This window comes from Centropristis striata, chromosome 9, assembly GCF_030273125.1.
Source record: "Centropristis striata isolate RG_2023a ecotype Rhode Island chromosome 9, C.striata_1.0, whole genome shotgun sequence".
Taxonomy (NCBI): domain Eukaryota; kingdom Metazoa; phylum Chordata; class Actinopteri; order Perciformes; family Serranidae; genus Centropristis; species Centropristis striata.
In genome coordinates, this window is record NC_081525.1 from 29,911,609 (window position 1) to 29,983,697 (window position 72,089).

Sequence of the window (72,089 nt, forward strand, 5' to 3'; positions counted from 1 at the left end):
AGCCTGTCACAGCCCTGGTTAAGCCTTATCATGTGCTTTGTCTCTCACTAGGGGGTACTAGGGCTATTAAATATCAAAACAAGGCCACTTTGGTAGTGCCATTAGTCATTTTGTCAGCTACTTGTGTATTACTAGTGTAGCATTGCTCCACAGAGGCTTTTCAGTGTTTTCAGTGCTGTTGCAAATCTCCCACCAAGCTGTAAATGACTAGTTACTGCAGTTAGGCACTGTCTACATTCATAATTCAAAATTTAAGCAAACCGTCTTCGCCCAAATTGAGTTAAAGCTCAACTTAGGGGTTGTTTTTAGCCTTACAGATATATTCAAACTAGCTGGCAACATTTGCAATGCAACAACATAGGCCAAAGGATATTTCAGACCACTACATGCAAAAAACAGTAACAGACCAAAGAAACAACTAAGATAACGTGCTAATTAAGCCCCTATCACACATGCACTGCAACCCTTTAAAAAAAAAATCTACAAATCGCCCAGAGGAGCTGTATGTGAAAATGCAAATGTTTGAACCAGTTGCAACATACTTTAAATAGATTTACTTTGCCAGAACCTCTATCATGAAGGGTCAACATCAAAATGGACAGACAAATTCAAGGAATGGCAAAAGCTTGATCGATTATGGGCAAATTATGGACCAGCTAGGTGTCATCCTCCTGCATGCTTAACCCATGCACAACCCCTTGCCTTAACATAACAGTGTTTCCAGTAAGTGAGAACAAATCTGACACTGACGGTGTTGTCTGCTACACATGGGTCAAGGCAACTCCAGTAAATGTCCAGATATGATTTTCCAATATTTGTCCAGATTCATATGGGAACATGGTTTTAGGCATTTGAAGAGATGCAGGCCGTCTCCTGGCTCTAGCTTTAAATTTAGTGTACAGATACAAGAGTAGTATTGATCTTCTTGTCTAACTCTCAACAAGAATGCAAATGAGAACATTTCTTACAATGTTGCACTATTTCTCAAAATAAAACCACAGAAAATCAAGCTCCATTCTGTTGAGACAGACAGTCCGCATACAATACACTGTAAAAAAAAAAAAATGGTTGTAGAAATTACAGTAAAACACTGTAAAATTGCATCAGAAATAAGGTGTAAAATTTTAAATTGTATATTACCGTAGTAGACACTTAATTACTGTAAATCAAGGAATAGTACACAACTTAAACTGTAAAAGTATTTTTTTAAATGTGTGTAAAATGAATGGAGAAATACAGGGCTGTCTTTCTAGAAACTTTTGCTGCCTCTTAAGATTTTCCACCACAGTAGTTTACAGTAAATTGAATAGATATTTTTTTTTACAGTGTACCAGTATTACATCAAGCACCACTGCAGTATGGCTGCCAGAGGATGTGTTACATTACCTGAAACTTCTTTCTTGCTAAAATAATTCCAGATGTGTATAGGAGAAGCTGAACCTCATGGAGGCGCACATTCATGAATGCACCCAGACAAATACATGCACTCATACATATGTTCAGACCCCAGAAACCCCATATAGACATCTCTCCTGGGACACACTCTAGCACTCACACAAACGTGCAGGATGTCATCAGGACTACCGCCATCATTCCACCAACACAGACTTTAACATGCCCACTGCATTTGTCAATCATCCAGTCAGTTATACCAGGTGTCAATCATCTTCCTCACTGACCAGCCATCACACCGTGCAGTCAGTGAACACCGGCCCCCCTGCTGCACTCCAGCATGAACTCCTCACCCCCAACCATAATGCACTTGGCCTCCCTCCAACCTTCCTTCAGCCTCCCAGCTTTCACCTTTCTCTCTCTATTCACAACACCAGCATTTATGGACTCAAACAGATCCATCACTCACAGTGCTCTATGTACCATCTCCCCCCTTTTCCACCCCGCCATCACTGTTTAGGCTCTTATCCAACTATTCCTGGTATTTAGCCTGAGTGACAGTGTTTAATAATGTGCTCAAGAATAAAAGGGCATTATTAAAAAGGTGGAGGGGGATGGAGGGTAGTAAAAGGCCAGCTATTAGGGCGGCCAGGTGAGGAAACACGTTTGCACGTCGGACACTCGTTCGCGGGCACAAATGGGTCACGCTGGTGGCAACGTATGCTGCCATGGATGTGTAATTAAAAAGAAAGCACATAGGAAGGTGTAATAGCTTGTTCAATCACCAACAATTATCCCAGCAAATGTGCCACAGTGTCTGACGAGTTTAACACTGATAATGCATACAGTAATGAGCACGCTATGATGGTAATTTGCTGTGTGATTCTATGTGAAGTTAGCATTAGCCGAACATCACAAAAGGCATTACCGGCATGTCTAGGAATGTGTGCTGTGCGGCCGATCCCGGCCAATGATAAGGCACCATCTGTTACCCATGAGTGGAACTGGTGGGCTGTCCACGCACACAGATGCATACACACACCAGTCTTGTCACTTGTTCCAAGGGCCTCCCTCCGTAGCCTAGATTATCGAAGGGTTTTGGTGTTCCACGCTGGCCGGTTTTGTTTCTGTTATTGTAACGTCTTTGGGCGACAGACGCTGCCCTTTCTTCCTCTCTTCGGTTTCTAGCCGGGATTACGAGAAGTAAAAGGGGGTGAAGGAGTGGCTATAAACTCCCGTCTCCGGTCTCTATATCTTCAATGAATTTAGGGACACATGGCTCCATAACGGCATTCCCTTCCAGTCCATCTAGTTTTAATTTGATTGGATGTGCCAGCAGGGGAGAGGGAGAGACTTGCAATGCGACAAGAAAAAAAGAAAGATCACATTATATCAGTTTTTCCTCGTGCTGTGTCGAGTCCGTGCTTGTTGTGCTTGGAAGAGGTTCAGAGTGTGAGAGGGCTGCCATGGGGCACAGAACGAGGATAAGGTGACTCCAACTTAGCAAAATGGTCACAGGATTGTATTTCCACAAAAAGCTTTTTAAAAAAGTGGCATAACAATCTTTCTGACCTCACTATGGTTTAATTAAAGAGCAAGTGAGATGAATGTCAATCAAAACAAATGGAAACGATACGTTCTGAAAGTCATTTTTTCCCTCCTCGCCTGCCTTGTAATGTCACACGAAAGTGCAGCAGGGAAATTGTCCCATCCAATCAAAGTTCCTTATTTGTATTGTTCTGTTATCTGATGGAGGATCAGAATGAAAGGCTGTCTGCAAATAGCTGGCCAATACCAGTCTGGGGCAAGTCGCTGTTGGAAGTAACCATATGCCTCATATCTGCACTCGCCGGTGCTATTTTAGGCTGTTTGCTTGCCAAATATGAGGATGGAAATTAAATATGAAAAAAAAATTAGGAGGGTTTTTTTTCAGCAGGAATGTTCTCTATGATGTCTCTGGTAGGTACATTTTTTCGTCTTCAACTTTTGTACTAAACAACATAAGACAAAAATTGGACAAAATATTGAAATACTGTCCTAATAGATCTCCACAGTATCTCTAAGGATCTCTAAGTATAATGCATTCACTTGAGAAAAAAATAACTGCCCTGATATTCATAATAGTGAGATTCTTTTTTCTTTTTTTTTAATATTTGCCTGCTTTTTCTATCTGATTATTTTAGAAACATAGCATATTTTCTCCATTAAAGATACGTATCTTATTCATTTAGAGAAAAAACAATATATATATATATATATATATATATATATAACCTTTGTTTTCTCCTTGCTCTCTGATATCTAGCCATTTTCCATAGTTTTCTTGATAATTATTTTGGTTATTATCAAGAAAACCATGGAAAATGGCTAGATGTCAGCTCTTAAATTAAACTTGTACCAGGCATTAAAATTAACAATACATTTAAACAATGGTCTAATATTTTTTTCCATGACTGTATATATATATATATATAGAGAGAGAGAGAGAGAGAGAGAGAGAGAGAGAGAGACAGAGAGAGAGAGAGAAAGAGAGAGAGAAGGAGAAATGTTTTCACTGAATAACAATGTGCTCCTTTCTTCTGAATAAATAAAATAATTATGCTATTATTCTGAAAAAAGGGCAGAATTATTTTTTTGGCTTGAAAATTATGCTGTTTAATGAGATTATAATGAGAACTAAAGAGAGAATTTTCTGAGTAACAACAGCAGATTTATTTTCACTAAAATTAAATCTGCCTTTCTCAGAATTCTGAGGTAATTATCTCATTAATTCAGAAAAACAGGGCTTTTTCTCCTCAAGGGAATACATTACACACATTTCAATAGATTAATAGCGTGACAACAAGTTTTTGGATGTTTGGGCTTTCAACTGTGGTTATAAAAAAGGTTTTCTGCTCACATTTTACATTGATTAATAAGCACACATCAGCACTTGAATGTCCCCAGCTCACCTGAAAGGCACTTCCAAGTCTTCTCCTATACATGAAACTTCATATTCTCCAACTTCTGCTTCTATAAGGTGGTTGCCTGTGACAGTGACGGAGGAACGGTAAGAAGGGGGTGAAGGAGCAACAGGAAGCTGGCTTAAAAAACATGTCAGGAGGTTGGTAGAGGAGCAGCAGGAGGGTGACACAGACAGCACTATTGGGAAAACGGCAGTGAAAAGGGTCTTCAGATTGGTGGGAAGCCACCGGGAGAGCAGCAGCGGGGGGTGTAAGGCGAGAAGTCTGAGACGAGTTACAGATAGTGGGTGCGTAACTGGAAAGTTGTCAGTTCTACTCATCTAACAAAATCAAAAGATATGCAGAATAAATAAGTAATGCCGTCTGCTCTCATGAAAGAATTTATTTATGACTGTTATCAGCCAGAATTAATTGTAACAGTGCTAATACTTTTCATGACCTCTCACATAACTATGACTGTTTTTCTGCCAGCAACACAATATACTTACAGTTAAACAATACAGAGGCATGCACAAGTTATACATACACATATATATATATATATATATATATATATATATATATATATAAATGAATCGAATGCTCAGATTTTCAGCTATTTTCTTCTTTCAGACTTCCAACATCAAAAACACAAAATTAATTGTGTATTATTATTATTTATATGTTCCTTTACCTATATTTGTCTATTTGCATCTGTGGATTTCTAGCTAAATTCCACCAAAGACTAGCATAAGATAAGGCCACATTTGTATATTAAAAAATAATAGTTGTCCGAATGTAAGTAATGATGATGAGTTTCTTCTTATATTGAGCCAAATGTACATATACATTTCCAGTTTCATGTCTCTCACAATGTTTGAAGGTTTTACAGATGGATTGTTTACATATCATTCGTAGTCTGATTTATAGAATATTTTATTACTAAAAATATGGGGGAAATTATTATTAATCGGCTCCTGACTATTTTCTGACTCGTGATAAATAGAGATACAAAAAACAAAAAATGTCAGCAAAAGAAACAAGAAATTTGAACCTGTCTTTATTCAATGTTCAGAATTATATTTTTTGGAAATGAATGCACATTTGCAAATATACTCGTTTGTATATTCAAACCAAACATTTCATATTGTTTTCAAACATTTGTCATACTACAAGTAATCAACTGGGGAAGTTTCATGGTGAAATCAATTAGTGGGGTTTTTGTTTTGTTTTTATCACATTCACTGTTTTTCTCCCCTAAATAATTTGATGTGATGAGCTTCAGATCACGGCTTTCGGCCTTCTTGAGTGAGAGAATCTTGAGCAAATGCGCTTGATCTCCTGCTGTCAGTTCCAAGATTTAGAGGTGCTATGAGCCTCGCAGGTATAAGACGGCAGTTCTGTATCACCCATCCCCCTCCAATTACTCCCCCAGGGCCCTTGTAAACAAGCGTCTTCTTGCCGAACTTGTCAGGTTAAATAAGGGGTTAACTAAACGAAGGGTGGTGCTGGAGCTGCCAAGTGTTTGACGTTGGAGAACTGTCGGACTATTGGCAGAAAACCCCTTGTGGCTGCTGTCTCCAATCCAATGGCAGTGTCCCAAGTGTTTGCTGCCTGTGGAGTCTGTGTACTGTGGTGGGCTTGCTATCACTCCACCAGCTTAATGGCCACAAACCCTCCTTTAGCCACTGACAACCTGCAAGGTACTTGTTTTCTGGGTCAGCGATGGCCCCTTGGGGGAAAATACGTGTTATTTGAGCGTGCAGGTGTCCTCACACTTTTCCTGTTCTGTTTTTTTCCCATTTTGTTTCCCTTGTTACCGCCATCATGTCTGCTCAACATTGCAGTCCACCCAACCCCCTGCCGCTGCCCCCTACAGTCTGCCAACTCATGTCACTGCGATAAAGTCGAAACTAACCGGGGTGCCTTGCCAAAACAAATTCAGTGGTGTAGCCAATCATAAAATTCCTCCTTTATTTAACAAAAAAAAAAACACAGAAAAACACGCTACTCACTGACAAAGTGTATTAGCAATGACAAGTGCAAGTGTGTTATATGTTTATATATTTTTCGTGTGAGTCTGTGCATGGGAGTTTCTGTGTCTGGGGGCCACAAAAGTTTAAAAAAAAAAATATGGCAGGCAGAGCCCATTCCCTAATCCCCATGTCTGCCCTGGCTCTCTTGACCTCAGCCTTCCCTCCACGCCGCTCGGTTGTTCCCGTCACACTGCAGACGTCTCAGCTGTCCCGCTTCTTCACTGTCAAGGTGCTAACAAACCATGAAAGGTGTCAATATGGAGGTCCTCTGATCAGAGTTTGGCTTGCACATGAAAGCTGTCATACATGCGTGTGCTCAGAGCTCGTCTGGCCCCGGAGCGCCGCGCGTGATGGCAGGTCTACGACTCTGTGAGGAGAAACTGATGGTGGGCCAAACGGCTCGACACACTCGGGTTCTCAGAGACCAACTCTCTATGCAGATGTGAGCAATACTTTGGCTCCAGCTAGCACGGTGCTGATCCAAAAACCTGTGAATCTGATACCAATTAGTGGCAGGCTAATCATGTGCCTCCCGGTCCTGGCTTTTGTTAGGAAACTAAATAAAGAGATGGAGAAAAGTAAAGGAGAGAGAGCCAAAAGGGAGGGTTGAAAAAAAAATACAGAAAGTGGAGCAAGAAAAGAGGGGCCAAGGGATTGTTTAGAGAAGTGATCTGGCAGCAAAAGGCTTAAATAGACTCAATTTAATCTGTGAGGAAAATGTTCTCTGAGCTTCATCTGAAGGAATGAGGAGGGATATGACACAGTGGACAAATCTAAAACGTGGGATGTACAAGGCCTTGTGTTTGCTGCACTGCTGGCCACATGCTAACATGATTAACCACACCCCAAAAACTCGCCAAATGCTCACTTACAGAGGAATCCAAATACAAACACATGGACAAAGAATCACAGCCGCTCACACGCATACAGATGCATCATTGTCACTGTTCTCCTCCCGCAGGTGGAGAGTTGGCATTTAACCAGTCAGCGATGCCCCGCTGAGCTCCCAGCAGATTTGCAGTTCATCACAGGGTCATATCTCTCTCACTCTCTTTCTCTATTCATTCATTACGCTGCCCTTAACAGCAGCATCGCCAAAAACAAAGTTATATACTGCCCCCTAGTGGAGCCTGTTGGTCATAGAACAAATAGCCCCAGTCGGCCCTGTGGATCTTTCAGCTAATTTGAACCAATAACCTCTGTGTGAACCCTGTGTCAATCAGAGTTCATGGTGTCTGAGTTAACAGCTAAGCTTCTTTTTATTCTCTAATAATAAAGCTCACACATGTCTTGTACACTGCATGAGTTGAGAGCTTTTGTTTGGTACTTTGGAGCATCCTATCTGTTGCTGATGAGGACAGCGTTCTCAGGCTCTCAGTGCTGCAGGGTCACACCGCTGTACCGAATACATGCATTGCTAGGAGACTATTAAAAATGTTTTAAATAACTGTAATTTTCTAAAGGAACAGTTCCCAAAACTTTCTTCCAACCTCTTAAGTCATTCCACGTAGTTTATCATTTTCACCAGAGCAAAGCACATCTGAGTTTTCTGATTTATTTGTGAGGCTTTTATTGAAAATTAATTAATAAACATGAAAATAGAGATACATTTATAAAATAGAGTTAGCAGTGCTTTAAATTATTTGTGTAATTATATTATAAGGAAACATACATTATAAAATTTAAACTAGTCCAGTTTTACCTTAGTTATATCTATGGTTTTACCTATTATAATCAATGAAGTTTTAATTTGCAAAAACCCATATCTCCATTTTGATTTCATACATATATATATATATATATATATATATATATATATATATATATATATATATATATAAAATTTCTGTTTTTCCCCATTTTTTATTGTACATAGGCAAAATCAATCAAAGGATGTTGATTAAATAATTTTTTCATCTGTTTTTTGCAAATTAACTCAAATAAAAAGCATTTACAGTTTATACGGTTACATCTTTTTTCCAACACAATATTTACCACTGAATAATTAAAGTAAGAAAATGATCTCCATGAGTTCATTCCCTCTAAATATATATATTTAATCTGTCATTTGACTGGATCATTTTAGGTGCACAGAATGTTTAAGTTGTTTTACAAATGTTATTAGGAGAAGAAAGAAAAATGATGCAAGATAGAGACGGAACAGGCTTCAATAGAAGAAAAATAATTATATTTAGAAAGATTTGGCAGCATTTTTTTTAAACTTCTCAAAGGCTCTTTTTGTCAAAGTTTGTATCACTTAAAAAAAAGAGTTAATACACTCTTCAGGTACCTCATCATACAGTTTTACAATTTCACACATTTCAACTGAAAGTCAAGCATTTAATTATTTAATCATGTCCTAAAGACCCTTTAGGTAGCTTTAATTAACACAGGAATTCTCCGATAGGGGTCCGTGGCACTCTGCCACTTTTTTTTTTTTAAAGGCTTCAGCAAATATTATGATTTTTAAATCTATAGTTATTCAAAGAATACACTGTAATTTACAAACATATACCTCTTAGAATATGAACAATACATGTTTAATATACTGTATTTCTAGTTAATTTGTCTTATGTTATAGAAGATTTTATATATTTTTTTATCTTATAAGGGGTCCTCGGCTGAAAAAAATAGAAATTGAACTAGCCGGCTTGGGCTGGTGATTTTGTGCCATCGCTCTGTGCTATAACTCAAATTTGTTTTATAGAAATGTGTCCTTTGGGAATTTTCAATAATGTTATATATATTTTTTATAAACATTAAATATACATACTACTCTAAAACGATTACAACGGTGTTTGAAGGAGCAGGTGTTATTCAATTTTATTAATATTTAAAACCATGCATTATTAAGAAAAGTGGTAATTCAGTTTAGTTTTAATTTTTATTGCTGTAAAAAATACAAATAAAGGAGATCTATCTTACGCGGTGTATTGTGAGTGGTTTGTCAATGTCTTTGAGAAGTTTGGTGGTTGTCAGTGTTTGTTCTTATATCTTTTTTTATTATTCTTCTTGTGTCACTTGTTGCTGTAACGCACATTCAACTCTGCTCAACATGCTTTATTCATCAAATTAACTTGCCTCAAATGAACTCTAATATTTTATCATCGTGCATATCGGTGTTGTACTTGTATTCAATGTCAATTAATTTAGGGGAAAATGCATCTACTAAAAATAACAATAAAAAAGTAAAACAATTCTTTTTTTGTTTTCATCAACATTTTATTGATTTATTTAAGTATTATTGTGCCATTTAATTTTCATTAAATGTGAACAGTTTCTCTTTTTGTAATAAAAGATAATAATGATGTGTTGGTTTCATATATTGCCTATAAATATAGTACTTAGGAAAATAACTCCTGGAAAATAAATAAGATTGTTACTAAATATAAATATACAAAACCCTGAAAACTGAAAAAATAACAAGCAAACAAAAGTATGTTGTTGTTGTTTACGCATTAGCCAAATTATTATGAGCATCTGTTGTCATGAGTGAGCTAACCCAGGACACTAAAATAAGGTTTTATTTTTGAATTTGCAGGAACAAGTGTTTTTTGGGGGAGCAGTACTTTGTTCTACCCAGCTTCTTTGTATTACTTCTGCACTGTGGCACATCAGGAACATAGCCGGGCCTATTTGTCAATGTTTATCATTGTTTTCCCACTCCTGACATATACACATGACCGGCAGCCATGTGGATGTGATGAAGGGGAATGGCGGGGAGATGCTGATGAGCGTACTCCGCACTAGCAAAGACATATGATGCACTGGAAAGGCACACAGCTATTTAGAGAGAGAAAAGAAAATGGGCCATTGCCTCTCGGCGGCCTCTCTGACAGCATTTTCACATAACAACTGGTCTGCTTTCGTGGACACTCTTATCTTAATGAGGCCCAATCCTTTGTTTAGCCCACAGTGGATCCACAGATAGGATTGTTTTTAAATAGGTCTCCCCCCCTCTGTGTTCCTCGTGTACCTCTGCTGGCTTGCTGCCTGCGCTGCATCAAGCCAAGGCAGGCTGCCTTCCACGTCTCAACTACTGAGACATGATACATCAGTGTCAAAGTTGTCATCTATTCTGGGACTTAGAGCCTGTTAGGAGAAATCTCTCTGCTTTTCTTGAGGGATTGACAAAGAGATTAGAACTGTCCCCATCAGCCATCTTGATACATATTCAGATAAAGAAGGCCAGACAGTGTGCTGAATATGCTGAGAAACCCCATCGAGCCAACTCCCTGGGTCACTCGGGATGTTCCACATAAAGAGGAGAGTTGTAACTTGTCTGTTTTTCTGAGGATCAAGAGCCCAGTGAACAGATTACAGAATGGCGAAGGTCGAGAAAAGGTTGAGGCGGCTCTGCTGACTTTTATTGTGACTCCAAAGGCCTGGAGGACTTCGTCAGGGGGGCGCAGAAAGACGCATATCTCAATGTTACGAGGGCACCAAGTCATCCATAAAAGGCAGTCGCCATTCCTTATGCCTTATGTTTCCTGTACTGTAAGTCACTTCCACCTTGACCCTGCTGCCTACTGATCCAGGTCCTCCACAGACCACCTGTATATCTGTTCAGACGAATCGCAATTGGCCAAAACACAGTGAAAAGTTCATTCTCTGAGTGGCACTTATGCTCCTTGCTCCCAGTCTTTATACAAACACTAACTGAAGGCAGCCAGCATCACCGCTGTGAAGTGAAAATTTAACCTCAAGGCACATCGTGTGCAAAAAACCCCTAAAGAACGGCTTCTCTTAAGGTATCTTTGTGAAATATTTTCACGTGAGAGCATTCAGAGGCAGAAATCTGTGAAGACTCACCCCCTTCAGACAGCCAGTGAGATCATAGTGGAGACAGACCGTCCTGTTCGGGTCCATCAGACTCGGGGTGGGAACACTTGACTTTCTGGCTGCAGGACTAAGTTTTCAAAACTTCACAGTTAAACGGTCAGGTGCTACATCACGTCTCACACACACTGCAGCTTGGAAATTGAGTTTCTATGTAACATGTTTGAGCCTCTAATTGCTGTTAAAATAATTGATTGAGAATTGATTGATTGAGAATTTATTTGAACACAAAATAAAAGATGAACATTTAAAAACAAACGAACAACAATAAATACAAGACAACAACACAAAATGAAACAACAACAATACAACACTTATTTGTGTTCAAAAAAGTGGGAAGAAGCCAAAGCTTATTAAATCCCACCCCTTCTCCCTATGGTAATTTACTATATTCAGTTATATAACAACAATAATATTTATATATGTATAACACACAGTAATGTAGTTTATAAACTTGTTATTACCATTATTAACATACATAAGTTGTTATTAACTTACAAACACATAAGTATACATACACCCATGTAGTCATAATGAGACAACAATGAACAAACAAACAAACAACAACAACACCCAAAAAAAGAAAAATAGTAATAATACATTTAAAAAATAAAAGGTCAAAAATAATAATGAATTAGAGCAAAAACAAATGATAGAAAAGCACAGTATGGATATTGAATTGACTTAGTTGTTAAGACAACAGCACAGCACAACATGTGAAACTATGTTTCCAGGTATGTGCATTTATTATAAATACATTAAAACTTACTATAATAAAAATACACGAGGTAATGAAACTTTTATACCTTACAATTGTGTATTACAAAATGTTAAATATATATCTGTGTAAAAGTAAAAAGGAGCTGCATGGGACTATTTATCAGAATATAATGGGCAGAACACTCTCAGCATATAGCCACATAATCATTTGCACTTGTAATATATTTATTTATTTTACTTTTTTTACTCTATTAGCTTTTTTAACTCTAACTCTGTTTTTAGATTGAGTTTTTATTACTATTTTATTGTTTTACTGTTTTTAGTATTTTATTGTTTTCATTGTTTTTATTTATAACTATAATTGTGTATGATTTGTATTGTATTTTAATAACTGTACATCACTTTGGTCAACTGATTGTTTTTAAATGTGCTCTATGAATAAACTTTAACTTGACTTGACTTTGACTTATTTCGGCTATTTTTTATCTTTATTTATTTTATTTAAAGTTGAATTTCACTGAACAGAAGTTATGAGTAAAGTTAATCAATAAGGTTACTGTTAAAATATGCATGTGTATGAAATACCTCATCATTTATTTGCGATTTTGCAGTATATACCAAATGTCTTATAAACATTAATTATATCCATGAATGTTGTGAGGATAAACATTTAAATTGTTTTGTAGCTAATGTATATTTTATGCGTCTTTAATTTACAGTACTTTTTAGAATTATGCTAGAAGGAAGTAGAAGTACATTCAAACTTATCTACAGCAAATTTACAATATATAAATATACAATTTGGCAAAGATAGGACATGAAATAAAAATGATTCAAAATGAAATAAATTGTTGTAAATACACCTATATAAATCCACCAAGAGACACCAGCGTTTGGAGTTTTAAATCATTTTTGCTTTAAGAGAAAAGAGAACCTCGGAACATTTCTGCCAGCAGTAATTCAGTCTGAGTGAAGAAACAGGTAACCAAAGCAGCTCCTGAGGGCATAAAACATATTTAAAACAATGATTTTAAAGATATAAAAGCTTCACAATCTGCATACAGACCCAGAAGGAGCCAGTAAATGTCTACACATTTTAAGGAGAGCGAGGATAGGAAGAAGATCCATGAGAGGACAAGGCAGAATCTAGAGTGAATGTTTTACAGTCTGTGATAAACACACACGGGGAAAACTTAGACATTAAAATAAGAACACAGAGATCAGTGTGCAGATAGTCCAGAATTAACCACGGTCCATTAAGGAAAGGAAGGGAAGGCAAATTTGTGAAATGAAAACCGTATGGACTGAACATGGGCTGCATTCAAACTTTATATATTGTACATTTAAAACGTATTACATGAGACTAATACTGTGTCAAATGCATTTTAGAATAATACAGGTGAAGTTATAAAGCATAGTTTAAGAGAATAACTACCTGCTGCAATTTAAAAAATAATACTTTGCCATGTGATTGTTGCTGTCTTAGGGTTTTTTTTTATATTTGCACTCTTCCCACTTTGTATTACAGCTGCTGCACAGTAATTTCCCTTAGGAAAAAAAAAAGTTTTATATTAATAAAGTTGTAAAGGAAGACGTTAATTTATGTTGACTTATGATCGAGCTAAAGCTTTTTATTGGATTTGGAAGATATAATCATATAGGCCTAGTAAGTAATATCTTGCTTTGCAGAAAAATCTGTGATATTTTCTTGCCATATTCTTGCCTTTCTCACAAACTTACATAACGAATAACATGCATGCTCTGGTTGTAATCCCAGAAACTTTTTGACAGTGAATTAACCGCCTCACCTCACTGGAGTTTCTCTCACATCAGCCTCAGCTTGTGCTTTAGCCTGGTTTTCACTCCATTTAGTTATTAAATATTTACAGAAGTGCTGTATGTGTGTATGGTCTCAGACAGAAATGGATTTTCTCAGGGATATTAAAAATGCACTCTTAATTAAAATGGTTCCTTTGAGACTAAGTTACCTCACATAATGCAGCACTATAAAGAGGTGTTCCTCAAGGCTCTACCCCTGGCCCTTTGCACTTAGGAAAATAGTTTTTTCTAAAATTAGTTGACATACAGTATGGTGGTGTATTTAAAACATATATGAAAACATAAACACAATATAACAACTAATAACAAACTTTCCCGTCATAAAGAAGATAATAATAATGGAGTTAAAGGGACATAATGGTGTAGGTGTAATTTTATATGGCGATAGTGAGAATAATTTAAAATATGAATACAAATATTTATCCTCTCAATATATATGTGTTTCTGTCACACTGTTTTTAATTAGATATTATGTTATTAGGCACTTCCACAAATTTACACCAGGGCTGTAGCCATCATTGAAGACATATAGAGGGTATGTTCTGTGTATTTTTAATTCCTCTTAATTTGGACACCGGAAGTGCATTTTATAGTTCAGTCATAAGTGAAAAATTGATTGATTTTAAAAGTCAGATACCAATAATTTTTTAGAACTGTGTGTCCTAAGATAAGGTGGTTTTAAATACATGAATGAATAAAAATAAACAGATTTTTCCACCAGAATTTATAGGAAAATAAGCTTTTAGACCAGCATGCAGAGAAACCGCTATTAAATAAATGAAAAAGTCTTTGCAAAAAAAGTATAATAAAACATTTGAAAAAGGATTGCTACTGCTGCCTTTTTATTTATTTATTAATTTATATTTGTTTCTTTTTTCACTATGTTTTGCTCTGTTATTATGTCAGTGAATATATCATATACACTGAGTATTGTACGACTTGTTAAAAAACACATTAAGCAAAGTAAAAAAAATATATATATATATATATATATATAAAAATTGAATTGCTTAAAATTGGAAACAAGTCCCAAATATTACCATGTTTTACATAATAATAATGTGATAATTCAAAAAACATCTAGTGGATTTATGTGTCTTTGTGTCACATGAGTCCACTGGCTGCCTTCAGTCTATGTCAGGCATTATTTTTCCAAGAAAATGTATAACTTCTAATTGTTTAACAATAGTTAATTCAGTTATACAAGCAGGTCCCCTCAGATAGTGAGTGTTTTTCTTTAGCTGAGGTCCTAGGTATTGGATAAAACACCTCTGACAAAAGGGCAGAAGATTTGGATTAGAGAGGACAGGCAACACAAAGACATGACGCATGAATCACAGATAAGGGACAAACAATGGAACACGAGTTGGAAAAACAATGTGCATTAGAGCAGCAGTGTTATGACAGTGTGGGCAGTAAACAAGGATGAACTCACAGATCACCAAACCAAATGAGACTTCATGGGAAGAATGACTAAGTTGTCAAAGTCTCTCGTAATCCGTCCTTGTTTGTTTGTGCCTCAAACCATTGCACTCCATTTTTAGGAGACAAAACATTATAAACCATAAAAACTGGAGAAAAAGATTAAGTTATTAAATCCAGGACGGTTGGGGCATTTGTCCACAGTTACTTTTATGTGAAAGTTGAGAGCGAGGTTATTGAGAGGCCACAGCAGGGAGTTGTTATGCTATATAATTGTGTGGCATTTGTCTTGGCACTGCTGTGGTGTGACTGCAGTGTCCCTGCACCGCATGAGAGCAACACTCGGGCTGTAGTTTCCTTTAATTTGATGAGACATTAATTGGCCTGACAGTGAATTTTACATGTGAGGCTGGTCAGACTGATTGCTCTCGGGCATGTCAGCTGTGCCACAGGATGTCCAGCACCCTCACACCTCACTGTAGAGCACAGAGAAGAGAGAGGTCGCAGGTGAGATCGGTGAGTGGGCAGCTGAGAAAGAACAAGGAGGAGGAGAAGAGTGAAGAAGTGGGGAGTCCCATGGCTGTAGGTCAGGAGTTCAGAGCTGGGGTTTTGTCACCTGCACGGCTTGGCACGCAATCTTCCTCAGGAGCAGAAGGACTAAAGCTCTCCTGCATCCTACACACCCTCCATTCTGTCTCTTTCCACCTCCCGCTAATTGGATTTAATGAGCGATTTAACAACACAGCACTGCCCGATCAAATCAAACTGCTACTGTCTGCCGCGCTTATTCCTGGGTCACTGCTTTGTAATGCTATGTCCCAGGACCCTGCAAGATTCCTGCAGCCTCCTTGCTGGCTCACACATTCTCTCCCTCCTCCCGAGCCCTTCTGTCTGCTCCTCTTAATATCCACCCCGTCTAACCCAGAACAGGCTGAGAAATCCCCCATCCGAAACTGCACCGACAAAGTTCTCACAAGACCGGTCGTATTTGGAGAAAGGTGTCCTTGACTGTTTGTTGTTGAGCTCGGGGTGAGATCGCACCGATAGGTCAAAACGAATCTGATCTCTGGCCCCGCAACTTCAGCTCGGTAACTTAAAGTTACACTTTAAAAAACAAGTGAAGGAGAAAAAAACTTAGTTGGAGGAATTGTGAACTACTGCCTCGATATACTCAGGTTGTTTCTTATGGTTAGTCAAAGTTTATTCCTTTAATGAGCTACACTGCAGTTTGAAGCAAAAAGAGACTCACATCTTGATGCTTTTTCAGTGCTTTTATTTTATCCTCTAAAGATATCAGACTAGTAAGAACCCGATGAACTTAAGTTACACCCCAAGATGTGAAGAAATCTGCCCAAAATGTACAACTATACTTAACAGAAATGCACAAATGACTTATCATAACTGAGTAGAAGTGGTTATACTTTTTTTCCTTAAAGAACCATGAGTGTTTGTGCATGTTTTAGCATCATAAAGGGAAACTTTAAGGACATCCTCCATGCAGCAGCACTGCAGTGAGAAAGAGCACAATTCAACCACATGTACTGTCTGTGCTGCTTTGATACAGAGCAGGTTGAAAACAGGCAACGAACCAAAACACAACTCCAGCTGTAACATACCCTTAACTACAAATGACCTATACTTTACATCATGCAGTCCATTTTGCAAACTGTGCTGCAAAGTTTCAGATTCTGGGAACTGACCAAGATGCATTTGCATCTTTGTGAAGCAGCACACTACAGACTTTTCAATTAATCTACATTTAAACTGCATTAATAATAAACAAAGACGTTTATTAGAATCAGTGACTGTGATGATTATACAACTGAAGCAGGATAATGAGTTTGCAGCTGATTTTTTATGTCATGTATATATGATATTTGATTTGAGTTGAATGGGCTAAAACCTGTATATTCACACTGGTGTTGTCCTTTAAGCCCATGACTATTCGAACTTGACCTTTTTTTTTTACAGTACATACAATCTAAACAACAGCTCCTCTCTTTTTTCCATCATCTCCATAATTTACTCTGCCTTTACTCTAGTTATTACTTGAATTTGAGTCGACACAGGCTCCTGATACGGCAAAAAAAAACACTCATACAACCCTGATTCTAAAAAAAAGTTGCTGTAAAAACCCTAAAAAAGCAGAGTGAAATGTTTACAATATACATTCAATCAAAAGTACAAAGCAATGAAAATCATTACCAAGAAAACCATGGAAATGGCTTGATATCATCATGAGCTATTTTTGTCGCTATCATTATATTTGTCCAAACAAATGTACCTTTAGTTGTACCAGTCATTAAAATGAACAAGAAACTGAAGAAAACAAGGGTGGTCTAATCATTTTTCCATGAATGTATGCGTTTTTATGCTTTATATAAAGAAGTGGCCACAGCTGCCATTCCTTCTCATTAATATTTCTCACTTTTACGACACTAAATCAAAAAGGTCCGCTTATGAAAGATGTTCTGCACTTGGTGTTTATGGTATTTTTTTGTACTCACTCACAGATTCCAAATGTAGGATTACTTTCTCAGTGGGAGGATGAAACATTTTTGAGTTTTAACGAGGGAGCTAGGAAGCATCCATGCATTGCGAGTAAGACAGTGGCGCCCTCTGCAAAGCGTTGGTTCAGTTGAGAGAGATTTGTCACTGCACTTTGGCAAAGCTGCTTCTCAACTTATAATGCCCAAAGCAGCTTAATTATTAGGTCAAAGGAGAGATGGCCAGGAGCTGAGAGATACGCAGGCGTCTGCTCGGGTCGTTTCAGGGTTCAGCATGTTATTATCATTGCATTTGTTGGGTAATATTTAGGTATAATTCTCTTTAAGCATCCTAATACATAACAACAGCCCCACCAGCAGCTACAGCTACATGTAAATAAGTTCCTGTTGAACCCTGCTGGCACATACAGTCATGGAAAAAATTATTAGACCACCATTGTTTTATTCATTTTATGCCTGGTATAACTAAAGTTTGGACAAATATAATGATAACAACAAAAATAGCTCATAAGAGTTTAATTTAAGAGCTGATATCTAGCCATTTTTCTTGATAATAACCAAAATCATTATCAAGAAAACTATAGAAAATGTCTAGAGATCAGCTCTTAAATCAAACTCTTATGAGCTATTTTTTTTATGCATGTATGATTTGTATTTTTGTTATCATTATATTTGTCCAAACAAATGTACCTTTAGTTGTACCAGGCATTAAATGAACAAGAAATTGAAGAAACCAATGGTCTAATATTTTTTTCCATGACTGTATATCATTTATAGATTTCATACACTGTAAAAAAAATGTCTGTAGATTTTACAGTGAAAAACTGCGAAACCATGACAGTAAAAGACCTTAAAATGACAAATGAGTTAATTCAGTTTCAGTAACAATTAAACACCGTAAATGTATATATCAGCCAAAACAGTATTCTATCCATGTTCTTTTTGAAGTTCTGTGCATATCCTATGTAACCTGTCGATTAATTGTGAGAATAAAAATATAATCAAAAAAATTAATAAATTGGGCCTAACATTTTCAAATAGGAATAGACTGAAAAAAACCTGTTAAAATAGAGTGCTTAGCCAAGAAGTTAGCTAAGTAGTTAGCTTAGCAAGCTACTTAGCTAAATACTTAGCAAAGAAGTTAGCTTAACAAGCTACTTAGCTAAAAAATGGATATGGCTCATTTTTCAACCATGTTGTGTATTAGAAGAGTAGTGACAGAAAAAGGGATTTTATTCAAAAATGAATAAAGGAAAAAATAAAAATTAGGATGTATGATGATCAAAAACAAACTAATTGAGGAAAACCTGGAATACTGAATGATGAATTATTGCAAAGATATACAACATAAAAACTGTCGGGTCACTTTAGACCCATGTTGTGCATCAAAGGGTTAAATCATAAGTGCAATTTTATGGGGAGGCTGATGGACATATCACTCCAAATAATTATCATAAATTTGTCCCTTTTTAATTGTAACATAAGAAAGAAGCATCGATTATTTTTAGATATAGGCCTGTTGTTGGCCAAAAGAGTCATTGCAATAGCTTGGAAAGAGGAGGATAGACCAAGGACAGGTTGGCTTTCTGAATTAACAGCAACTCTGCCCTTTGAAAAGATCACATATGCAATTAAGGGTAAACAACCTATTTTTGATAACATCTGGGGCCCCTTTAGACATTTTCTTTCGAATAAAGATTCTGGTGGTCTGGTGTTGACTGACCACTTTCTAATTTATGTGCAGTGCACACTTTTGAATATGAGCATTGTATGGTTGGTTTTGTATTTATTCTCCCCCATCTGTATTCTTATTTCTATTATTTATTATTTTATTATTTATTTTTATTTACTTATGTAGTATTTGTATCTTTTTTTTTTATTGTGTATTACTATTTCTGTTGTTTTACATGGTTTGGGGCATATGTTTGTAGTCCCCGTAGTTATATGTATGTGTTATTATGTCTGAAAATAAATAAAGATAGTGTTGGGAAAAAAAAAAAAAAAAATGTCCCTTTCAATCAAGCGCCAGTTCTAATCTTCTTCGAATGGTTAACATATAGCAACAGATACGCTGCGGTCCAGTTCTTTCACACTTTCCACACACACAGCTGCAAAGAGGAGCGCTGGGTTAATCAGGGAGAAAATGTCACAAGGTCCCTCAGTCGTCTAACTGCGTTTGACCCTGGACGCGGAGTACTTAACCACACGGCTGCCTTCAGCACTTTGTATCCATTAGTCCAGCCATTATTTGCTTGTTGTCAGTGGTGGAATGTAACTAAGTACATTTACTCAAGTACTGTACTTCAGTATAGTTTAGATTTACTTGAGTACTATTAAGTGATTAATTGATAAGTGATTAATATTAAGTGATTAATATTGAGTACCATTTGTGTAACTTTATACTCCACTTGCATAAATTGTACTTTTTACTCCATTACATTTAGCTGCCAGTTTTAATTATTTTCTTGTCAAGATAAAACATGAAAAAACATGATAAATTCAAATTATTATGTATTTCTAAGAATTACACCACACAAATGTGCATCAAATAATTAAAATAAACCCTCCCTGGACAAATGATACTTAGATAAATGCATCGAAAATAATAATCCATTCATTTTTAATATACATGTAACATGAAAAAACATGATAAATTAAAAATTGTTATGCATTTCTAAGAATTAAACCACACAAATGTGCATCAAATAGTTAAAATAAACCCTACCTGGACAAATGATACTTAGATAAATGCATCAAAAATAATAATCCATTATTTTGAATATACATATAACAATCTGAGTGGGGCATTCTGCATAATGCATACTTTTGATACTTGTTATTAATTTGTTTATATGGCCTGTAATTAAAACTGATTTTATTAATAAATGTCTTCCTTACATCCATATTTGATTTAGGAATTTAAAAAATATATTACATTGCGGGGAAAAAATCAGACTCAAAGATTTCCAAATTAAGTACAACAGAGCTTCGACGGTAAATTTAGAAACACTGGACCATATTCTATTTTCTATTTTTTTTATTTTATTTTTTACATTAAGCTGGAATTCAAACACCCAAGATGAAATCCTGCCAGGCAACATGTTTGATGGTTTCCTGCCAGCTTGGTCCAGCAATATGTCATAACCAAAATAAAAAGCTGGCATTGCTGTTGACATATGGTCGAACTTGACCTTTTATACTGAACCATTGCCAGTGAAGCATTTCTGGGAACAAAACTAGATCTGCAAATAATAATAATAATAATAATTTCAGGCTGATCTTTGAGGAACATGCAAAGGCCATCCAACTGAAAATCATGTAATAGAGCAGAGAAAGTGTTGCATCAAGTCCATACTACAAACATTATCTGACAAACAAATTAATTGAATTTAATTACGTAAGGTTTCCTATATGAATGCCAGAATAACTGAGGTATGACATTTTAAAAGGATATCTGAATTTCTTATCATGTTAAAGGACAAAGCAGTACAAGTATGTTGTGCCCTGGGGACAAAACATGAATTAAATCTTATTTTATGGAGTACAGAGAACCATGTATACATTTCCATATGTCCCCGTCTTTAAACTATGCTCCAGTTCGTACTGTGCAGCATCTGTCTTCTTTGTGTAATAATAATCTCACTGTAGTAGTTCTAACTGAATCTTTGATGTCCTCTGTTGCACTACAGCTCAACAGAAGCCCATCACCGGGGCACTGACAGTCATAACAATTTTTGTTTTAGCTCTGGAGTATATATCGTTACTGACACACAGTTTTCACCGCACTAAAACAGAGACAGATATTTATGTGCATATATCTCTTCCTCCTGTGCAATCTTTGCTAGAAGCCTCCAGCTGCCTTAATCTCTGTGCCATCGCTCTGTCTCTCTTTTTATTCTGTTTTCACTCCTCTACTCATCCGCCCTCCCCAAGTTTGCGCAATTCCCCCTCGGTTCAGTGGCAGGGCACTGGGTCACGGCACTGGCTTGATTTTCACACTGTTCCCTCTACTGAACGCCACATCAAGTTAATCAGGGTTAACAATTGCGGCGGTGCCTTGCTGAGCAGGGCTCCCATCGGCTTAGCGTGGCCTGGCTCTGGTGATACAGATGGGCTAGTAATCTCTGTTCTGGGAGCAAAGGGGACGGGCGTGGGTGGAGGTGAAGCAGGGCTGCGTGGGTGGGTGGTGGTCAGAACAAGAGAAGTATGTGATAAAAATGGGGAGATTGGATTAATGATATTTCCTGAAAGCAGGGCTGCAGAAATAGAGTAATGGAGTTTCAGATGAATAGACGATATGAATTTATTATAATTAATCGGAATTTAATCACAATATGGACTAGTGCAATATTGAAATTGCATGAGGTGAAAATATGTGTCCAATACTATTTTGAATTTGAATTACGTATTGTGGTGTTGCAGAGATGTTCCGGCCTACACTTTAAAAAAGAAAACTGTTGTTTTTACGGTAAAAAAAACAGCAGCTGTGGTTGCCAGAACTTTATCATAATAAATACGGTGCAACTTTTTGTAATATTAGGGTAAAATTATGTTAGCACTGTTGATTTCACCTTAAAGATTTTCATTTTATTCCAGATTTTACGATAAAAAAATAAAAAGTTTTTCCATCAAAAGAAACGCTGTTCTGCCATATAATTGACAAGAAAATATATAATAATGCCTCATGAATGAAAGATTTTACCATTAAATTAGAGATATGGTGTTTAGTACATTCAACAGTGAGAAAAAGTATTTTTACAAAAAATAAATGCAAAAATGATGGCTTGTATATATATTACAGTATATTTTGCTACAAACAAGGTGCCATTGTATTTTACAATAGAGTAATGTATTTAAAAAAATGTTAAAAGGACTGTTTTGGCTGATTTATACACTTACAGTGTTTCATTGTTACTGAAACTGAATTAATTCATTTATCATTTTACGGATTTTACTTTTTTCCAATAAAAATAAGGATTGTGCAAAAATGATCATTCCTTCCAATACTTGCAATTATATTTATTTCAAATCATGCAGCACTATCGCTTTATTGCATGGTGTTGTCATATTGCAACAATTACCTTATCTCAACTTGTCTAAATTTCAGTTATATAAGATCCATGTTTGACAGTTTAGTTGTGAAAAATGTGTCTTCTGCTCATATGACAAATTATTGATCACATACATGATGAGGAAATCCTGTTCACACTTCCTTCCTCCATGGAAAATGTTACTCTAAGAAGGTCATGACAAGAAGGTGTTTACGGTTCCAAATTTAGGCGAAATTCCATCAAGAATAAATAAATGCATATTATGATACTAACTTGGGTAAGTAATGTTCTATTTTTCAGCATTAAAACCAGTTTAAATGTGATAGCTTTTTTGTAAAATGATAAAATTAATTTGCTGACATAGGGCAGAAATCCAGAGTTTACAACTTTTGATATTTTTATTTATATTTCGTTATGTCAGGCATTTTTTAATTGTACCATATTATCTAGATTATAGAATTCCACCGCTGTAGTAAATTTTAATACCGCACCCAAATTATATGTTGCTCCACGTTTGGTTACATTTCTCATCAAAAACCCAGATAATACCAGTTAAAAAAATATTAATGAACACTAAATGAAAGGAATGATATTGAATTAATATTATTAAATTAAATATGTAGGAAAATGCTTATTTTATGGGACTTTTCACAATTGTACATGGTTGCCTTATGGACATTTTTTATTTTATTATTTAATATTCCTTTATAAAAGCAATTTTAGTTAATAAAACACATTGAAGCATTTTTATTATATGCAGGTGATAATTCATGCAATAGAAAGCCGATAGCTGATAAACCAATCTTCAATGAAAACAGACGACTCATATTTTTCTCATAGATCTTCTCTTCCTTCTTTCTGTATTTCTGGGTTTCAACTCCTATTTGGCTCCATTCACCAATGTTTACCTTTCCAAATATGATTATTTATGTGCCTCTAGAGTAGACCTATCTTCAAAACATATCCAACTAAATCTTTAATGCAAGGAAGATTCACTGAGATGCATGAGAAAAATTAAAGCAAGGGGGCAAGAGTATTCTTTTCATAGTTTGAAGACAGGCCAAAATAAAGAGTTTGAAAAGGTGCCAAATATGGGTATCTTTAATCCCTCATGTGCCGCTCTGCTCTCATTGACCACGCGGGTCAAGACTTGAAACAGAACTAGTGCGAGGTCAAGGGTCAAAAAGACCACCAGAATTACAAATCCAGAGTAAGTGTATGATGTTTTAGGATCAAAGAGAGGGGGAGAAGAAAACGTCCAGCACTAAAGATATCTGAAGCGTGACCCATTTGGCAAAACAGAACTCTCTGTGCAATAGCAGCTGGCTAACTTGCACAACACTGCCAAGGGTGCCCTGGCTATAGGCTACACAGCCTTAATTATTCATTCAGACAGAAGAAGCATTACACAACCGTGCTTTCCTGATTACACCGACAGAGCAAGAACCCTCTGCATGTCACACAGCCCTGGGTGACAGAAATGGAGCTCAACTTTTAGTTAGACTTCCATTTCTTACAGCAACTAAACCAAGCCATGCTCTCCAGATGACCTTTTCAACTCAAGAAACTAGGGTAAAGTCGAACTTTGGCAATGGATTGTCTTGTATTTCACCCTTTGTTATGGCATACTTTGTCGCTGCGCATCCATTTTTTCCCGTTGCACCAACTCAAGCACTCTGCTTCTACCTTTTTCCCCCCAGAACCGTCTTACTTTCCAGATGTCCCACCTCTTCGGAGTGACACATGTATTATTAAGACAAGACTCAAGTGCTACCCATGCAGGGACACTCACAGACTTTCACAGGTTTCTGTCGGTGCCATCATTTTGATTTGACTGTGGTTTGAGCAGTTTTTGCAAAAACATTAAGAATCCGTGACACCAGTGCACTAGCTAAATATTTCATTGCCTGGCAGTTCAAAAGCTGCAGTCTTGAGAGCACTCCTGTCCATTTATTACCCATCTCAACTAGCATCATGAAAGTCTTATAATGACCAAGTTGCAGGTGTTATTCTTGAGCCGCTAAGTTGTCCTATAAACAGAGAGAGGGTCTCGTAAAGTGCACATGAAAGAGCAAGAAAAAGGAGACGTGAGAAAAGTGGTTGCTGATGCTGCAGTGTGGCTTTGTCCACACTCCAGCCAGTAAAATATGTATGTTGAGCCGAGCTGCAATGGCCCACAAGCCCTAGTGTCGCAGTGCATCATCAAAATATATCCCCAACCTAGTTTGTGAGGGTCAATCAGTGATCAAGCCGAGGGAATGATTGAAAAACAAAACATTTAAGTCCTACTAAACTCCACCTGCCCTCATTGCCCTCTCTAGTCGAGGAAAAACACAGTTCATCAGAAGTTCACGTCCATTACCATGGTTGAATTTGGCAGTATATGCCTCTTAACATATCCATGTGATTGGCAGGGAAGGAGGAGGAAAGCGCTTACCAAATTTACTCAGACAGCCACTGCTGATATGACACACGACACACGACTACTTCTGACCCTGATACGCAGGGTCGTTGTTCGGTCAGACTGCTGCTCTAGGCTCTGTGTGTGTGTGTGTGTGTGTGTTATTGTGTGAGGTGGTGGTGGTGGTGGGATCTAGTTGAGAAAAAAAAAAAAGAAGTGAAACCCCAAAATATCTCTGTTACTGGCCCTGTGTCGTAACATTTCTGAACCTTCCCCACCCAACATCAAATCGGGTTCATCTAGAGTTCAGGTCTGAGGCCACGCCCCCTCGCCACCACGTCAGCAGCCAGACGCCGTGTCGTCACCAATGACAAAGACCCCAAATACCCTAGCTCCTGGTTCGGAGCGCGAGGTCACAGCGACCCCCAGTGGGTCCTGGTCCGCTTGTCCATTTAGAATTAACACTTTATTAACACTGTAGAACTGTGCTGTTTTTTTTTATGTCACTTTTGTAAAAAAAAAAAGTTGTCCATTTATGTCATCAAATCCAAGTAAAAGTATTGTTCTCTATATATATCTTGTAAATTATTTTTCATTTTCATTGACTAAATTTTGAATAAAATGTATAAAAAAAAATCTCCATTGATAATACGGCATGCCATTTTGAGATATGAATGCAAAAACGGTGATCTATTTATGTAAATAAATTCAATACCAATAAGAAACTTTAATATGGAATTTAATAACGAATTTACAATTTCTGCTGAATTAAATTGTAACACTGTAATTTAATTGTGTATGAATACTTTTTTCATATATATATATATATATATATATATATATAAATCTCATGATTTTTTAAAATTTATCATTTTGTTTCCAAATGGTAAAAAAACTAATATATGTCTATATTTTTTCCATAATTAATTCATAATGCAGCATGCTATTTTGAAAAATACTACAAAAAACACTTTTTAAAAAATGATTCTGCATCAAAAACATGAAATCAAATTTAAACGATTCTGTATTATCAAATTATGTGGAAAAGGTAAATAAAATAAAAGGTAAATAAAATAAACAAATGCTTCAAGCTTTTTATTTTGAACTTTTTTTTAATTCATGCTTTACATTTTTAAACTAAATAACTAAATATCTGTATCAACTTGTCATTAGATTTTAAATTAGAGATATTTCGATTTTATTTACATTACATATTACACATTTATAGATTTGCATTTAAATTTAAATTAAAAACATCATGTACACTCATACAATTATTCTATATAATTGTGAATTAAAAATTGTGGTTTTAACAAAAAGGAACTTTCAACATTAAAAGCATTAAATTACTTCAAAGGATATGATCTAACTAGCCTGACTTTGCTTCTTTTTATTTCATACTGAAATTGTAATTTAGTAATTTATTTTTATTATGTTTGAATATAATAGGCATTGTCAAATTCATTTTATTACTTTATGAATGAGAATGGGAAATTGTGACTGCAGATGAATATAAGCTCTGGACTAAACCTGATCAAATTTATATCAAACATAAATGAAACTAACATTTCCGTTTAATTTTTTCTTCATTGTCCCCTACAGATGAAATAATGAAATACTGAACATAATAAAAGATAAAGGGAAAATAGAAGCAAAAACACATGAGTTGACCTTTAAAATTATTATATAGGGGATTTCACTACCAAAATAAAAATTTCTTTTTGAAAGCACTGTGAAAAAGGCACATTCAAATTACAATTTTAAGTACTTATAAGCAACGGTTAAATATATTTGAAAATAAGTTTCATGTAAATTACAGAATAGTTTTACAGGATGTTATTTTATGCATTTAATTTAAAAAATTAAATTACAGGAAAAATAAACAATTCATAATCTTAGAATATTTATCCTTCACACATAGTAAACCAGTGCTGATATGGAAAGGGGGGAAAAGTGTGTTTTATTTTTACAATGCTTTAACCAATGTTGCCAACAACTGTAAACCTTCAATTAAATTAAATGTATTATTATTTTATAAATATCTGTAAATATGTTCTCTTTGTTTCAATTTGTCGGCCTAACATATAACACACTAAAAAGGCATGCATTTAAAGAAATATATAAAAATAAATACATGAATACGTTTAACTCCTAGATATTTTTTCTCGTAAATTAGATGTATTTATAATGTATTTGACTATAATATATTTGACAGAATAAAAACACACAAGCAAATAAAGTATGGTGGAGGTTTCTATTTTCTGTATAGAGACAAGGAATACAAAAAAAATGAAAATACATGTTAGGGGCCAACAAATTATCTAATAAATAAATGTATAATAAATAAGAAATAAATAGTCTTGTAGTAAATTATGTATTTTGGTGTTTGTGAATATAAAACCTACACAAATTATCAAGAGGTAGAACACATGATGGAAAGCCTTTGGGTACAAAAAAAAAAAAACATTGATTGGTGTGTGTTTTCAGTACTGGAGGCTAAAACAACTACAAGACTATTTTTATACAAAAAAGTTCCCAACAGAGCCGTTTTTCCCATAATGTGCATTTGTTATTTTGCACTATATGACCGGCTGAGATCACACTACAAGCATTAAGGTCATCAGGAACAGCGGGGATATGCTTCAGTAGAAAGATTAAGAGCGCCCACTAGTGTTTAAAATATGTACTACATCAGCATCAAACAATTACACAAGTTCTGCTTGGCTTTTTTTAAAGCAGCCTTTATGCCAGGAATATTAAAATTTTTAAATAACCAACTCTAATCAGTGTTTGACAGACTGTATTTAGTGTTTCCCTGAGAATTTGATCTCTGTGAGCTTTAAATGCCTTTGAAACAGTATTTTGACAATGAGAAACAGTTAAAACCTACATTATTTCCATTCTTTCGTGATAGTATTTTCAGGCCCAACTAGGGCTGGGCGATATATCAATATAAAAGATATACCGATATATTTTTCAAATGTGATATGGAATCAGACCATATCCCATATATAGATCAAAATTGCACTGTGATCCTTGCTCCAGGCAAGCTGCGGCTTTTATTTAATTTTTTTTTACATTTCAATGTGCACTTTATGGAGCTTTGATTATTTTTTTTCTTTAAAAAGGTTCTCCTGTTGTTATACAGTATTTATGTTCACTTAAATGAACAGTTTCAATAAAACTACTTGTGACATGTCATATTTGACTTTGACTGAACATTTGCTCTCACTTTGTGATAAAAATATCAGGATATATATCGTATTTCGATATTCAGCCTGAATATATCGGGAAATGACTTTTGGTCCATATCGCCCAGCCCTAGGCCCAACACATGGTAGAGGCCACAGTAAAAATAGTTAGCAAAACACATAATTCAGTTTTTAAATGAATGAATACAACTTGAATAAAACATACAGTTTTGCAAAATATCTTGATGTGTTCAAGGAGGAACCTTCATTATATCATCTTCATATATCTGAATAAAGAAATAAAAGTCAAAATTCTTCTGATGCGCAAAGAATATGTTGGTCTACATTTTGATCATTTTACTTTCGAAGAGACAAAAGCTTGGTTTTCAACCTGCCAAAACGGACTTCATACACATAAAAACTTTTGATAATTTCACCCATTCTTTTGGATGCTTGTTTTTCTAGAAGATGGCTCTTCAAGTATCAAGAACAAGCTTGTTTTTCAGCTACATCCACAACTATTTGGCCTGTTCATCAATGTCAGATGCACCAAGTGTAGTAAGAACTCAATGCAGAACACAAAAAGACGGAAACGATTTTCATCCATAGCTTGCACACGCGGTGTCAGCAGGATTTCCATATTTCCATGGGAAATGTACAAATCAGTACTTAGATCAGCCTCTGCACACAAAGCTGACCAGTCCAGGTTTAGGTTGGCCCTCAGGAGGTGGTGAGGTGTGTGCTGTTGGTGTGTGTGTTACCACCCCGAGCGCTGGTTCCAGTGCAGAAAGTGAAACTGTGGAGGGACTGGCGGGTGCAGGACAGAGACTCCCTGTGCAAAAACAGAAATTACAGAAATAAAGGATGAGAGGCAGTAGGGTGGAGGACAAGGCTGCTTATTACAGTCTGGATGTTATCTGACAAAAAATATGTTCACCAAGGAAACCAATAACATGGAATATATCAACCTATTAGAAAACAACACAATATAAAATCCCGGAGACCATTTTCATTGTTACTGCCTGATATAATGTATGCATGCAAGAACAAAAATCTCACATTAATCTTCCATTAACCCTCTGAACCCTGAGCAGTTTCAGGACATTTTTGCTCCTGTCCAATCTTAAACAATGTGGCCTTGTTCTTCACTGCAATATATGAATCTTGCTCGTCTATGGAAACAGCACAATCATGGCTAGAAGTGGGGATAATTCAAATATGTCTTTTGTGCAGTATAACATAGTTATAAAGCTATAAATCATTAAAATAAATTGTTTTTGCTTGTTTTTTTATTTTCCTTCATAATCCTTTTTTTGGTGGACAATGTGATTTTATATAAAATGGAATCTATATATAAATTAGTAATTTTCCAAGCTCAGAATTGAATGCTCTTTTTACAGAATCAACTTAATGCAAACATTTCTTGTGTGTGTTTGTGTGTGTGGGTCTGTTCTTGTACTTCATACAAAGTGAGGGCCGGAACACATTTTTAACCAACCGAGTGAGGACATTTTTGTGAAATGAGGAGATTTTGGCCGGTCCTCACTTCTTTAAAGGCTTGTTTGAGAGTTCAGACTTTGTTTTAGGGTTAAGGTTACAGTTAGGTTTATGTTAGGGTTAGGGTTGGGCATCTAGTTGTGATGGTGAAGGTTAGGTTAAGGGTTAGGGTAAGGGGCTAGGGAACTCATGATTCCAATGACGGCCCTCAAAATGATAGAACTACAAGGATGTGTGTGTGTGTGTGTGTGTGTGTGTGTGTGTGTAATAATTGCCCAAATGAGACATGTAGAATAAAGAGTTTTTTATGAAATATCACTATTTTAGGCTTAGATTTGATTATATTTCCTTCATTCGAGGAATGACAATAATTTCTGTTTAGCTGGCAATTATAAATTGTGTAATTTATGTTTTTTTAAAAAGCCTTTTAAACCTGCTGGTTGGTTATGGGGTGCAAATGGTTAATACAAATTAGTCTTATTTAACATTGGATAAAGAAATGTAATGTAATGTCTTCCTTTACTAAATCTGTTATATTTGTAAAAGAATATAACTACCTTCCATATCCACTTTACTGCTTCCACCGTTGGCTGGACTAGTCTCAGTTGTCGGAGTCGTCTACTTGCTCCTCCACAGCAGGAGCAACCAGCCGGTCATATGAGAAAGCCAGCATCATCTGTAGAAGACAAAATTAAATTAGTTTGAATCTGTCAATCATAAACTCCTATAAGAAACACTGTAATAGAAGAAGGATTTGTAATAAATCTAAAAAAAATACATTACAATATAAATATTAAAAAGCCAGATTCCTGAGCAAATAATTGGTGCTTGCACAAAGCCCCTTTTCCTCAGTAACAAAATTAATGCTGAAAAATGCCTGATTTGGAGAAGCCCAGCTTCAGAGCTGTCAGTGATCTAACAGCATGTCTTTCACAATAAGAAGAATGAAAGAGAAAACAGACAGGGCTGTGAGGGAAGCTTCCTGGTGGACCTCATTTAACAGAAGAGCAGTGTGGACTTCCTTTCACCTGTTTGGAAGTGCAAACACACTAAGGCCTTCTCACAAAGCACACACTCAGGTTTTGTTTTCCTCATTTTTAATGGTAGTGGAAACATTTGGCTGCTGTGGTCTGCCCACGCTTCATTACAGGCATTACAAGCATTTTGTTATGCTTGTTTGTTCCCAAACGCAAGAGGAGCTGCTGGCTATAAAATGTCAACTCGCATCTTCTATTCTTAACTGTAAACCTTTTCTGTGGTTTGTTTGTTTCTTATTTACTCTAATAAGATTCTCACTGCAAAATAAAAAAAACAAACCCTCATTGCAATTTTCTAGAAACAGAAATGAGACCGCAGATTACACAGACTAGGAGCCTGATTTTAATCATTGCCAGGGCTGTCTATTGTACCACTCGTCAATGACGTTAGTAGATCAAAGAGTAATTGGGTGTGCTTGAAAAAGCACACTATGTACTCTTCACCGGGCTTAATCCTAGATTTTATTCTTCCGTTTCTTCCATGTTTTTTTCGGTCGAACACTCCTCCCAGAGTTTTGGTCGCACATACACTAAAAAGGTATCAAATTGACCATCTCGCCCATGACAAGTGTGCTGTGACTTTTCTAGGGGTTTCAGCAAACAGTTTTCAAATTATTCGTCAAAAACACAACAGATAGCCCCCCAATGTTACCCTATGGAGAGGCTACAGTGAATGACATCATCCTTAGAGTGCAGAGGAAGAGAAACATTTTTCAAAAAATAATTTGGAAACTGCACTCGAGGCCACAAACGCCACTCTAGAGCAGTGATTCCCAACCTTTTTCTTGAGGGACCCACATTTTTATTATTGCTCAGTTGGTAGAGCGTCCGTCCAGTGACTGGAAGATTGGTGGTTCGATCCCCCATCATGGCAGCTACATGTCGAAGTATCCTTGAGCAAGACACTGAACCCCAAATTGCTCCTGATGCTGCGTTCATCGGTGTGAGAATGAATTCCCAATGGTGGCAGGTGGCACCAGTGTGCCCTGGTAGCCTCAGCCACCAGTATGAATGTGTGTGTGTGAGTGGGTGAATGAACGTAGTGTGTAGTGTAAAGTGATATATAAGTGCACCCCATTTACCATTGTAAACTTTGGAGACCCCTTCCCCTCTTAGTGGCTAGCTCGCCAAGTTTTTGCCGCACAGTGATGTCACCCATATCTTTGTGATCAGGATAGTTTCTGCTTCCACGGGATACCAAGTTTGTGTGGACTTTCGGGTTTTAGAGGTTAAATTTACACTTATATGCTAAATTACTTGCTTTCAAAAAAAAGCAGACATTCAAACTTGCATGAAGCCTTGCCATATGTTGTGAGCTTGTAGACTGGCTTTGTTCAAATTCATAGGTATAGATGTATATATTTGATCCATTAGATTTATTACAACCCTTAAAATCAAGAGGGCTTCGCGACCCCCGTGGATCTTTGGCGTTCCCCTGGGCGGGCCGGGCCCCCCGGTTGGGAATCACAGCTCTAGAGAAATAATTTATACATAGAAACGTAGGTAAATTTGTCTTCTCACTCACATTGGTCTGCTAAAGCTGTCAGAGTTATAGTTTGGGCGTAGGACGCACAGATACACCAACAACATGCACCCCCCCCCCCCCCCCCCCCCCCCCCCCCCCCCCGCACCCCCCCCCCCCCCCACACACACACACACACACACACACACACACACACACACACACACACACACACAGGGACAAACACACACACCAACACCTGGTTTATTATCTTACATGACTTCCTCCTCTTTTCCATTTGGAAAACAGTTAAAATTGTAATTTAATAATGTATGGGTAAGAGTCAAGGGCCAAAGTCAAGCATACTACAAGCATACTCTAGTTGCTATTTATTCCTAGAGGCAGATGCAAACTAAAGTATTGAGATGAGATACACAGACCTGGTTGTTAATTAGGTTTCAATAAATTAAATTAGTTTAAATTTTTGCAAACCAAAATGCAAAAAACTGTCAGTTTCAGCTAGGAAGAAAACTAGGTGAATATTGGCCCTTAACCCATTAACCCAGGATGCAACATTTGCATGCATATCCCTTGAAGACTGGGAGAGACGTCTGCATGTTTTGGATGATCTGGTCGTTTTTAAGACATGTGACCGATGAATGCAATGGGATTTGCTGAAATACACGTGTGGAAGGTACAGGGGGAATAAACAAAAAAAGATCAAATTACCGAAAATGAAGTTTAACAGTGACAAGACCATCCAAAACACACACACATGCACGTCTGGTACACTGTGAACAAACCGTTATAGCTATTGCACTACCACTTGTACTTCTGTCTTGCTATGCCACACAGTGTAATACATCCTACCTTTTTTGTAGTTGTTTATTGAAGTTTTAAAAATGTTAATGCACTTTAGGGCAAAGGCAATGCTCTACAGTTAAAGCCAAAGGTTTAAGCTATGTTTTTTGTTTTATATTTCTATGTGCTACAGAGGCTGAGAAATTTAAGAAATTCTTCATATTTTTTTACGATGTTTATAGATTGAAAAAACAACCTAATGAATTTTAGGCCAAGGGCAGTGCTCTTCAGTTAAAGCCAAGATTTAAGCTTTCAAATACATTTATTTTTAATTTCATGTCTATCTGCTTCAAGGCTGAGAAATTAATTATTCAGGAAGAGACATTCTGTGCAGTTTTTGAGAAAACCTTCAGGTTTTGGGAGGTGGTTTTAAAACAATGATTCGGTTTAAGAGGGTGTTTTTCTAGGCGGACTTAGCTCTTTATGGGTTTAAGCCAGAGGTGTGGACTCAAGTCACATTACTTGGGCTCGAGTCAGACTTGAGTCATGAATTTGATAACTTTTGACTCGACGTGACAAAATGTAAAGAGACTTGCAACTCGACTTGGACTTGTGACCTGACCGTTTTGACTTGAAAAGACTTGCTACTTTCCCCAAAACCCAAAGACTAAAAAGTCTGTTGCAAAGGAGTGCTCTATCTCTCTTTGTGTAAATGTGTGCGTCTCTCTTTCTGTCTGTCTGTGTGTTTCTGAAGTGTGCTGTCAGCACGACATCCAATCAAATTCAATCCACGTTATTTTGATTCGACAGCATCCATCCAATCAAATTGCAAGACAACCAATGAAGAAGAACTGTCCAAAAACGGCGTCACTTAGCAACAATGAAACCAAAAATAGTTTGTTCGGGTATAAAAACTTCGACGTGGTCAACAAAAAACGAATTGCAGTATGCATACATGCCGAGGTCAAAGATTACAGACGGAGACACAACAACCTCCAACTTCTTCAAACATTTGATGTTGCACAAAGAACGGTAAGTTTTGAATGAACGCTAAAGCTAGCTTCTCGGCTGAGTAACTTTGCTAGCAACATTGCTAAATTAGTGAGGAAAAAAACACACAGAGACAATATGACACAGGACAGAAACTGCTGTGGAACTAGTTATAGTGCAATATGCTCTTGTGCACTTTGGAGGATTTGAAGAAAAAAAAGTTGATAAATAAACACAAATTTTAAAAGCATACATGATCCATGTAAATATTATTACTCTGTTGTTAAAGGGACTCGAAACTCAAACTGTAGGACTTGGGACTTGACTCGAGACTTGCCATTCTTGACTCGGGACTTGAGGGCAAAGACTTGAGACTTACTTGTGACTTGCAAAACAATGACTTGGTCCCACCTCTGGTTATAGCCATACTCTCCTTTAATCAATCATAGACATGATGAGTTGACACTTTCTCTGTCTTGTGGTTTCCTTTTGCATACCGTTAGAAGTGCCAGCAGCGCCATCATCACCCCCATCATGATGTACAAGTTCTCCGTAAGACCGCCAGCCCACAGAGGGCCCAGGATGGTAGCGAGACCGCCCACTGAGCGCCGCACTCCCTGACTGAAACCTGCATGAAGACATGAAGACATAAGAACTCAACACACCAAACCCTCTGTGACACTGATTTTATTATTACAACAGCCTGAATAAGCTATCGGGAGGGAAAGCCACAGAATCAAATACCTTAAAGCAGTGGTTCTCAAATGGGGGTACATGAAGGCACTCCAGGGGGTACATGGGATTTTAAAATATGCATTTAAAAAGTAGCATCCGTGCAAAAATCGTTTTAAAATAATTATTTAATAATTATTTTAGGAAAATGAAATTATAAGTTCATAAAATGAATTTTATATTCAGTAGGCTATTCAATTTCATGATCCTAAAAATCCAGAGTCTCCCCCATACCAGGTCATATGCCACCTGGCATCACCTGTCAATCACTTGAAAACTCAAAGATGGAGTCGTGGTTGAAGCGTAGCAGTTATAGTTTTAAATGGTTATATGCTCACTGTTTTTACTACATTAGTTTGAATCATTACATTTTAGTGATGAGAAATATTTGTAACAAATTAGTAATGGATTATTAACGTTTAAAATGTTTGAAGTAGGGGTTTTTTTCAAATGTTTGAATTTTGTATTTGTTTCAGTTCCAAAGTTTAATAAATCAGACACTGATGGCACAGCGCTCTGTTTTCAAGTCTTTTTTTTTTTTTCAACCAAATTTTCTTCGCCCTGGTTAGGGGGTACTTGGCTGAAAAAATATTTCACAGGGGGTACATCACTGAAAAAAGGTTGAGAACCACTGTCCTAAAACATACAATACTTCCTCTTTTCCACTAGATGGTGCCGTTTCTCACCTTGTGTTTTCTCAGCAGTAACTTTGGAGAAGAGGGACACCTGAGCCACAGCTACAAATGGTAAACCCCAAACCTGCAGAAACACCCCAATGATGAACTCAGTGAGCTGCCAAGGGAAACCACCTGCAGGAAACAAAAAGGGCAAGAGAAAACACCGAAACACTGAGTGAATAAACAGGATACAGCCTTGTTCAAAAAGCATACTGAAAATGTTTGATCACCAGAATGTAGGGCCGGGACTCGATTAAAAAAAGTAATCTAATTAATTAGAGGCTTTGTAATTAATTAATCGAAATTAATCGCATTTTAATCGCATATCAATATTTTACCTGAGAACAGTGAGAAGTATTTTTTTTCACATGGATTTTTAGTATACCATTGAATAATGACTGAATACATAAGCTTAAGCATCAAAAATATTGTTTATTTTTGCTCAAGTCCAACAGACCAGTGCAATTTTTGCCATTAAGTTTAGCAATAGCATATTTAGAAATATAGTACATTTCAAATTCAAGGTAGCCTATAGGTAGGTAGACCTTCTGTAAACTATAATACTTTGGTTTTTTAAGTAAAACACAATCCTCGCTAGCTACCACACTAGCCGCTAGCTGCTATATGTTTTGCATTGAGGTGATACTTGAGGCTCGATGTGCTGCGGTGATATGTGAATTCCTTGTTGCATAGCAACACAACCATGCTCTTATCGACGCTTCCATCCGTTGGTTTTTTGTGACAAAATGTCCCATCATCCACGGGGCCAACCAAAGCGCTCTCATCAGCTTCTTCCTTCATGTTCACTGTGGTTTGTTGCTGTCTGAACTCATGAACGCTAGTTGGTGCTCCGGTATAATCGGTCCGCCTGAAACTCATCAAGTGAGAAACGTTCCGCGGTGCAAAAATAAGTGTGATTAAAATGTGTCAATTTTTTAACGCGTTAATTTTTGTGTAATTAATTAATCTTACTTAACGTGTTCAGTCCCGTCCCTACCAGAATGATTTTTATAGATTTTAGATCTGCAAAGGTATTCATATGTAAATGATGGTGGGTGATCGGACTTTGTGGTTTGAGTAACTGTTGACTGCGTGGACAATAACAAAGCTTCTTCAGTGCATTCTGACCTAGTGGGTTAGCAAGGAAGATGAGGCACCAGACACCAGAGATGTTGCAGATGGCCAGACCGATGGCCAGCACCACTCGCTCAGCAAAACGCTGACTCAGCCAGCGCACAAACAGGAAGCCAGCGATCACCTCCACACCGCAGAGACAGTACATCACGCTGTTCTCCAGCTCCCCGTAGCCAAAGTACTTCTGGGTCATCGGGGTCACCATGGTCTGAGGATGGAAAGTTTGGAGACATGGAACAGTGATTAACTGCAAATATTAACAAGTCATTCTGTCTCAAAGTCCTGAAACATTAACTTCCTTGATGAAAATGTCTGCCAGTAGTTTGCCATAATTTCTATCACAGTGTGGTTTAACTTGTTCCTCAATTATTTAGATTCAAGAATTAATATCTTGACAGCAGGCATATTATGCCCCTTATTTCAAGAAAGGGATCCAAAGAAATAAAATGAGAACTTAAGTTTTTTATTTGATCATATAATATCTACTGTATGTGTCTTTACTGCACCTCCAGCGCTGTCTGATTGAAGAGGGTGATGAACTGAGCAGCCAGCAGCACGACCACCTCTTCTCTCAGGAACTCTACAAAGAGACATTATTTTTAAGACCTTAACCTTAGAGAATATGTTTTACAATTTTTTCCAGACTTTTTATTAGGGGTGTGACAAGATCAAACTCGACGATATTTCTAGTCGCGTTAAAAATCAGTCTCGCAATATTTGTGAGTTTTCCAAACTTCTTTTTGTGACCTGTGGGGGCAGTAAAAGGAAAAGAAGAAGAGGAGGAGATGGAGGAGGAGAAGCAGTAAGCAGCCAGAATGACGTTACAGGGGCCGGTGGCTCATTAAGAAGAGAAAGAACAAATCGAAGCGGCACAGTCCTCCTGCAGCAGTCTCTCCCAGCTGCAGAGCCGGAGTCTGCAAATTGCTAACAGGCTAACAGTTAGCTCTGTAGCAGTACAGTGTGTATGTGCTGCTGCTGCCGCAGGTGTTCACTTAGCAATCTCTGTTTGTTTACAACAAGCAACGGACACTCTGTGCACAGTTAGCGATGCCGGTTAATTCAAGATGTCTATGTTTATGATAATTAGCCATGCTGCTTTGTTTTGATCAGCTGCTGATGTTGTCCAGTTAGCGACGGCGGCCACAGTTGAGTCTCCCGTATTTAATCCGTCGTGTATGTGATCACGGTCGAAACTGTCCCTAAGCGATCATCATGTAAAGACATTTACAGAATGCATGTGCAACACGGTTGAATAAAAGTCTGTTGGTCCAGTCATATATTGTGTCATTGTAGTTTTCTTAAAATCTTGTCTCTTTCTCGCCAACCCAATATCGTGTCTCGTCTTGTGAGCTGAGAGTATCGTCACACCCCTACTTTTTATAGATCCCAGAGTGACAGTGACACACAGTGTGTCAACCACACACCTCGAGAAATGCTGAAATTCTTAAAGGGGCTGGAGGACTCTTGGGGCTCTGGTGGCACGGGAGAGGGAGGTGGAGAGATACGATCCAGCGTGGCATGTGAAGCAGCAGAGCTGTCGATCCTGGTCTGGCTCGATGTGACCAATGAGCCGTAGGACCCCCCCAGCTCCTGGGAGCACATTAGCGGCTTTTCCTCCTCATTGTCCTCTTCCACAGGCCCACCCTCGATCTCCTCCTCCTCTTCCCTCCTCTGGCTTGTCGAGTTCTCCCTGACCTTCCCCTTCTCTAGTTGTGGTAGGTCCCAGTACATGAAGATCACTGCCACTTGAAGAAGAGTCCAGAGCAGGCACATGAACAACTGCAGGAGGTTGGAAGAAGAGAATTACAACTTTTCTTTGAGGAGTTGCAAAGTTAAAACAACTTATTATGTATCCTTACCCCAGGCGCAGTATATTTATTGACCACAAAAGGACCAAGGCGGAAATCACACAGCCTCAGGAAGATGTTAAATGCTGGACCTTTTTCAAAAACAAAGTTAAAACATATTTTTTTAGGAAGCAAATGTACTTAAAAACAACTATAATCACACAGGCGTATATGCGTATGCCGTTTTATTATACTTTTATCTTATTCTATTATCGTATACCTTGTCTTGTATCGTTGTGTACCTTGTCTTGTGTGTCCTGCTGCAAAACTAATCTCCCTTCAAGGGACTAATAAAGTGATTCTGGTTCTGATTCACCTGCCATACATTAAACTTTAACAATTGTGTGTGAGCTCTAAGCATTCACTGTGTAAAAGGTCAGTAATCTCTACCATCTAAAATTCCTGTCTTATTTTTTGTGTAGAGAACAAAAAACCCTTTCTATTCATAATAATTAAAGTCAAATGATTAGCAGGCAGCCAGTCATCAGAAAGCAGTGGAGCACTGACCAATAAGAAGGCCAGCTTGTCGGCATGCCATGACAGCAGCAAATGCAGTGGCGCGGTCCTCAGGGGCCGTGCTTCTGGTCAGGAAGCCGAAGATAGATGAGCCAGCACCTGTGCCAATACCTGTGGAAAAACATGTGTACATTTTCAATTTCAAAATACTGAGGTTTAAAACTGAGGGCTATTGCCTGAAAACAAGTTCAACAGAGCCAGGGTCACTGTGTAAGTTGACTCTACAACAGCCCTAGGCAGCTGTCTTTGTTTGTTTTTTTAAAGATCTTTTGGGGCATTTTCGTGCCCCAAAAAGGGGGAGAGCAAAGGGACCTTGGACCAGATTCAAACCAGAGTTCGCTGTGACAAGGATTCAGCCTTATGCTGGGCTTACACCAAAAGATTTTCTCAGTCCCTGACTAAAAACTGAAAGTCTTTAGTAACTCTAGGAGTTTTACTGGAGTCACGGTGCTCCCGTCATCTCCATGGTTAAGTTTAAGGTAGTAATCTGCTCTGTTTCATATCAGTCTTTTCCTAGTCTTGGTTTGGATCATATCAAACGTGTTTGATATGATCTCAAGTCTCAGTGACGTAACACAATTACCATCCAATAGATGAGCGGGGGAAAGGTCCCTGGTTCCAGACCGGCCAGTAAAACCACTTCCACAGGAAAAAGGAACATCACAATAATGCTAGTAAGCTCAGTCCTAAATAAAAATATAGTGATGTCATATATTTACAGCCACAAGTGGGATTTTTGGGGGTGCTGTTTCTTAGTAAAGAGGACAGTAAGGAGACCCAGTTAAAATGTATAAATTAATTTATAGCCTACATAAATAAGTAATAAATAATGGATTATTAATGTATGAATATATTTCTAAATTTGCCTTTCCTTTATTCTTCCTTATATCTATTTTTACTGTAAAATAGTAAACTTTTCACGTTTTTTTTCCAACACAAACCATTGCAGACACTAGAGCAGCTGGAGCCAAAAGCTGCTTCTACTCCATTTGTAAGTTTTTATTAAGAGCATGATGGGGAAAAAAGGCAAATTAGGTAAAAAAAAATGCAAATAGAATCTAGTTGTAGTCTTGTAAATAGTTACCCTGCAAGATTCACAGTCTGTCTAAAATCTCAGTGTGAGACTAGGCTGGGACTAAAAACTCTAAACACTTGTCTTTAGATTTGAGCTGATAGTTTTCAAGGAGTCTTTTCCAAATCTTTTCAAAGTCTTCTGATGTATAGGTAGCATTAGTGGTATGGGCTCTAGCAGTAACCCACTGGGACGTCCCAGCAGCTGTTTTTCTTCATCAGAGTCTGTGCACGCTCCCATAAAAACACTTGGTGAAACATTTGACTCTACTATTGCACTGAATTGTCCAATAGCGTTCTGCCTCTAAATATTAAACCATTGTTACAGCAAAACGCAACAATGCTGCAGATAAGGCAAGAAAGGAATGCAGAAAAAATTACTGATTGTGTAAATTGTCATTTAATATATTTATTTTACACTCAAAGTGCTCTCAATGCCTACAATTTATTTCTAACGTAACAGCTGCACATTCTACACTGCCCTACAAAGTCTAACTGCAGTAACTACGTAAAGGGTAACATTTTAACATTTTTTAACCGGCCTGCCAAATGGGTTATAGGTAGGTCAGTGATATGGCACTTATTTCTACATGTATTGATGATGTAATTTTTATGTTCAAAAATCATGATTATTTATTTGACCTTTGACCCCAAAAACTTAGCTATTGCACTCTGGTTTTGCTGTAAAAGGTTCTAATAGAAATCCAAAACCAGATTGCAGTAATTATAATGTTGTCGTCTTTATATTTTGTTTTCAGTGAATAAACATTTTCAAATAGATTTTGTTATAAGTGTATTTATATTTATATTTATCAGTGTTTAACAACTCGATTCAAAGATTTGTTAATTTTAGACAAAATATCACAAAGTAATGTTATATTTTAGTCTTAATATAATTTATCTCACTTTTTTATTTAATCACTATCTAGACAACAATTTGCCTTTCAAATAATTATATAATTATAATCTCTAATATTCTATTATATTTATGTTTAAATTAGTATATATATCCAAAGCAGACTGTGGTAAGTGCAATTACTGCTTTGTTTTGAGTTGGATTTTGTGGTTTTTATATTATTATTTCTCTGAAATAAAGCAAAATTGAAATCTAAAACTTTGTCACAAGACAAAACAGACATCAAGGAGTTCATTTTTAGTTATAACTCAATTTTCACCAAAAATGTAGTTACTGCAGTTAGGCTTTGTAGGGCAGTACAGGTCTTGCACTTTAAACTTAATGCAGCAAATTAGGGGCTAATAGTTGTCCCAGTTAAGATATAGTGCACAGCAGCTGTTTAAAGCCGAAAATGACGATGCAGCAGTGTATGCACAAGCTCCAATTCATATCTTTACACAATGATCCTGCAAAGCTATACTGATATGACAGGTGTATTCTACTGGCTTGCCAACTGCCAAATAAATAAGAAGTCACAATGTCACCCTGTTCAAACTCACCTGCCACCAGTCTGCTTGACAGTAACAGCCACTTGGAGAAGCCCATAAAGTACATGAAATTACCTAGAGAGGGACAAGGAACATTCAGTGAGTGATAACATTCTAGTAGAGTTTGTGTTTTTTACATGAGAAGTTGGTGTACAGTCACAAACAAATTATTAGACCCTTGTTTTTTTTTTCAATTTTTGTTCATTTTAATGCATGGTAGGGCTGGGCGATATAACGATATAAAAAAATATATCAATATGTTTTTAACAGTTATATGGAATTAGACCATATCGCATATATTGATACAATTAAAAATATATATATCTCTTTATATGTAAATGCTGCCCTTACTAGGTTTTGTCATATTTAGTTATTTTGTAATGTTTGTTATTCTTTTCTCATATAAATATATTTATTTCAGAAAAAGATTGGCCTATTTTATTTCATAGGCTATTTTTGTTTAAGATATTTTTTAAATGTGCACTTTATGGAGCTTTGATTTTAAAAAAGGTACTCCTGTTATACAGTATTTATGTTCACTTAAATAAAAAAAGTTTCAATAAAACTACTTGTGACATGTTATATTTGACTTTGACTCACTTTGCGATAAAAATATCGGGATATATAATATGTATCGTTATTCAGCCTAAATATATCAGGATATGACTTTTGTTCCATATCGCCCAGCCCTAAAGCATGGTACAACTAAAGGAACATTTTTTTGGACAAATATATTAATAACAACAAAAATAGCTCATCAGAGTTTAATTAAGAGCTGATATCTAGCAATTTTCCATGGTTTTCTTGATAATGACTTTGGTTATTTTCAAGAAAACCATGAAAAATGTCTGGATATCAGCTCTTAAATTAAACTCTTATTAGCTATTTGTATTGTTCTCATTATATTTGTCCAAACAAATGTACCTTTAGTTGTACCAGGCATTAAAATGAACAAGAAATCGAAGAAAAGGGTGGTCTAATATTTTTTGTATATTATTATGGTGTATGTGGATTAATTAAGAGTGAGTGGAATGAACTCACCAATTATCTCAAATAAATTGGCAAACAAGATGATCTTTTTGGTGGTCCGTGTTTTGTCAGACAAGTGACCGAACAGCGGACCTGACAGGAGGCCACTGAAGCTGAATGCAGACAGGGCCAGACCCAGGAAGTACGGTGCTGCATCCAAAGTCTGCAAGTACCTCCATATTGTGGGCAAGATTACAGCTGAGGAAACAGAAGGAAGTGGGATTAGTTTTTATCTGCCTCCTGGTGTACACTTTTTTCTGAGGTAATACTTCAGTTCCTGCTTCCCATTTACCTATGCACTTTCCTTAAGAGATCTGGCAGCCGTTATGACCTCAGATCCAATGATATTGTGCACCTTTCTGTCCCTCGTGTCCGGACCGAAAAAGGTAAAAAAGCATTCAGTTTCTCTGCCCCCTCTGCTTGGAATACCCTTCAATCTGAGCTGAAACTATCAGAACTGATTCCTTTGGGAGCATTTCGCACAACTCTCAAAAAACGTCAATGTAAATCTTTTGCACAGTGCTCATGTTCCTAATTTGCTACTGTATTTATCACTGCTGCACTTTATACTGCTTATTTATGCTACCTATTTATACCGCCTATTCACTTGCACTTTAGTACTTTTAATATGTTGGACTTTTCGCTGCCTGTTTATTGTTATTGTTCGTCTGTCTTGTAACTTTTGACGTGTGCTGCTGCCTTCTTGGCCAGGTCACCCTTGTAAAAGAGGTCTCGATCTCAATGGGTTTTTTATCTGGTTAAATAAAGGTTAAATGAAAATGAAAGTTTCTGATTTAACAACTAAATACCAACACAGCATTGAACTTTGTCTACCAAATCTGCTGAACATACACTGTCTAAGCCAGTGATGCTGAGTCATCTGTGTGAGATGTGCAGTCAATTGACCATTCTGTAACTCTGTTGGGCTGAATCCACGTGACATCTAATAATGATTAGTGCAACCCTGTGACTCTTCTGACTCCTATAGTGCATTCATCAGAGGCTGAGTTGGTGAGATGATGGGAAAAACAAGAAATCAAATCATGTCTGTATGTTTTTATTCCAGAGAAAACTTTAAATATTTTCTAAATCCGTGGAAGAGTTGCAAGAGAGCACTCATTGGTTGCTCTTGCTCACTGTCAAAGCCAAGACCCCTATTATCACATAGATAAAAGGACAGTGCTGACACAATAGAAATGTATTTTTTGGGGGTCAGAAGAAGAAGAAGTGTGAGGTCTGGGAATTCCAACAGACAGGAAGTGATTTCTCAATTTGTCTTGTCTGGGTTTTTTCTTGTTTCATCACCTTCATAGAGACTGTATGTGTATGTGGGTCTTGCTTCTTTTTTACAGCTTCTAGGACCTAGAGTGATTGACCATGGAAAAAAACCTGCATTCAAAACTATCTCTCTGGATATTATTGAGAGAGTTGCTGATTACATTTTATTGAGTGTGGTTAGAGGGGTTGTTCTATTGGATTGGATTACAATCATGTTAATAATAATACCTTTATTTATATAGAACCTTTAAAAACAGTGTTCACAAAGTGCTTTGCCAGAACAAGCATGGCTAAAACTCCTACTCCAATAATGAAGAAGAAATAAAAATGTATTCAGTTACACAAAATATTCCCACAGGGTAACTCTTTAAGGCACAATCTAACATTCATTGAACTTCTCATTCAATGATTAGGCAACTAAATAACAAAACAAGGAAACGGCTTTGAAACAAAACCCCAATGCAGATTAAATTAACTAACACAACAATAGAGCAGTTAAATGAGGATACTGATCCACTCCACTTCTTTGTAGAACTAATCATTCCCTGATAGGCTCATATAAAGCTTGTGTATAACATCTCCTCAGAACAAAGAGTACACACAAAAGTTAACTGGTCAAACCACAAATTCCAGTACACTATGTTCATGGAAAAATCATTAGTGTGACAGTAAAATTCACAAAAAATATATGAACGCTCAATTAGTAGTAATAACAAGACATTATCTGCAATAGCTTGACATCCACGTAACGAAATATGTTAATGTCAGGGAAAATGAGTGATGAAAAACAGATTTTACCATATTCCACACCGCTTAGAAGAAATATGAGCCCGATGGTGGCGTATGTCAGCTTCTTCTTGCGTCGATTATCCATTGTGTTTGTCTGCTATGATGTTCTTCCTATACTTGAAGAAGATACATGCTCACTTCTGTCTCCTCACAAACAGCTGACATAATCCCGAGAGCAGTGCTTCCAATTACAGCCGCATAGAGAGACATGTTACCGAGCCTGTCTGCAAGCTGCTTCACAAAACATTTAAAGTAGGAGTGCGTATTGTTCTACATATCTCTGCAGGGAGTGTGCACGGAGCTGGTTTATGTCCGGGAAGTGTTGTTAACTCCCTGTGCAGGTTGAAGGTTGAGGCACCAGTCCTGACGCGCAAACATTACACCGTCCCCGGGATGCTCCTGCGCAGTCTGATCCCTCCTACATCACTTCCGGCGGACCAAACTAGGAACCGTCCTGAATAAAGTAGTGATGGGAATTTGGGCTCTTTTAAGTGATCCGAATCATTTGGCTCAGCTCACCAAGAAGAGCCGGCTCTTTCGGCTCCCAAATGGCTCTTCATTTTTTTCTTCCAACTTCTCTTTATTGGGCTCAAAAAAGAAAATGCAGGCACTCTGGTGGATTGAGAAAAGTTAAAAACCCTTTTATTTTCTAAAAACACCAACGCGTGTCGGCTTGCGCCTTCCTCAGGGTGTATAGGTATATATATTCTCTTTATTGTTTTTTTTTCTTTCGTTCACATAGAAAAATAAAGAAGATCCATGTTGATTTATGCTTGAAATCAGCACGAAAGAACAGAATGATAGTAGAAAAATTAAAGGAATAAAATAAAATAAAAATAATTTTTAAAAAACCTAGGTGGAGTCAAATCAAATATCAAGACAATACTAGTAAGGTTTACAAATAAAAGAAAGAGATTTATATACTAATAATACAACTTGGAGGATGCCAAGTGTACTAAAATTTACAATTGTTAATTTTTCATGGGATTATATTTGGTATAATAATCCATAAATGGCTGCCATATTGTGCAAAAGTTATTTATCTTACTTCTCAGGGTGAATTTTATTTTTTCTAACTGCAAGTGTTTCATTATATCATTCATTAAAGCTTGATAGCTGGAGGATTTTTTTGTTTCCAGTTCCAGAAATGGCTCTTCATTTTTCCATTTATACCTTTTATAATTCAGCCAAATTTAGCACTGTGTTGACTTGTGATTTGTACTTAATAATTTGAACATATATCACTTACACTTCAATAAATTGCTGTAGCCAATTGCATTTGCAGTTGTAAAATCCCTTGTTACTCTCTAACTGGCTTGAAGAACCACTCTGCTACAAAAAACAGATAGAAAATGCATATAAAAACCTAAGCATAGAAATTAAAATAGGACAGCTAGCTATTGACTTTTTTTAATTTATTTTTTCAAAGACACACACCTAACAAAACAAGTAAAGTACTGAAAAAATAGAAATTAATTACAGCAATCAAGTAAATGTGTTTTGCTAATGTCAACTACTGATATCTGGACAAAAAAACAAAATGTTTTTGGTATAGAGTAAAAATAATAAATAAACAACATAATAAAAAAGAAATATAATACTATGTGCGAAACAGCAGCATCCAACAGTTTTAGGTGTCTCAGCGCCCCTCCCTGCTTGGAGCTATGATCCTTGTCGTAGTCAGCCTCTGCAGCACCTGCAGGTACTTTTTCTAACAGGAAAGGTAAAAAAAGAAAAAGAAAAAAAAGAAAGAAGAACGGCTCGCTCGCTGACGGACTTAAAAGAGCCGGCTCTTTGAACCGGCTCGTTCGCGACCGACACATCACAACTAACTTCCCTGTAGATTAAATGCACAAGTGTCAGACTTGCTCTCAGATGCATGACCATTTAATGATATTATCATTAAAACAATAGCTCTTTGTGAGGGATCATTTTGAGCAAGTTTAATTCGATTTTCACAGTAAATTTAATAGAAATCATCATAAAAGACTCACATTGATGCTATTTTTACAGTTTTATATTTGCCATCTGTGTTGGCTGCAATGTTTAAACTATGTTTATATGATTTATGTGGACTGTAATAATGAATTTATGTTTTTAAATGTGAAATCTGAAGACTAGCTGGGCTTGAGGGTGCTGAGTCCTGTCCTTTAATATCAGAATAATCTGTATATTAAAAAATAGATCAACAGCGAAGTTATTGCTGCACAAGATGTTGAAATGAAACGAACGAATGAAATGAACTTCAAAATATGAAGATTAGGATATCCGAAATAGAAGCGTGATGTGTCACAGAAGAAAAAGCCTGCTCCAGTGTGATTCAGATAATAATATAATGTGCAGACTCTGTTATTCTGTGTCCTCATTGTGAATGCAGGCATACAGTTGTACTTTGTCACTTCTACCTTATTATTTCTGAAGTGTTTGGGCAGAAGATGTGTTACATTTTTAGTTACTGATCATCAGCACAAAACCAAAACAGCATATTCAGCTGTAGTACTTTTAAGTATTGCTACTGGCTGTCAAAATCACTGAGAAAATTATTTAAAACAAATATTTCCCAATAGGACTTCCAATATTAACTAGCTGCAGCACTAATACTCAATGTTTTTCTTAAACATTATAAAGCATTGCTATTTTTTAAAGGCTACAAGTTGCTCCACAGAAGCACTACATTCTGCTTTCCATGCAAATCTCAGGAGTCTGAGTCATTGGCAACGTTCCTCTCCATCCTGTGATACTCATTACCACTGCTATTGAGGATTCTGTGTTGGACACAAAAAGCTGTCTCTTCACCGTTAATTCAATCTTCTGTCTCCTGAGTTTCCACATTTTAGTTCGCTGCCATTCAAGCAAATACAGAACATTGCCTGTGACCTGCTGGGTAATAAAGTCCCATTTGTAAGGTGGGAGAGAAATATTTTGGCTTCCTGAAATATCTGCCAGATGATCTAGTCAATATCCCAACTTCAAGTGTTTTTACTTAGTTAAATCTGGGGATCGTTCATGTAGGCTAAGTGGGAGAAAATACTCACACTGAAGGCCAAGTAAAGTTGTAGCTACACACAACTATACTGCCCTATAAAGCCTAACTGCAGTAACTACATTGTTGGTCAACATTGAGTTAGAACTAATTATGAACGCCTTTATGTCTGTTTTATCTTGTGACAAAGTTTTAGATGTCAAAAGTGTAAGTAATTGCACTTTCCAAGGTGCTGTGTGGATATATTTATGCATTTAAATATAAAACAAAAGCAGTGTAGCCTTGTATTTCTTCATTTCGTTGAATAGTGAAGACAAGAATATTAGAAATTTTTATTTTATTTGATAGGGAAATTATTATATAGATAGTGATGAAGTAAAAAAGTGAGATAAAATGATATTATTATCTTTGAATAGAGTTGTTAAACACTTTTAGATACATTTATAACAAAATCAATTTGAAAATGTTTATTCACTGAAAACAAAATATAAAAGCTGAAAGAAGACGACATCATTATAGTTACTGCACTCTGTTACTGCGTTACTATTCAAATCTTTTACAGCAAATCCAGAGTGCAGTAACTACATTTTTGGGGTCAAAGGTCAAGTAAATCGTCATGATTTTTGAGCATAAAAATGACATCAATTCATGTAGAAATAAGTGTCATATCACTGACCTACCTAGAACACATTTGGCTTGTCAGTTTAAAAACGTAAAAAAAAAACTTAAAAGCAGTTTTTCTCAGTTTTTCCCTTCGTGTAGTTACTGCAGTTAGATTTTTGTAGGGCAGTGTAGCCGTCTTTGAAGGCTGATTTTAAAGCAGACTCTAATTGGAACCTTTTTTAACTGCTGATGTAAGTTGGTTATAGTTACTATGGATCCTCACTGTGAAGTTAGTACCTATAGTCCCTAAACTGTTAACCTGTTTCTGGAAAGACATGTTGCAGACTGCTCCATTGTTTTAAAGGTTATATTTTTTAAAATAAGTAGAGGATCCAAATCTTCCTGGATTTCTTATCTACCAAACATGACAGAACTTTATTCATTGGCTGTAGGAACTTATAAAGATTGCATTAATTCATCCTCCTTAATTCCTTACTTGATAATGTATAGAGATGGGCCGTTTGACACTGAGGGTCCAAAGCCTGTTTCAGTCTTTTGAAACAGACTGGTTGAAAACACTGTGTTGAGGCTTGTATTAAAGCTCCGGGATCAAGTGACTGATGACATTTGAGGCTTCAGACGTCACAACGAAGCACCGAAAGTGAGAAGAATGATTCAAATCTTTGGCGCTGCTTCATTCGTTATAAGGCGACGCAAAGTGACCCCCCCCCCGGAGAGCTATATGATCAAAATGCAGGGATGTCCTTATGATCATTACCATAAGTGGTGAATTGTATAAGAACTCACAAATATATCAGTAGTGACAGGACAACACATTTAAACATGTTATTAGTAAATTGATTTTCAAAGTGAAATTCAAAGTCACTTTCATGTGAGGACAATGATTCTCACACAGCTGTTTCAGACTGATATTGCTTTTGTGTTGGAACTGGAATCAATAAGATGTGGGAATCATTTGGAAGTTTGTGGCTTCTATACCTGCAGCTGACCACTAGATGTCACTGGTAAAGTGTCTTTGAGGCTTTGAAGCTTCAAATCTTTTTCGATACAATCAGGAAGAAGCCTCAAAAGCTTCACAAGGCTTCATTCACCCATCTCTAATAATGTATAATGTCAATCATTTATATCTTCTTCCAAATACAATGTTTTTAAAACCTCCGTATTCCAAATGTTAAACAACAGTGTTATGAAACAAAAACTTAATTTGACATGTTTGAAAGAGCACCGAGGTAGCTGCTGAGGAATGTGATCAGTTGGAATAAAACAAAAACAACAAACAAGATTAAAAAAAGTGATTTAAATAAAAAAGGTGACTGGCCATTTAGGAAACATTTTGTATAAAAGAAATCTTTATTTACAGTTTGCCAGCAGTTGGAGCATGCAGCAGTTCTTAAGGGCCACAGTCTTTAACCTGTAGTCCACCTCCACAGAGGAAACATTTTGGAACTACAAAAGTAAAAAACTAAATGTTTTCTTTAGCCTCCATGTGTTCAGTCTGTGAGCTGTTCTTGGATGACGGTCATGTGCTGCAGACTTGTGAATTTCATTGTTTTCAGTATGCAGTTCATTATGACGTTAGGTTGACTGGCAGTGGAAGAACCAGGGTCAGTGGGTGTGCAGACGGGGTTTAGAAGGCCAGTTTCTTCATGAGGAGGTAGACCCTGGAGTCCACCTCAAAGCCGTGAAGGTTATTGGCGTCTCCCTGGAGCCTCATTAGGAGGCCGCCGTAAGACACATAGGCAGAGCTGAAAGAGGAAGCACACCCACGCATCTTGATTAAAGCTAATGAATGATGAAAAAAAAAAACATTTGGAAAAAAAATGATGAAATCACAAAAGCACACATTCACGCACACTGTAATAAATTATTCTGTAGTCATTTCATTTTACTTAATATATTTGACAAAATGTATTAAATATAAATGTGTCCTTGATTTTGAGGCAGTTGTTTAAGTAACTTTAATATAAAAATGTTTGAGATAGAATCTACTTATTTTGATCACATTAAATATAATCTTTATGTGCATGTAATTCTAAATCAAGAGAATTTTGAATGAATCCAACACAATAGAATAAGTCAGTTTTTAATTGACAGACACTTCCTGTTAAGTTGTTAACTTAACTTGCAACATAGTTAGATTTAATTAATAATATTGCGTGCAATCTTTTGCCTCAATTTTATTGAGTAGCTATTGTTTATCTTTTTTTACAGTGCAGACAAGTATTGGCCAAGTGAATTACTCTCCATAAACACAATAAATCAAGCCAAAAGTAATTTGGCTTTGTATAATCAGCCAGGATTTTATTGGCTATAATGTCTTTAGCGGAATAATAAACATTTCCCACTATAACCATTTTTCAAATTGATGACCAATATAAGAGGTAGGGCTGGGCGATATATTGATAGAAAAAATATATTGATATATTTTTTAATTGGATATGGAATTAGACCATATAGCATATATGAATATAGTTTTTTTTTTTTATTTCTTTATTCATAAATGCTGCTCTTATTAGGGTTTGTCATATTTAGTTCGTTTGTAATGTTCTTTATTTTTTTCTCATAAATATCTTCATTTTAGAATAAGATTGGCCTATTTTATTTCATAGGCTATTTTTATTTAAGATATTTTTTTATTTAAATGTGCACTTTATGGAACATTGAATAAAAAAAAAGGTTCTCCTGTTGTTCTACAGTATTTATGTTCATTTAAATAAACGGTTTCAATAAAACTACTTGTGACGTCATATTTGACTGAACATTTGCTCTCACTTTGTGATAAAGATGTCGGGATTTATATGGTATATCGATATTCAGGCTAAATATATCGGGATATTACTTTTGGTCCATATCGCCCAGCCCTAATAAGAGGTCCATTATTAAATGATAAAATGTAATGTAAAAATGTTTCATTTTTAATTGAATAATGCATCTGTGGTAATTTTAATATGATATATAGATAAACCGTGTGTTTGGCTCTCATTTCTATTGAGCTATATAAGCGGAGGAAGTTCAAAGTTTCTTTTAAACCAAGTGACATCACTCACAGGCGTGTGGCTGCTTCTGTTGAAGTCTCATCGCCTTCAATCTTGTAAACCTTCCCATACATCACGTAATCAAACTGGTCCGCTCTGAAAATGTAAAGGAGTACAAATTTAAGCCAGTAAAAAAAACTGCATAGCACAGGTGAGCACATAGTACAATATATCCTCCATAGAAAATTCCACCAAAGAGTATCTGTTGGAAAAGTTACATGCATCAATATATAAAGAGAAAATGTTTTACCTAGAAGGCCGGTCATCCTGAGGATTGTACTCTCCGTCATCTGGCGTTCCATCTTCATATAACGTGCTGGCAATAACCAGCCTGAACTTGTCACCTTGATAAAAGGGACAAATGTAAACAGTGAGTTTAAATTGTGCACCACCTTGAGGTTAATGAGAGGATTTTGATGCGTTGTGCACTTTAGAGCTGCAACAATTATTCGATTAATCGAACAATAATCGATCAACATATTTTGATAATCGAATAATTGGTTTGAGCACTTTTTAAAGACAATACGTCCAAATTCTCTGATTTCAGCTTCTTCAATGTGAATATTTCTGGTTCATTTGTTCCTTTATGACAATAAACTCAATATCTCTTTGGGTTGTGGACAAAACAAGAGATTTGAGGACGACATCTTGTGGTTTGGGAAACACGGATTGATATTTTTATACATTTTATTGACCAAACAACTAATCGATTAATCATTTAAATAATCGACAGATTAATCGATAAAGAAAATAATCGTTAGTTGCAGCCCTAGTGCCCTTACATAAAAAAGGTATACAACTAAATGTAGTTGTTTTGCTATAGACTGGAAACAAATCATTTTAAACGGCAGTAAGATATTGAGCTTGTCAGTCAGTGTAGTTATGTGACCACTTAATCCTTGTGTTATGTTAAGGGTCAATCTGACCCATTTCAATTTTTGTGTTGACCAAAGTGCAGGTTATCCTTTCTTTTTTTCCATGAAATGTTGTGACTTTTTCTCCTCTAGGGTAATGAACTGCTTTGTAAAATCTGGACTCTTTGATGTGTTGTGAAATGTCTGCACACAGCTTGTATACAAACATGATGTTGCGGGTCATTTTGACCCAGACACAAAGTAGCTGTTCAAATCCAAAATAAACATGTCTCTTTGATGTACTTCATTTTGATTTCCTCTGAATAAACATTCAGAACCAGGTGTGTGTGGAAGAGGGACTTTCTCTCCCCTGTCCTTGTCACTGTTTCCATGCCCGTTCTTGGAGAAACACACCAAAAATGAGCTCCAGACGATTTACAGCTGAAGAAGCTTTATCGCTGCTTATGAACTGGGATAGTGATGTAGAGGAAGAGATTTCAGAGACGGAGGATCCTTCAGAGCCAGAGGACAATGCTATTGATGATCCAGATTGTCAATTTTCCCATGAGGAGGATTCAGAGGACGAGTCTGCAGGTGTCCCTTCATCAGATGAAAACCAAGAAACGCAACAATCGTCATCCACAGAGGGGACATGGACATCTAAAGATGGTAAAATAAAATGGTCAACATCACCACACCAAAGCCGAGGTAGATTGTCATCTTCTAATGTCATCAAAATGACTCCTGGTCCTACAAGATTTGCTGTCACAAGAGTTGATGATATTGAATCAGCATTTCAGCTCTTCATATCCCCACCCATAGAGAAGATAATCCTCGACATGACCAACTTGGAGGGGAGGCGTGTCTTTCAAGAGAAATGGAAGCCACTGGATCCAACTGACTTGCATGCTTACATTGGAATCCTGGTGTTAGCTGGCGTATACAGGTCAAAGGGTGAAGCAACTGCAAGTTTATGGAATGAAGAGAATGGAAGGCCAATCTTCCGAGCAACAATGTCTTTGGAGACATTTCACATCATCTCTCGTGTGATCCGATTTGACAACCGTGACACCAGAGCTGACCGACGCGAGAGAGACAAACTTGCAGCAATCAGAGATGTCTGGGATAAATGGGTCGAAATCCTGCCTTCATTGTATAATCCTGGCCCCCATGTTACTGTCGATGAGCGCCTCGTTCCATTCAGAGGACGCTGTCCATTCCGACAGTATATGCCAAACAAGCCTGCGAAATATGGTATCAAAATGTGGGCAGCCTGTGATGCAAAATCCAGTTATGTGTGGAACCTGCAAGTATATACTGGAAAGCCACCTGGAGGAAGACCTGAGAAGAATCAGGGAATGCGTGTGGTTTTGGAGATGACTGAAGGGCTGCAAGGTCATAACATTACATGTGACAACTTTTTTACATCCTACCGTCTTGGAGATGAACTTCAGAAGAGAAAGCTGACTATGTTGGGAACAGTCAGAAAAAATAAGCCAGAACTTCCCAGTGAGATTCTGAAGATGCAAGGAAGACCTCTGCATTCCTCAAAATTTGCTTTCACAGAGAAAACAACACTTGTTTCTTACTGCCCAAAAAGAAACAAGAATGTTCTTGTGATGAGCACAATGCACAAAGATGCATCTCTGAGCACAAGAGAGGACATGAAACCGCAAATGATTCTGGATTACAACTCCACCAAAGGAGGAGTTGACAATCTTGACAAAGTCACAGCAACATATAGCTGCCAGTGCAAGACTGCCCGTTGGCCCTTGGTGGTTTTCTACAATATTGTGGATGTGTCTGCTTACAATGCCTATGTGCTGTGGATTGAGATCAACCATCAGTGGAATGCCAGCAAACTGTACCGACGTCGACTTTTCCTGGAAGAACTAGGCAAAGCACTCGTCACTCCCAAGATCCAAAACCGGGCCAGGCCAGCTCGATCCCCAGCAGCTGCAGCTGTCATCGCAAAGGTCCAGGGCAGGGCATCTGACCAACCCACAATGGATCCTTTGGATACAGGTGCAAAGAAACGCAAAAGATGCCAAGTCTGTCCCTCTCGAGATGACAGTAAAACAAGTACCTCTTGTGTGAGATGCAAGAAGTACATCTGCAAAAAGCACACAGTCACATTCTGTCCATCATGTGGGGAACACTGAAAATGTTGAACGTCGAAAACCCTAGAAAATGGGGCAAGTTAAATGCAAAGAAAAGTGTTCGTGAAGAGGGAAAAATTGATATCAGGAGTTCTTTAATATAGTGTTGGAATTGTATATATCTACTTCTCATCTCTTCTAAATGTTTGTATAATCTAAAATAAAGTTCTTATTGGTTTAACTTCATTTTATGACTGTTTTGAGTGGATTTACACAATACGGGTCAAAATGACCCGCAACATAATAAATGTATTTTTTTCTCAACATAATATAAAAGTAGAATTAGTGCTTTACATCTAAGAGGTTCTATGATGGTATCTGGAAAGAGTGTCCTGACCACACTGTATACAAGCTTATTTAGAATACGACTTACACAAAGACAGACAGATTGGTCCTTACCGAGATCAACAGGATAGATCTGAATGTTCACATCCAGGATGAGGTCCATCTTAAAAGATTCACTTTCACAGTGTAGACGAGATACTGTCGAAAAAAAGGGCATTAGTGGAGTTTGGATAAGTTCATTTGCAGTTTTAAAGTGAAGAAGGCTAACTGGAATCCACACAGGATGCTAACCAAATGTTAATACTTTTTGTTGGCGGAATACATACACGTAATTCTAGACAACAGGAAGAAAATCATCAACAAACTTCTGAAATTAAGATAATTGTAGCTTTATTATTGAATGACTGTAAAAAAGTATGTCTAATATTCATTCCCCTTTGACTTCTGTCCACTGTGAGAACATCATATGGGTGTTAAGCTTTATAGATGCTAGACTTTATTCATGATTTATAGATCATATTCTTTTTTTAATCCCACCTTATTCAGCCTTGTTTTACATAGAGATTTAACACACCTCTGTCAAACTTTTTGCCATCAGGATCGATGTCCTTTACATCAAAGATATCCTCAAACAGAATCCCAGCCATCTCTGTCCTGGTCTACGATCTTAGAAAGAAGAAAGACAAAGAACATCATTAAGCCAGTATTATTATTATTATTATTATTATTAATAAATATTGATCACAATAAAAACCACATGATAATGCTTTTGTATACAAGCTATTAGTTAGTTAGAGAAAACAATGTGGTCTAATCATTTTTCCCATGACTGTAGAAACATGCTCTTTAAATGAGCAGAATTTGTTAGAATAATAATGATGATTTGAGGTATCAGCAAGGACTGATATAACAGCACACTGTTACATACACATTGAAGAGCAATGAGGGAAAGATGGATAACAGAATGAGCTCATATTTTGTGTCAAGTGAAAATGTCATGTTTTAAATGCATGTTTAGGCGTTCATCATTTAGGGGTTGAGAACCAGGGGCCGGATTCACGAAGCATTATTAAGAAAAAAAAATGCTTCTTGAGTGACACTTGGTATTCATGAAAAAAATTCTTATCTTTTTTGTTTTTTTCTTAACTTTCTTCTTAAGTTTTTTCCTAAGATAGAACTTGAGAACAAAAAAAGTAAAACTGGAGACAAGGTCAAATATATTTTGTATGAAAATATAGAACTGGGTGTAACCCTCTTATGTGTTATATTTGCAACCTTTGTTCACATTTGCAACATTTAAAATCCTTCATTGAGCATGATAGTGTTTTGGGAGTTAAAAAAAACTGATTCAAAATCACATTTTATGTTGTTTTTTCTTTGTTTCTTTTGGGTTCAAACTGTTGATACAGTAAGTCAGGATGACAAAAGAATTATTAGGTCATATAGGTGAGGAAAAAAAATCAACCATCATGGCATTTAAATATTTCTTTAAGTGGATGATCCAGACAGGATGAAAAGGATTAAAAAATGGACAAAACAGCCCAAAACTCCATTGAGTTAAGTGAGAAAACTAAGAAGTTCCTAAGGCATACGACAATTCTTAAGAAAAAAAATGGTGAATAGCATTTAAGAACATTCTTAGGAACATCCTAGATTTATCTTAAGAACACTTTTGTGAATCCGGCCCCTGTTCTGCTTAGCACTGGCCGTCCTTACACCTGCAACACTTTTCACCTGTATTCTTAGTCTCAAATATTGCAGAGACAGTGTAAAGTATAAGTCAACTTGTATCTGAATAAAATAAAGCAACTTCACAACACGACCTTAAACTGAACATCATTTGATGGAGTCGAACATGAAAATAACCCGCTAAACATGTAGACCTCAATAATAAAAATTAAAATAATCTCACTTGACATTATTTTAACAACGTGACTACCTGGCATAGCTAAGTTAGCAAATCTTATATTGAATAAAATTACGTTGACTATAACTTCAACAGTGGCTCCCATTCAAGCTAGCTATTAGCTTTAGCATGCTGTGCACACACTTCCCCAAACTTACCTCGAATAAGGTGAAGTTCTTGTATTATACTGTCCACGGAATAACGTCGCTGTCACTGCGGATATCTCTGCGGTAATGTATGCGTTAAGTATGCGTTAGATATATTATTCGGATAGAACTTCATTCATTACTATGAGAAGCAGATTTGTACCGCGGAGAAACAATGTGCTCAACCTCTGACACGCAAACTACTTCCGGTTGAAAACACCAACCTACCAGTGTTGTGCCGAGTTGTGCTGCCCGTCGAGATCTGCAGCCATCTCGCGGGGGCGCGCATAGCCTTTTTTAATGCTTTATTGAAAATTACAAAAATAAACATTTCTGGCACGTTTTTCACGGTACATACCTTGCGTAAGTGTAGAAAGAATGCTAGGTTAACATCGATCAAGAGTAAAACTTATAACTTATAATAATATCATCAATATTTTAAATTCAGAGCAGTTTAAATAAATTAAAATTATTAAAAATAAATACAAAAATAGACAAAAAATAAAATACATATAATATAAACAGTCTAAATGTTGTTTTCAATAAGGGGGATTCAAATTAGTTTTAACTGTTCATTTCAGTGGGAAAATTTTTCAGGATATATCATTGTTGTGCCTTTGTTATTGTTAGAATTTTTTTTTTAGAGATTTTAAGTATAATTTGAATTCATTCATGAAGACAATACATTTGGGGGATGATTTCATAACTCTATTCTTGTGGATGAAAAATTTTGCAAAACAAAGGATAACGATGCAACATAGTTAATTGTTTTTGTTTTGCAAAAGCATACCAGAAGTGACATCATTTGCAGAGATAGCAGCTCGAAATAATATGATTTTTTGTTTAATCCAATTGTGAATGTTGACTCAGAATGTTTGTATCACATCACATGAGAAGAAGACATAGTCCGTGGTTGCAATGGAATTTCCACAGAATGTGCATAAATTGAGCATAGCCTGATAATTGTATGAAATTAACACTGTCCACTCAGTGTTTGTATTTCAAAACGAAAATTAAATACCCTCTCATTTTTTGTTTTTTAATATCCTTTTGTGAACAGAGTTTCCAATAACTCAATGTATGCCTTCAACAGACGCCGACCGGAAGCTGTAACACCAAGAGGCTAAGGACTTAGCCTAGGGTGTCATCAAGGGCAGGCAGAGTCTAAACCATGCTGCTGCCCCAACAGTTTTGACCAATTAGATAGTTGCACATTCACATTATAAAACTCTGTGTAAAAGTAAGATAGGGACCCTTTCTTTGATGGTGGTTGCAGCTAACTGTTTCACAAACTGCGAAGGTCCATGTTAAAAGGATATTACTCTCCTCTCATCTGTTCTGCAAAAAATGAACATTACAGAGGCTGGGGAAATCCATGGTGTCCTCAGAGATCGTGCAGAGAAAGCACCCTCCGCGTGGTGGTGGTGGAGTTACATACCACTGTTTCTGTCCTTGCAGAAACCTCCAACACCATCATGGCCACTGCTGCCACCAGCTCAACCAGAAGGAAGTGTGTGCTGGTTGTGCACAGGCCTATAGAAGAGGCCTTCGTATAGAGCACCAGGTCACATGGTGCAGGACCTCACATCACATTACATCAATACAATATAACTGGCAAAAAATACAACAATTTCATGCATACAATGTTGCTGAATTTGGTGAAATACAGTAAAAATATCAAATATCACTACTTTTCTTCAAAATTAAATGCTGACACCACAGAATGCATGGTTTTATACCATAATGGCAGTTAGATTTAAAAAAAAAAAGTGGTTTTAATGGAGGTCAATAAGGCATTTTTGGCCATGAAGGTGTCCAGAGGAAGTATTTGGCACTACATAAAAAAGACTCATGCAATCAAATCAATTTTGTTGCTCATCTTTGACATATCCAAGACTCTAATCACCACCAAAGCCCTGTCCCCCTACTATATATTATACAGAAATAGTTGTAACAGTACAACAGTTTTGTTTTTTTGGAAGGGTCAAAATCCTGAAAATGATTTTATAGTTGGTAGTTTTGAATAAATCTGAAGTTGTTTAAGAGATTTATAGAAAAAAATATGGATGTATGGTGATTTAATAGCAGAAACGAAGGTGTCCAGAGAGTGCAAAGTTTGAGGAGGGCAAAAGGGGTAAATATTAACTACACTGATTATTTTACAAGTGTAATAAGTCCCAAAGACATGCTTTACAATGCAGGTGAAAGACTGCACAAGTGACTGACAACACAGTTGCAGAGGTGTCCCACACTCTAAGAAAAGATTCAGGAGGTTAGTTAGTATGACTTAAAAACATGAGCTTTTCTAACATAAAAAATACAATTTGTTACATGTCCATTGTTTTATTAAGTTGATAACTTATTTCAAGAAGTTGATCAAAATTAAAAATGAATAAAGATGTCTTAACTCAGAAATATTTTGGAAAGATTTTGGATAAGCATTTCTGCCTTCACTTAACAAGGAAAAGTATTAAGGTAATGAAACTTAATATTCTATGACAATATGTCTGACTTAAGTGAAATAAGTTACTTATACTCAATAAAATTGAGGTAACAATTTCCATGAGTAGGAAGAAAGTAAAATAAAGGAGTTATAGCAACTCAAATAGAATAATTTGACCACTTATTAACACTAAAACGTTGATATAAAAATTGAATTGGTTCAACATAATTTAGCTTGTAGAGGACAAAACAAATCATGTTGGTCGTACCAGACTAATTGAGTTAGTTCAGCTATAAAAGTCTCATTGGAAATACTCAATAATGTCTTAGTTGGAATTACTAAAAAAGATAAATGCAAATTGTTACAACAATTTTTTTAAGTAACATGCATTAAATTAAGCAAAAAAGGACTCACATTGACCAAAAAAGGACCACAAAAGACACAAATTGACCAAAAAAGACACAAATTGACCACAAAATGATAAAAAAAGACACAAAATGGCCAAAAAAGACACAAAATGACAATAAAAGACACAAAATGACAAAAACAACAACACAAAATAGACATTAAATGACCAAAAAGACTAAAACACATTAACACAGTGGAGACAGAGCTGACTTCCAAAATGATTTGGCGACCCCCAGAAATCATCTCGCGACCCCAATTGGGGTCGGGATCCCAAGGTTGAGAATAGCTGATTTATAGTATCTTTTCCTGCATATTAGAGGTTACATTACACAAAACATACACCAAACAAATAGACACAGATACAAACATACACAAAAACCACAGTATCAAAGAAAACATACACTAATATGTTGTGACATGTGACCCCCTCAAATAAAAATATTAATCATCTAATTTAGGAAATAAGGTATTAGAGCTGCAGTCATTATGAAATGTGTACAAAAAATTAGCAGCAACCAAATTATTCTGGCCCAGTTGCAGGTTTAAATGACCGAAGCTAGCCTAAACAATATGTCTACAGCACCTTTACAATAACCTATAGACTTATAGGCACATTGGCAGGTGTCACAAGTAGAACTAACTCCATCAGCAGACCATGAGTAAATATATACAGTCACACTGGCAGACTTCAAATCATATTCCTTTATTTTCTTTATAACTTAACCTGCATGGCAGTCATACAAACAACAAATATGGCGCCTGAGAGGCAATAGATCAAAAGAATCACTCAAAATACACCTAAAGATGATTGAGTGGTATTACTGGCTGGGGATTCGGCATCATGGTGGCATTTTGGGTCGACTAGTGCACGAGATAAAGAAGGCACAAAAGTAATGGCTTTTGACAGATATTCAATCATGACAGACATGTTTCTTTTAGTATTTATGTGTCATTACCGTGTCATGTCACAGTTATGACAGTATCATCCAAAAAAATGGCTTGTAAACAAAGTCCACTGGATTGTATAAACCCTCATGATTTATGACAACCATAACTGAGCAGTTATTACATCAGAATCATGACGGTTCATGGCCTTTTTACAGTACTTTTTCATAAATGCTTACCTTTTTCTTTGTACAATTTGATCACTATTATTGCTTTTACAGTGCAATTCATGTCTCCTATAGAGTACCACTACTTCCTGTTTATAGTTGTTTGCTACCTTAACAATCTTAGATTTTGGACATTTATTTTGAAATACAAAAGAGCATTTTATTCATGAAGATACAACCTCCAACCTGCATGAATCATGCAATTGCAGGAAGCAAATGGTGGATTTTATAAACATGATTAAGAGAAAGTTAAAATGATACATCATAATTAATATCATTCAGAGTGCAGTATTCTATTACAAAATGTCTGCATGTCATTTTCATGGCTCAGTGGAATTACCCTGTTTACATGTTTGCATTAAACATTTTGTCTGGCTCGCTTTACATATTTTTCACTTTTTGTCACTGAATTGAGCAGCACTCTGAAACCACACCTTCTCCACCTGCTCCTTTCCCAGCTCCCAGAGGTTTTGGAGAATGTGGACGCCCTTCTTGGTTGTAATCATCAGATACTCTGCGTTCTCCGGATGCAAGGTCACGGAGTAACGAGCTATAACCAACGACTGGCAGAAGCGGGACAGCACAAGCACGTAGAGACACTCTTTCTCTGCCTCGCTGAGGGGAAGGACACTTTCCCAGCCTGCGAGGACAGGTCCACCCACCTCTATGGGATTAGGATGCTCTGTCATCATGTACATGATCGTGATGGCGAGCTCATGGATGTAGTAGCCACTGTTCATGTCCCCGAAGTCAAGGATGCCAGAAATCCTGTAGCCGTCGCTGTCATCGGGTTGTACGAGCACATTGAGGTCATTGAAGTCACCGTGGTTAATGCCTTAGAAGAGGAAGAAATGAAACTTTCTTATCACTCATGTATTCAATTACACATATCAGTCTCTGCTGCCAGTACACAATGTGCCAATGAGCTGTAATAAGGGAGTAGGGTTGTAACGATAAGAAGAATTGCAACTCGATAGCGATACTCTTCTGCGACATTTTCTATACCACAAGGATAAAAACAAAGACCCCAAAATTTAACAGAAATATTTTTATTTACAAGAAAAATGCAACATGTAAAAATTAACAGAACAGAATATTTTCTCTTAGGTTATTAAGTTTACTGATATACTGTATGTTTTATGTGGTAATTATGTTGATGCTTGTTTGTGTCTAGTTTTAGTTTTAATGTTATTTAATGTGCTAAAGTTCTTATTTATTATTTATTTATTTAGGTTGGTTTTGTGATTTTGTTGTTCTTTTTCTTTTTTTTTTCTTTTTTACTGTGTTTGTCCATTGGTGACTTATTTTGTGTTTTGTTTAAAATAATAATAAAAAAAATTAAAATTAACAGAACCACAGGTTAAATATTTATAATTAAAAAAAGCTGTGCAAAAAGAAACTGCAACTATGATAACAAGCTTCAGATACTCGATACTTTTGAAAATGAGTATCGTATCCGGATACAACGTTTTAGTATCAATACTTTTGACAACCCTATAAGGGAGGTAGTAGAGGAGTTTGTACTTGCCGGCTCCCTAATTAAAACATTTTTTTCATACTCACATTTGCGGAAATTGGAGCGCTGAGGGACCACAGAGGTCTGGTACTGATGGAGGACAGACTTCACAACCTTATTAAGAGGATCTCCATCTAAGACATGGATGTACTTCTCCAGGAGGAGAACATTTGACAGACTCCATAAGAAGTTCTCTCTCTGCAGCTCACTGAGATGATGATGCTCCATCTGGGGAAACAACAAATATACAGAGAAGTGGAAGGTGGCTGCATGGATACGCTTCAAGACTCTAGCTCTGGCTTACTCCGCTGCTAATGGTTCAAGTCCAGCATAAATCCAGTCAAACCCTACACCCCTGCTCACCCTCTCCGCTCTGCATCAGCCCAAATGATGACTGGTCAGTGGTATTTTGGGTCGACTAGTGCACGAGATAAAAAAGGCACAAAAGTAATGGCTTTTGACTGATATTCAATCATGACAGACATGTTTCTTCTAGTATTTATTTATTGTTTTCTGACATTTACAAATGCTGACTGTTTTATGTTGGATGTCAGTATGTTATGCATGATGACTGGTCAGTTCACATAGTTTCTCAACCTTTGAATATTTAGCCATGGCTTTTAAATCTCAATTCTACCATTATCCATTTATAGACCTGTACGAATGAGAATCCTACATTCTTGTAGGGAGCTGGCAAGCACAAACACTCCTTTACTACCTCCTTTATCACAGCTCATTGGCACATTGTGTACTGGCAGCAGAGACTGATTTGTGTAATTGAACACATGAGTGATAAGGAATTTAGGTTACACATAAACAAAGTTTAATTTCTTCCTCTTCTAAGGCATTAACCACGGTGACTTCAATGACCTCAGTGTGCTCGTACAACCCGATGACAGCGACGGCTACAGGATTTCTGGCATCCTTGACTTCGGGGACATGAACAGTGGCTACTACATCCATGAGCTCGCCATATCCTGTTGTTTCTCTGTAATCCAATTAAGTGTTCAGAATGTTCCTTATACTTAACGCCATATTGACAACACTAGTTTTGAGTAAATGGGACTAGTTTTGAGTAAATTATATAAAGGTTTCTTAAAGGGTGTTACCATTATACCTCTTTTAGGATCAAGTCCATTCTGGCTGCCGTCTTGCCGGTTTCATACAGTAACTGTGGTGTTAGAGGAACCTTGGAAATAGTGGTTCCAGGCAAATAAGTTAGCAGTCGCACCAGGTACTCTTGACAGCCATAGCCACAATCTGCAAAGGTAAAGACAGGATAAGTGTAAAAGCCGCTCCCCTCGCTCTCATGAAGCCAGTCTAAGTTATGTCTGTGAAGATTATAAGGACATACTTTATTAAACTAAATATATTTCACTTTGATATGAATGAACAATATAACCATAATGAGGCACAATTCATTGTTTGGTGGTAAAATAATATTTTCTATATTTTTAAACATATTTTTCATTCACAAATTCATTACCGTAATGTGTCCAGATAAAAATGTCATGGTTTCCCTACACTTATATACAATAAATATTTTATCAAAACTTAGAAAAAAATATATATACACATTTGTTTAAAAATGTATAATTTAACACAATATAATCAAGCATAATGGTTTTTAACAATGTATAAAGAACAAAATCTGAATGAAAATTGATGAGAAAAAATGGTTAAATGTTACAGTCATGATAGAATTGTTTGAATTAAAATATGTGTATATTTTAATAAAAAAATACATTTTGGTGATACCAACTACTCTTATATTTAAATGCTTGCCAAGGAAAAAAAACAACAACAAAAAAACCTTTCGTTGTTTTTTCTAATTTAAAAATGTGTTACTGTAATGAATTTTGCTCACAGTGTCTCTAAAAATGTCAGAAAATACCTCGCCCTCAAGCTGGCCTCACGTTGAACGTGACATTTACGCGTCCTGTGATTGGATATGGATACTTACTAGTTTGAGCCACGGCAGTGCTATGCAGATCAACAGAGTCACACCCGGCCGGGACTGTTAACGGTATGTCAATAATCTGGCGCATTGGCGCAGCTGTGTGGTTGTACTCAAAGCAACAGGTCACAGAAAGTCGTGATACGTCACGTTTTGACATGAAAAAGTTTTTTTTACAAAGAGACTTGTTTATTGTGTCGCTGTCGCCAAAGTATGGCCGTCTTGTTAGTGTCTTTCTGATATTAAACTGCGATTTTGCAATGTATTGTACAATCTTGTTAAAGCTTGCATATTCTTTGTGGACTCATTTAATAAAACTTTTTGGAAAGATAATTTTAAAGACCCTTTTATTTTTAAGTTTTGACAGTAGCATATCAGATATGTTTTAATTGCTGATGCGGTATTGTTGATTTTTAAAATGCGCCGGATAATAGCCCATTTTGTAAACAACTGAGGTGATGCAATGCCTAGTAGTGCTTAAGTGTGTTTCTAACTACTCTCCAGTCCTGGTGTTATAAATGCTGGCAAAATGAAAGGTATTTATTGACTAAGTTGGACATCACTGAAGGCCTAAGTGTGAAATGCACCGCCCGCCACTGACTCAGAGTATATATTTTCTTTCAAGTGCCCTTTAGGCGTTGGGTTTTGAGGGCAGTGTTTGTTTGAGGCTTGTTTAAAAGCTCTGAACTGCTATGTGTATATATGTGTGTATATATGTGTGTTCACATGCGTGTTTGTATATTCATCAGTGTACATGGAGACAAAGCCTGTGGACCCCATGAAATTGGGGGGAGCGGGAGGGCGGTTGTCTACCTATTTTTCATTATTATCATAATACTCAATATTGTTAATATGTTTGGTTGGTAGTTTTGCCATTGTTATTTATTTATTTATTTATTTTTTGTTTGTTATGCCACACTACCATTTTATCTTCTTTGTTGCTGTTGCTATTATTGCCCAATTGATGTTTGCCACACCTGCTTGTTTGTTTGTTTTAAACTAAATGGAAAAAACAAAAAATTGATCACAAAAAAACCTAACAACTAAACAGCAGCACGCCTCTTTTCTTTCTCAACCGGCTAAACTTGTAGTGTAAACATGTACAGTTGAAACCAGAAGTTTACATACACTATATAAAAAGACACATATGCTTTTTTTTCTGACTGTCTGACATGAAATCAGACATCACTTTTCCTGTTTTAGGTCCGTTAGGATTACCAAAATTATTTCTATTTGCTAATTGCCAGAATAATGAGAGAAGGATTTTTTTAGACAATTTTTTATTACTTTCTTCAAAGTCAGAAGTTTACATACACTAACATTATTATGCCTTGAAACAATTTGGGAAAGCCCAGATGATTCTATCATGTCTTTGGAAGCTTCTGATAGGTTTATTGACGACATTTGAGTTAATTCGAGACACACCTGTGGATGTATTTTATGACACACCTGAAACACACTGCTTCTTTGTGTGACATCATGGGAAAGTCAAAAGAAATCAACCAAAATATCAGGAAGAGAATTGTGGACTTGCACAAGTCTGGTTCATCCTTGGGTGCAATTTCCAGATGCCTGAAGGTGCCACATTCATCTGTTCAAATAATTATACCCAAGTATAAACACCATGGGAATGTCCAGCCATCATAGCGCTCAGGAAGGAGACGGGTTCTGTGTCCCAGAGATGAACGTGCTTTGGTCCAAAATGTGCATATCAACCCAAGAACAAAAGCAAAAGACCTTGTGAAGATGCTGGCTGAAGCTGGTAAGAGTGAGTCATTATCCAGAGTGAAACAAGTACTGTACCAACATGGACTGAAAGGCCACTCTGCCAGGAAGAAGCCATTACTCCAAAAGAAACATAAAAACGACAGATTACAGTTTGCAAATGCACACAAGGACAAAGACCTTAATTTTTGGTCTGACAAAACTGTAATCTGTCTTTTATATGCCAGAATGTGTAAAAAAAAAAAAAAACATACGGACCTGGGGGAGGGGGGTCATATTTTGAGAAAAAAAGTTACAAATTTATGAGAAAAAAATCTCAAATTAATGGTAAAGTTACAAATTTATGAGAAAAAAATCTCAAATCAACGGTAAAAAAAGTTACAAATTTGTGAGAAAAAAATCTCAAATTAATGGTAAAAAAGTTGAAGAGATTAAAGTGGCAAATCTACGATAAAAAAATGTGCAGATTTATGAGATTTAAAGTGGTGAATCTGCGGGAAAAAAAATGTTTTCACTTTTTTCTTTCGTAAATCTGTGACTTTTTTCGCGCAGATTTGCCACTTTAAATCTCTTAAATCTGTGACTTTTTTTCTTGTAGATTTGCCACTTTAATCTAGTAACGTAGCCTGGTCTTTGCTGATTAGCTGGAAGAAATCCATGTGGTTCTACAACCTCACAGACATGGGGATCCCATTTTGATATCCACTGAAGTTACCAAATATAGTTCTTTGCCCGTTTTTTTTTCAAAAGTTTGAATTTTGTATGTGTTTATCAGTTCCAAAGTTTAATAAATCTGACACTGATGGCACAGCGCTCTGTTTTTAGGTCTTTTTTTTCAACCAAAAATGCTTTTAGGGGGTACTTGGCTGAAAAATATTTCACAGGGGGTACATCACTGAAAAAAGGTTGAGAACCACTGGTTCCGCGTATAATGACCATCAAGATTTTCAGACGAATGAGACATTATTTATCAGGTGTGGCTGTGTGACTGCTCTCATACCTGTTTCCTCCAGGCTCAGGAGCTGTCCTGAGGTGTTGGGCAGGGCTGTTTGAGCTGGAAGTCCATTCTGGTGCAGGTAGGACATGGCATATGTTTGCACCTCAACCAGGCTGGAATTCTTACTGTCTTCTGAGTTCATTATCTTCAGGACGTACTCGCCACCCTCCATGGCCGCCACATAGAAGTTCTGGTCGTCGTAGCTCGGCAGGGAGCGGATTTCAGATGGCGTCAGTCTGAAGAGCCTCTCCACCATCTCAACCACCTGAGACTGGCTGAAGTTGGGCTTGGCATGTTTCATTGCCATTATTGCTGCATGAAACATGCATTCACAACAAATATTTTACTTGCAGAAATTTACATACACAGATATAATCCTAGTCTGGAATAAAAAGGCGCATTACAGCATTCTGCATACCCGTTTAACAATCAAATTGTATTATTTTTAGCCCATAGCCTAGAGGTGAGAGAATGTATCTGGAGGGCTGCTGGTTCTAATCCCAGGACTAACGGACCATGGGCTGAGGCACCTCACCCACAACTGCTCCCTGGGTGCAGTAATGTGCTGCCCACTGTGCCTAGCATGCTGTGTGTTCAATAGTGTGTGTAGGGCAGGGTTAAATGCAGAGGTCCAATTTCCCCGTTGTGGGATTTATAAATTATTCTTAATTATTTGTTTTTTCCTAAAACTATTTTGCAATAATGCTAAAGAAAATAATTTTCTAATTTTTGTTAGTTTCATAGTTTTGAAAAGTTTAGTTAAATAATACAATTTTCAATATTTGATTATTGAACAGTTGTGATATTCCAAGTAGCTAATAAGTTATTATTACCTTTGCCAAGAAGTTGTGTTTTTGGTGCTGTCAGCTTGTCTGTTTACTTGTCTTTCTGTGTGTCTGTCAACAGGACACAAATACTAGGATAATGCTGACACAGTACTGTTCAAATACGACATTTTTTTTTGTAGTGTTGCGCCCCCCCCCCCCCCCCAAAAAAAAAAAAAAAAAATTAAAAAAATCACTGAATCTGAAAACGTAGGTGCAGCCTAATGCAGGCCTACTATAATGTAGTGACCTGTATTGTGATATTTATGGTAAAGTCATTGAAACCGCTCCAAGCGCGCTGCCATGAAGGATAAACACTTTACTGCTTTTACCTCCAGGATGTATCTGGAGTGGAATTAGTGCCTGGAAACAAACAGTTTAACTTAAATACATTTTTGATATAATGTTACATTTTTATGCTACTGTACAGTAAATATTCAAGTGCATTTTAAACTGATATTCCACAGGGAAACGTCCTGTAAGTATGTGAGACGGTATGTGAGGTCCTCTAGAATGTAGTTGAAGTGGAATTAGTGACTGGAAACAGACAGTTTAATTTAAATTAATTTTAATATAATGTAATAGTTTACTGTACAGTCTATCTCCAAAGGGGTTTTATTAAAAAAATCCACAGTGAATTGTTCTGTGAATATCATGCAATTAATCTTCTTTCCATATTTTTAGATGTTTTATCAGTCTGTGGTGGTAGTGTGTTGTTTTATGCTGCAGTCTGCTGGGGAGGCAGCATCAGACACAGAGATGAAGGCGGTTGGACAGACTGGTCTAAAGAGCTGGTTCTGTGGTTGGAGCCAGGTTGGACACACTGGAGGAGGTGGTGGATAGATGACCTGTCAACATGTTCGAGGCCATCCTGAAATACCTGGATCATCCGCTACACAAAACCTTTATGGACCAGCTAATGACGGCTCAATTGACCACAGTGTGATACTGAGGCAGAATAAAAATTCTTGCTTTATGAATAACGCTGTCAACATATACCCAGTTTTTCGACTGCGGTCAAGCCAGCAGGAGTTCGCGTTTGCTTGGTCAAGTCAGCAGAACATTTTTTTCAAGTGCGCGAATCTACTAACATTTACGGTATTCGTGATGAAACCGCTCTGAAGAGCTGCTGGACTGTGGGACAGACTGCAGTCTCTCAATATTAAATATAAATAAAATATAATAATAATAATATAATATAAATATAATCAGACCCATGAAACATACGATACTTTTACAGTAATTATTCCCGGTAGTGAAGTAAAAGACGACATGTGAAAAAACAACAATTGTTTCCATAAGTAGTTTTGGATTCATACACTTCTGACTAAGTACTTCCTAGACTACTTGCATGCATAATATGAAGTACTCTTACTGTGTACTTTTAGAGTAATACTTTGTCAAAATCCTTAACAGAGAACAAGAATAAGGATATTTTGCTGAACTTTGATGTGGAATAAAAACATTATTTTCCATAAGTAATCCAAGATTCATGTACTACTGAACTAAGTACTGCCTAGACTACTTGCATGTATAATATGAAGTACTTTTACTGTGTACTTTTCGAGTAATCCTGGATCAAAATCCTTAACAGAGAACAAGAATAAGGATATTTTGCTGAACTTTGATGTGGAATAAAAACATTATTTTCCATAAGTAATCCAAGATTCATGTACTACTGAACTAAGTACTGCCTAGACTACTTGCATGTATAATATGAAGTACTTTTACTGTGTACTTTTCGAGTAATCCTGGATCAAAATCCTGACCAGAGAACAAGAATAAGGATATTTTGACGAACTTTGATGTGGAATAAAAGAAATATTTTCCATAAGTAGTCCAAGATTCATGTACTACTGAACTAAGTACTGCCTAGACTACTTGCTTGTATAATATGAAGTACTTTTACTGTGTACTTTTCGAGTAATCCTGGATCAAAATCCTTAACAGAGAACAAGAATAAGGATATTTTGACGAACTTTGATGTGGAATAAAATAAATATTTTCCATAAGTAGTCCAAGATTCATGTACTACTGAACTAAGTACTGCCTAGACTACTTGCTTGTATAATATGAAGTACTTTTACTGTGTACTTTTCGAGTAATCCTGGATCAAAATCCTTAACAGAGCACAAGAATAAGGATATTTTGACGAACTTTGATGTGGAATAAAAACATTATTTTCCATAAGTAGTCCAAGATTCGTGTACTACTGAACTAAGTACTGCCTAGACTACTTGCATGCATAATATGAAGTACTTTTACTGTGTACTTTTCGAGTAATCCTGGATCAAAATCCTTAACAGAGCACAAGAATAAGGATATTTTGACGAACTTTGATGTGGAATAAAAACATTATTTTCCATAAGTAGTCCAAGATTCGTGTACTACTGAACTAAGTACTGCCTAGACTACTTGCATGCATAATATGAAGTACTTTTACTGTGTACTTTTCGAGTAATCCTGGATCAAAATCCTTAACAGAGCACAAGAATAAGGATATTTTGACGAACTTTGATGTGGAATAAAAACATTATTTTCCATAAGTAGTCCAAGATTCGTGTACTACTGAACTAAGTACTGCCTAGACTACTTGCATGCATAATATGAAGTACTTTTACTGTGTACTTTTTGAGTAATCCTGGATCAAAATCCTTAACAGAGCACAAGAATAAGGATATTTTGACGAACTTTGATGACTACTTATGGAAAATAATGTTTTTATTCCACATCAAAGTTCGTCAAAATATACTTATTCTTGTTCTCTGTTAAGGATTTTGACAAAGTATTATTCTAAAAGTACACAGTAAAAGTACTTCATATTATGCTTGCAAGTAGACTAGGAAGTACTTAGTTCAGTAGTATACGAATCTTGGACTACTTATGGAAAATAATGTTTTTATTCCACATCAAAGTTCGTCAAAATATACTTATTCTTGTTCTCTTTTAAGGATTTTGATCCAGGATTACTTGAAAAGTACACAGTAAAAGTACTTCATATTATGCATGCAAGTAAACTAGGCAGTACTTAGTTCAGTAGTACACGAATCTTGGACTACTTATGGAAAATAATGTTTTTATTCCACATCAAAGTTCGTCAAAATATACTTATTCTTGTTCTCTTTTAAGGATTTTGATCCAGGATTACTCGAAAAATACACAGTAAAAGTACTTCATATTATACATGCAAGTAGTCTAGGCAGTACTTAGTTCAGTAGTACACAAATCTTGGACTACTTCTGGAAAATAATGTTTTTATTGCACATCAAAGTTGGGTAAAATATACTTAGTCTTGTTCTCTTTTAAGGATTTTGATCCAGGATTTCTTGAAAAGTACACAGTAAAAGTACTTCATATTATGCATGCAAGTAGACTAGGAAGTACTTAATTCAGTAGTACACGAATCTTGGACTACTTATGGAAAATAAGTTTTTTATTCCGCATCAAAGTTCAGCAAAATATCCTTATTCTTGTTCTCTGATAAGTACTTTGACAAAGTATTATTCTAAAAGTACACAGTAAAAGTACTTCATATTATGCATGCAAGTAGACTAGGAAGTACTTAGTTCAGTAGTACACGAATCTTGGACTACTTATGGAAAATAATGTTTTTATTCCACATCAAAGTTCGTCAAAATATCCTTATACTTGTTCTCTTTTAAGGATTTTGATCCAGGATTACTCGAAAAGTACACAGTAAAAGTACTTCATATTATACATGCAAGTAGTCTAGGTAGTACTTAGTTCAGTAGTACACGAATCTTGGACTACTTATGGAAAATAAGTTTTTTATTCCACATCAAAGTTCGTCAAAAAAACCCTATTCTTGTTCTCTGTTAAGGATTTTGATCCAGGATTACTCTAAAAGTACACAGTAAAAGTACTTCATATTATACATGCAAGTAGTCTAGGCAGTACTTTGTTCAGTAGTACACGAATCTGGGACTACTTATGGAAAATAAGTTTTTTATTCCACATCAAAGTTCGTCAAAATATACTTATTCTTGTTCTCTGTTAAGGATTTTGATCCAGGATTACTCTAAAAGTACACAGTAAAAGTACTTCATATTATACATGCAAGTAGTCTAGGCAGTACTTAGTTCAGTAATACACGAATCTTGGACTACTTATGGAAAATAAGTTTTTTATTCCACATCAAAGTTCGTCAAAATATACTTATTCTTGTTCTCTGTTAAGGATTTTGACAAAGTATTATTCTAAAAGTACACAGTAAAAGTACTTCATATTATGCATGCAAGTAGTCTAGGTAGTACTTAGTTCAGTAGTACACGAATCTTGGACTACTTATGGAAAATAATGTTTTTATTCCACATCAAAGTTCGTCAAAAAAAACCTTATTCTTGTTCTCTGATAAGTACTTTGACAAAGTATTATTCTAAAAGTACACAGTAAGAGTACTTCATATTATGCATGCAAGTAGTCTAGGAAGTACTTAGTTCAGAAGTTAATGA

The 72,089-nt window shown here is 36.5% G+C and overlaps 3 protein-coding genes across 3 annotated transcripts in view; all 3 read right to left on the minus strand.

Moving 5' to 3' along the window:
- Positions 1–27,389: 27,389 nt before the first annotated feature.
- mfsd8l1 (major facilitator superfamily domain containing 8-like 1) lies at positions 27,390–45,029 on the minus strand. The gene is made up of 12 exons (XM_059340781.1): positions 44,653–45,029; positions 42,589–42,774; positions 41,560–41,622; positions 39,025–39,144; positions 38,530–38,609; positions 38,095–38,449; positions 37,177–37,250; positions 36,665–36,878; positions 35,546–35,668; positions 34,625–34,755; positions 30,395–30,513; positions 27,390–29,172 (listed from the first exon to the last, which is right to left on the minus strand). The coding sequence occupies exons 1-11, from the start codon at positions 44,726–44,728 to the stop codon at positions 30,439–30,441; spliced, it is 1,497 nt and encodes a 498-aa protein (XP_059196764.1). The 5' UTR covers positions 44,729–45,029; the 3' UTR covers positions 27,390–29,172; positions 30,395–30,438.
- A 4,552-nt stretch (positions 45,030–49,581) lies between these two features.
- polr2h (RNA polymerase II, I and III subunit H) lies at positions 49,582–56,845 on the minus strand. Its single transcript, XM_059340782.1, has 6 exons — positions 56,648–56,845; positions 55,158–55,249; positions 54,698–54,781; positions 51,536–51,629; positions 51,298–51,381; positions 49,582–49,995 (listed from the first exon to the last, which is right to left on the minus strand). Exons 2-6 carry the CDS (start codon positions 55,228–55,230, stop codon positions 49,878–49,880), a joined length of 453 nt encoding a protein of 150 aa, XP_059196765.1. The 5' UTR covers positions 55,231–55,249; positions 56,648–56,845; the 3' UTR covers positions 49,582–49,877.
- Positions 56,846–60,222: 3,377 nt separating this feature from the next.
- Positions 60,223–72,089, minus strand: part of LOC131978280 (hydroxylysine kinase-like) — a 12,502-nt gene continuing 635 nt past the window's right edge. The window contains exons 2-5 of the mRNA XM_059341881.1: positions 66,797–67,105; positions 63,232–63,374; positions 62,162–62,342; positions 60,223–61,433 (exon numbers count right to left, since the gene is read on the minus strand). Of these exons, the coding sequence (XP_059197864.1) occupies positions 60,991–61,433; positions 62,162–62,342; positions 63,232–63,374; positions 66,797–67,100 (1,071 nt within the window). The 5' untranslated portion in view covers positions 67,101–67,105 and the 3' untranslated portion in view covers positions 60,223–60,990. The remainder of the gene's footprint in view (positions 61,434–62,161; positions 62,343–63,231; positions 63,375–66,796; positions 67,106–72,089) is intronic.

Excerpts from the sequence above, each read along its gene's own strand:
- mfsd8l1 (XM_059340781.1), bottom strand. The coding sequence starts at position 44,728 with ATGGATAATCGACGCAAGAAGAAGCTGACATACGCCACCATCGGGCTC. Across the intron at positions 38,610-39,024 it reads ACAAGCTGGCCTTCTTATTG|GTCCAGCATTTAACATCTTC; the intron begins GTCAGTGCTCCA and ends TTTTTGAAAAAG. Across the intron at positions 38,450-38,529 it reads ATAAATATACTGCGCCTGGG|TTGTTCATGTGCCTGCTCTG; the intron begins GTAAGGATACAT and ends AACCTCCTGCAG.
- polr2h (XM_059340782.1), bottom strand. The coding sequence starts at position 55,230 with ATGGCTGGGATTCTGTTTGAGGATATCTTTGATGTAAAGGACATCGAT. Across the intron at positions 51,630-54,697 it reads GATCTATCCTGTTGATCTCG|GTGACAAGTTCAGGCTGGTT; the intron begins GTAAGGACCAAT and ends CCTTTTATCAAG. Across the intron at positions 49,996-51,297 it reads ACAGAAGCAGCCACACGCCT|CTCTGCCTATGTGTCTTACG; the intron begins GTGAGTGATGTC and ends TTCCTCTTTCAG.